The sequence below is a fragment of the Pagrus major genome, chromosome 4 (genome assembly GCF_040436345.1).
Source record: "Pagrus major chromosome 4, Pma_NU_1.0".
Lineage (NCBI taxonomy): Eukaryota > Metazoa > Chordata > Actinopteri > Spariformes > Sparidae > Pagrus > Pagrus major.
The window spans coordinates 10,497,173-10,569,261 of NC_133218.1; the positions used below are offsets into that span (position 1 = coordinate 10,497,173).

General features: G+C 42.0%; 3 protein-coding genes across 3 annotated transcripts in view; 1 reads left to right on the forward strand and 2 right to left on the reverse strand.

Annotated features, from left to right (window-relative positions):
- The window catches only part of mthfs (5,10-methenyltetrahydrofolate synthetase (5-formyltetrahydrofolate cyclo-ligase)), a 12,493-nt gene extending 9,837 nt beyond the window's left edge, over positions 1-2,656 (reverse strand). The window contains exon 1 of the mRNA XM_073464613.1: positions 2,406-2,656. Coding sequence (XP_073320714.1) covers positions 2,406-2,516 — 111 coding nt within the window. The 5' untranslated portion in view covers positions 2,517-2,656. The remainder of the gene's footprint in view (positions 1-2,405) is intronic.
- Positions 2,657-3,931: 1,275 nt separating this feature from the next.
- fah (fumarylacetoacetate hydrolase (fumarylacetoacetase)) lies at positions 3,932-28,402 on the forward strand. Its single transcript, XM_073464612.1, has 15 exons — positions 3,932-3,981; positions 6,083-6,324; positions 6,771-6,881; positions 10,222-10,343; positions 12,456-12,505; positions 13,407-13,497; positions 14,717-14,814; positions 15,569-15,621; positions 15,813-15,912; positions 22,907-23,037; positions 24,066-24,141; positions 24,567-24,613; positions 25,555-25,656; positions 26,214-26,331; positions 28,010-28,402. Exons 2-15 carry the CDS (start codon positions 6,244-6,246, stop codon positions 28,084-28,086), a joined length of 1,257 nt encoding a protein of 418 aa, XP_073320713.1. The 5' UTR covers positions 3,932-3,981; positions 6,083-6,243; the 3' UTR covers positions 28,087-28,402.
- A 19,834-nt stretch (positions 28,403-48,236) lies between these two features.
- Positions 48,237-48,419, reverse strand: LOC140994421 (cortexin domain-containing 1 protein). The gene has a single exon (XM_073464038.1). The coding sequence runs from the start codon at positions 48,417-48,419 to the stop codon at positions 48,237-48,239; it is 183 nt and encodes a 60-aa protein (XP_073320139.1).
- Between the last annotated feature and the right edge of the window lie 23,670 nt (positions 48,420-72,089).

The window sequence follows — 72,089 nt, forward strand, 5'->3', positions numbered from 1 at the left end:
GGGGTTATTATGTAATCATCATTAGTTCAACTGTAATACTATAGAGCTTGCTCGCAAATGGGTAATTAATGGGTATTAATGATAATTAGTTACACCTGTGTTTTCCCTGCTATGAGCAGACACAGACGGCTCGTTTCATGAAGTCTCTCTCTCCTGAAAAGTGGACGTGAGCAGATGGCGGCAGCAGGGGGCTCTGACAAAAGGCGGACAGTTTCCAACAGCCTTAACAGTCTGTACAGGAAGTCACAGAAACACTCACATCCCATGAGATTAGTCTCTGTAAGGTGCAGCATATCGTAGTGCCGGCTGCTGTTCAGGTACTTTGTAAGGTTCCTTTGATATGAGCTTCAAACATTTTTATCACTATATCAAACTGGGCTCCTGACATCCTCAAGTAGAACCTGACGTGACCCTACAGTATCAGCTTGTAAAACCCTTCTCTTTGTTCTTCAGAAATACACCTGATACAAACTTTGAAAAGGAATTTAAAACATAAGCAGCCAAGGGGCAGTCAGGAAGGAGACAGAGACAACTGTAGACACAACAACCTGGACACCATTCTCACTTGAAGACAACATCTATGGGTAATTATTTGATGAAGTTTTGTACAGTGTTTCTTGCCATATGGATGCCCTGATCACGTTTTATTTATTACATATTTAATTGTATTTTTGCCACCGATCTCACTACCAGTCATTTACTATTGAGAAGTGCATTACAGTTAGAAAGGCACTGTATTAACAGTTATGAAATTGAGCTTCAAATGCAGTTTCACATTGTTTCACTCACAAGTTTTTGCAGACACAGAAGCCAACTGACTTCTTATGATCATGTGCTTGATCGTGTTCTCTTCTACTGTGCCACAGAGCAAAAAAGTTATCTGCAAGCGAATCTGCTTTGGACATCTTTATGACCAGATTTATTAATGTTGTTCAGCTATTTAAGTCAAAATTATATTTAGACAATTGTATGACAATAACTTATTATCATTAATCAGGTTTATTTCAGCAGGGGGGGCTTTGACAAGAAGCTGCAGTCCACACAGACAGCCTCTGCAGTCTGTACAAGGAGTCACAGAAAAAGCATCTATCACAGAGTGGTGTGGGGATGATGTATTTTTGTAGGTTAACCCTGAAGTTAGCATGGCCCTGGTTCCCTGAAGTTAGCATGGCCCTGGTTCTCTCGTCAAAAAGCTTATGAGATTGTTGAACTGGATTTTGGAATATTTCAGAAAATATTCTCTGTGACAAACACAAGTTTATGATACTTACATGTTTTTTTCATCAGGATAATCTTCACAGATGAACACCACTTTGTGATTTTGGAAATGTAAAGTAAATCTGTAGCAGTAAAAAGCTAATGACTGTCACCACCACTAAGCATCTTACTACACACTTTCTATACAGTTTTTCTATAAACTGTTAGAGTTGTGTAGTCTCATTTAGACACTTGGTAGCAACCACCGTTTTTAGCACACGGAAGAGCTTTATAATTAAACTGGGGACATTTAATGATGTATTTTATGTCATAGAACAAAACGTGTAAATATCTTCAGCCTGTTGTAACCACACACCTTATACACATTTAACTTAAACCAATTCACTTTGAGATGAGGGAACCAGAAGTGTTCAGGACTTCAGAATACACCACAGTATTTACCAACACACTTTAGAACACATATAGGACAGCTACAGCAGCTTGTTAAATAGTGATATGGGATACTGAATTGATAAAGTGTTGAATAATGATTCTGAGGCAGAGTAAACAGTGTGTCTGTGTGTTTCTTGCAGTTGGTTTGTAAAGCAGCAGCGTCAGTGCTGATACAGATGTGCAGATTATGAGCTGAAGATCCAAATGATCTCTAACGGGCCTGACGTCCTGGCATGTTGTGAACAAGCTTTACATGCACATACAGTGATGAGACGGGACGAGTCTCGTCTACAGTCGCCATAGATGGACTCAGTTAAAAATGTGCCAACTTCAGAGTTACTTTAATTATCAGCAGTGTTGCTATCTGTCAGGTGGTGACTTTGGGAAGGATAGCTGGACACACGTATCCGTCCGTCGTGGTTTATAAACACCCAGGTCACTCGTGCCCAGTCCCGCTGTCAGCTGGCTGACGGGAGCTGTTTCCCTCCGTGAGGTCGCTGTGTAGCTGCTACTGAGGAAGAGCTGCATGTCACACAGGAGCCCGACCGACTGAGAGCTGGACCTCTGAACACACAGTAAGTACTGCAGTCACACTGTACCGCAGGTACAACACGTTTTATTGGGGTTTGCGTTGACGTTCAGTCCCGTTTAGAAAAGCGGCGGAGGGAAAAATGCTCTGGTTGTAACTTGGTGATAGGTTAGCCTACTTGGTGATTGCTAGCATAGCTAACAGCCTTCTGTGTACCATGTCTCACCTTCTGTGACACGACCAGAGACTGGCGCTGCTTCTCCTCGACACTCAGCGCCGAAACCCGCCGCTTGATTTCTTTCCTTAAAGCCTGCTTGGCTGCTCGCAGGGTTGCCATTCTGCCTCTGGTCACTCTAAATGAAGGGCAGGATGGTTTAACGCTGACTGTGCTCTGTGGACGTGTTTTGCTTCGGTTCTGGCTCTGACTGGACCGAGTTGGACATAAAGTCTGCCGTGTTCTACACTAGTTAAACATTACAAGTATGTAAACACATGACAGACGGGCGGTCTCTCATCACTTTGACTGAAGTCTACATTTACCCACGTGAGGCGGGCTCCGGTCCCGGACAGACTCCGCCCATGACTGTGATGTCACAAGCGTGCCGGAAGTTGAGCAAATAAAGGTCCAGTCCCAAAAATAAATAAATAAATTTTAAAAAATAAAATAAAAAATAAATAAATTTAAAAAATAAAGGTCCAGTCCCAAAAATAAATAAATAAATAAATAAATAAAAAAAAAAAAAATAAAGGTCCAGTCCCCAAAACCCATCAGCACCGTGGACTCACAGCATGTTGTGTTTGAGCCTCAACTGAGCAGCTGTCAATTCTACGTTAACCTGGAATCTAATATTATTTTGGCTTTTGAAATTTGAATGTAAATAAAATAAAATAACTATATCTGTGATGTAGCCATGTAGGCTGTCAACATGTTAAAGAATGTTCCCAAACCTGGATATAAATATATGCATCCCATGTAAATCCCAAATAAAAATCAGTGCTTTCCTCTCAAAGTGAGATAGCAGTTCAGCACTAGCTGAGCTGAACTTACTGACCTCACAGGTCTGCTATTAGCTGTGGTAAGAAAGGCAGGATTGATTAATTTTAGTATGTTAAATGTTCCCAAATAAGCACATTATAGAGAAAAGTTCAAAAGAAGAAGAAGAATACACGTTCTAATGTAGTAATACACGGTTCTTTTGACTGAGAACCTTCATCAACAGGAACACACGTTGTTATCTGTGCAGCAGAACCATTCTGTCTTCCCCTCAGTGGTCGGACCCCTGGATTTAAGTAGTTCAAACTAGCTTCTCTGCAACTAGCTACAACTTATGCATTAAAGGAACAGTTCACCTAAAAATGAAAATTCAGTCTTTATCTACTCACCCCCATTTTGATGGAAAGTCAGATGGAGTTTCTGGAACTCCACAGCAACACACTGCTGCAGCATTCTCCTAAAATATCTCCGTAGAGTTTGTACAGTACAATTCAAGTCTCCAGAAGCCGTACAATCCCAAATATGATTTGAAAATATGTTATTTACACCCGTTTAAAAAGTGTTAGCATGCAACCCATCTAAAGTGGATGCACAGACTCAACTGTGCGTCAAGGGTGTAAATAACGTCTTTTCAAATTATTTTGGGCTCTCAGGGCTTTCGAACATTTTGATTATGCAGGAGGAGCTACATGGAGCCATTTTATGTTCTTTTTTTATGTAGTTTTGTTTGTTTTTAAAACAGGTCCCCAGCTACTTCAGCAGCAGAGGCTCAGAGGTTGATGTGGGATGTCCATCAAAAGGATTACAGGTGAAAACTAATGTTTCCGTGGGGACATAGGGAATCGGAAGGTTGCCAGTTCAAGTCCAGCCTGGACCATGGAGTGTTGACTGGTAGCTGGAGAGGTGCCAGTTCACCTGCTGTGCGTTCAGTCCGAAGTTTCAAGGGAAAAGTCCCATAATGTTTCAAAAGTTATTAATTTAGTTATTTACTTAATTTACTTTTGTTTATTAAGTTATTTACTTTTTACTGTGTAGAGAATAAATACCAGGAGAAAATGTCATCCCGTCTTCCCAAACTTCTGAGAATGATCTCAGAGAGTTCCTAACTTAGCCTGGAAACTTCTAGCAAGGAGTCCGAGCTTAAGAGTGATTAAGGAAACTTGGGCTCTATCTTATGCTCTGCGCAAAGCGGCGCACAAGTGTCATTTCTAGTTTCAGACTGAGGCAGTTGTCATTTTCACGCCCAGCACCCATGTTGTGTAGCAAATGTAGCAAATGTACCTGCCCTTTAAACCATGCACTATGGATAATAAAAATGTAGTTTACATGAAAACGGGCAGGAAATGGACAGTGACATCAATTTTTTTATTTTTTTTTACTTTTCAGTTGCCTACAGTGGCAAAATATGTCAGTGTTGTGATCACATTGCTGCTGTGAATAACCTTTTTCTTTACAAGGAGCTACTCTTATTTTTGAGGAAAATATCTTTGAAAACTAGAAAGAATTTTCATAGAATTTCATCACTAGGAGCAACTGTTAGTACTAGGATGCTTTATGAATATGGCCCCAGATGTTATGTAGTGATGTAGAAAAGTTTCCATTTGTGAATATAAAAAAATGTAATAATGAATAATTAAAGTATCCAGATTATCGTTGCTTTTTTAAGTGTCCTACCAAGTGTGTAACCCATCCTCCTTTTCCTTCTCCTTCTTCTTCTTCTGTTTTCCTCCTCCCTCTTAATCTTTTAGTTTTAGCATGAATGCGTCTTTCTGGCAAACCTTCCAGTAAGCTCACAGACTTTTGAAGGACAACAAAACATGGATAATGGATTTAAAGATGCAGATCATTTTTTTTGTTTTAGCATTTAGTCACTTTTTGAGAGGTGAACCCGATAAGACTTGAAACAGGATTTTAAAGGATTCTCATTGAATGAATGGTATGGAACCACATCCCTAAATTTGAAACTGTAATCTCAAATAGTCTGATGTATAATGCATCTTTGCTGACCAAAAATATGTTACCTCCCCCTCTCCAGAGTGGTGTGGTCTCTTCCTAGATGTGTGTGACAGTACTGACTTGAGCACCTCAACACTTATCTCCCCACATGGTGCTGCAGACCAACCAGAGCTCCTCTGCTCTGTTGCACAGGCCTTGGTGTCTGCGGCAGCCCAGGATTAATGTTTGTGTTCACAGCATTTGACGTATAAGAAGTTAAAAGAAACACAAAATATATGAAGTGCCATATTCCTGTTAACATTTTACAAAGCCTGTGTGCGTACCCACACACACTCTGGTTATCCTGTGTGTACAGGCCACTCATCAGAAATGTTCTACATGTTTTCAGTTCGGTTGAGAACAGCTGACTGTGAGTGTTTATGCATGTCATGGAGCATGATGTGATGTTAATTGCATAATTATCATGCATTACACTTGATACTAATTAACAGTAGGTGTATCTCTATCACAACAGGTCAGTTGCTCAGGGAATAGGCCAACATTAGGACCATTCACCAAATGCCCACAGCCAATAACAAACAAGTGCTAAATCAATTCAGAACCGTACAATAAACATCAGATATTTGTAATAAGTCATCATTCAGAATTTTCACCCTAAATGATTGCAACAAAAGGTTCAGGGTTATGTCTTGATCTAAGCATGAAAAATGAAACACTTCTCTTCTTTCATATCACTCCTTCACACTATAGACTAAACTGAGTCCTGTTTCAAATTTCTGTTTCTCTTAAACTATTTCTAGTCTCCACCATCCCTTCATGTTGGTATGTTTGAATTAGGTTCTCCCTCACTAAACTGCTGTTAAATGAAGCAATTTAAGAATCTGGGCCTTTCTCTCAACTTTCCTTACAATTTTGCTAAGTCATTGACCAGGCTGGTTTGCATTAACTTTCAGGTCTGGGTTAGGGTGGATTCGACAGGCAGCATGTGATTGGCTGTGCAGAGGGAGGCGGGCCTGTCCAAAGTTAAACATCTGGAAGTGCTTTCTGCTGCTGCTGCTGCTCAGTCACTCAGTAACTCAGTAAGGTTGAGTGGAATACTACTGCCGAAGAGAAGATGTCGTTCATAAAAGTAGATCCAGCGTCTGATTTCTCCTTCCACAACCTCCCATATGGAATATTCTCCACACCTGATAATGTAAGTACACTTTTCATTTTCTACTAGGCTTGCAAACAGACAAAACAGAGCTCCTCATCGATGCATGCAGTGTTGTCACATCAGACACATTGAGGACTTATTTTTCAAAATAAAAGCTTTACATAGATTTGGTCATGGCAGATAAAGATAATGTCTGTCAGGATGTTTCTGTTCATAGTCACAATCACAGTTTGCTGATGTATACTGATGTGTGTATGGCAGCTATGAGTGCAGTGATGATCTCAGGCCAAGTGTTGTAAAGCGCTTTGAGCGGTCAGTAGACTGGAAAAGCGCTGTAGAATGCAAGTCCATTTACAATTATTCAGGCTGACTTATGGCTGGCTGGATGAAACATTTTGAATGAACATATTTGGAACCAGTAGATAAATACAGGGTAGTGGGAGTGTGCTGTAGATCATCTATCAGAGTGTGCTTTATTTCCTCAGACCAGACATCGCATTGGTGTTGCCATCGGAGACCAGATCCTGGACCTCAGTGTGATCATGTCTTTGTTTCGAGGGCCTGTGATTTCCAAACATCAGGATGTCTTTGACCAGGTAAGTTTAATGACTAGCAGTAATCAGGGAAGAGGCACCATGTCTCAGTTTAGCTTTATCAGTCTGACATCAATCAGATGTGCTGTGCAACATCATTGGAGCGTCACAGTAATATCATCATACTACAGGATGATATCACCTATATGCAGCAAACCAAACCATTTCAAGATGTAACTTGCACATTTCCAGAACCCAATGAAAAACAGGCTCAATAGGTATCAGACAGACAGAAAACCTTGAAGTCAACACAGTACAAATATCTACTGATGAAATGAAACCACTGAATGTAACATTACAGCCAGTGAAAAGTACGAAACATTAGCTAAAGCTAAAAAATCATAAGCAAAATGGGGGAGTAATATAACATCTTTGAGGTTTTGATATATGTGCAATGAATATCAACACTTTCACATTCTAAAGTTTAAAGGAAATTAAAATAATCATTCGTGGGAAAATCTACAGTGAAAATAACCCAGAAATTGTGTTTTTCAGCTCTGAAGCTAAACTTAACAAGATCTGTGGCACTCAGGTTTTATTCAGGACCAAAAAACTTCTAGATGTGACAGAACTACATTAACACTACACAGTACTATATTAATACTACACAACACTACATTAAAGGTCCCATATTATGAAAAACTCACTTTTTCTGGGATTTGTGTTATTTTGGGTCTATGGTGCTGCCACACGCATAAAAACTTTGAAAAAAGACCATCCGTGCTTTTTTGAGTAAGATACAGATTTCTGACGGTGTCTTGCCTGCAGTTTCCAGATGAGCGAGTCAAATTCGGTATCGGTCACCGACGTCATTGACCGATCATTTGAATATTCCCACCCACAGTGTCTCCACCCACCAGGTACAGCATTACCGTCTCGGAGATCCGCCATTACACTATCGAAAAGCACCATGTCGAAGCGCAACGAGAAGTGTTCTGTTGTTGGTTGTAAAAAGCAACATAAGTGCCTATATTCTGTCCCAGCTACAGAAGAACAGAAGAGACAGTGGTTGCGTTTCATTTTTAACGACAACCGGCTATGGTTCCTGTAAGTTTGTTCGTGTGTGCTAACCACTTCACATCGGACTGCTTCAGTAACGAGGGTCAGTACAAAGCTGGCTTTACCTCGACACTGACCCTCATAAAAGGATCAGTCCCAACCATACTGGACCCAGCAACTGCACCTGAGCCACAGGTAAGTGTCGCCACGTGTTGATAGTATTTACAGTTGCCTACGAGTATGGTGAAGTCAGCTTGAAATTGGCTAACTAGTTAGCTCCGCTTCGGTCCGCTATGCAACGGCGTTTGGAGCGAGTTTAATGTTAATAATATTACGAGGGAGCTTGGTAACTAAGCAACATATTCAGACACACTAACCATTCTGAAACGTCCTGCTGCAGCCGTAGAGTCAGTATTTCTTCAGGAGCCTCTCCTTCTGGGTCCGATTCGGGGTCAAACTGGTATTGTTGAACGACACAATCCTGGCGAGCCATAGCGATACATCCACCGTAAACATTAGCGCATGCTACCGCTAGCGTAAGCATAGCAGGCAAGGCAGGCGTTGACAGACGGAGCTCATTAGCATTAAAGGTGCAGGCACAGAAACAGCCTGCTCTCAGTAGAGCTCACTTGAGCGACTTTCAGACAGCTGAAATTCAGGACCAGGATGGGTTTGGGGCAATACATTTCAAATACAGTGTTGTTGGACCTCTGACAGCTGTGTGAAATTGATGAAAAACAGTATAATATAGGACCTTTAATACTACACAGAACTACATTAATACTACACAGTACTATATTAATACTACACAAAACTACATTAATACTACACAGAACTATATTAATACTACACTGAACTACATCGATACAACACAGAACTACATTAATACTACACAAACCTACATTGATACTACACAACACTACATTAATACTACACTGAACTACATCAATACAACACAGAACTACATTAATACTACACAAAACTACATTGATACTACTCAGAGCTACATTGATACTACACTGAACTACATCAATACAACACAGAACTACATTAATACTACACAAAACTACATTGATACTACTCAGGGCTACATCGATACTACACAACACTACATTAATACTACACAGAACTACATTAATACTACACTGAACTACATTAATACTACACTGAAATACATTGATACTACACAAAACTACATTGATACTACTCAGGGCTACATCGATACTACACAACACTACATTAATACTACACAGAACTACATTAATACTACACTGAACTACATTAATACTACACTGAAATACATTGATACTACACAAAACTACATTGATACTACTCAGGGCTACATTGATACTACACAACACTACAATAATACTACACAAAACTACATTGATATTACTCAGAGCCCCATGGATACTACACAACACTACATTAATACTACACAAAACTACATTAATAATACACAGAACTACATTAATACTACACTGAACTGCATTAATACTAGACATACTACATTGATATTACACAGAACTACATTAATACTACACAAAGCTACATTGATATTACTCAGAACTACATTGATACTAAACAGAACTACATTGATACTACACAGAACTACATTAATACTACTTAATACTTAATACTGAAAGAATGTTGCCAAGTTTCTTTAGGGTCGCTTTGATGTTCAGGACAAATTTCAACCCAATCCAGTAAAAAATGAGTGAATGGTGAGGTTTAGAGTACACATAGAGAGAATCACAAAAATGCTGAAATGTAGCTCTGAGGGCCAAACTTAAAACAATCATAACTTAAAAAGTATTTGGAGCACAGCCGTGGAGATGAATTTAATAGAAGTTTCAACATGAATCTTTTCAAGGAAATCCATGACATGAACTGGGAAAAGTTCTGGATTTTGGGTGAGTTGGCATGGAATGACCCATTTGCCAAATTTGGAGCTGCAGTTCTCATGACAACCTTGAGTGCAGACAGACTTGTCAAACACATCCATTAGAAAAAAAAAACGCCAACAGTAGAACAATGAACTCCAGAGCACCTTAAACTCTTCATGTGTGCACATCAGCCAGGTTGAACCAGGTTATAAACACTATTGATTATTCTTTGGTATGCACTGAGTAGCAGGGAAATATAACTATTTGAAGTACATTTTGGTATATGGGTGAGTAGCGATCACTGGAAGGAATGGGCTGCCATGTTCAGACCCCCTATTTTCTTATTACTCATGTTGTGTGTTTACAGAATCATTTTGCAGTCTAGAATATGTAAACTGATTGTAGGAAGGGCTGCTTTATGAATCATATCGTCATTTTTTTTTGCGTCTCCCTACAAGCCCACACTGAATGCTTTCATGGATCTTGGTTATGAGGCCTGGAGGGAGGCCAGGAGGACCTTGCAGGTGTTGCTGTCAGCCAATGAGAGCACACTGAGGGATGACATCAGCCTTCGGAGCAGGTCAGTCTGTACATACACAGTGTGTAGTGCACAGTCTTAATCAGGCTACTGCGTCCTGTGGTTATACTCTGGTCACAGCTCAGTCAGGGAGGTCACAGCAGGTCATAGGTAAAGGTTAATGTGAAGACAAACTGGTGAACAGGTCTGGGTTTAGTGGCTGTTAAACTATGAATGAAAAAAAGGCAGTCATCTCTTCCGTTATTAGCGGCTCATTCCGGTCATTCAAAGTACAGTGAACATGATGCATAATATGCCACACTAGTTAATGTTCTGCAGCGTAGAGTTTTATATGAAGTAATGTGTTTTTGTGTTCTCATAATAAAGTAAACCTGTCAGTAAGTATTGGTTGGCTCAAAGTTTCTGCTATCGATTAGTCAGACTGGCTATGCTAACATTAGCCATGTTAGCTAAGGCTACCTCTTTCATTAACTTTGAGTAGTTTACAAGCAGAAATGAACCATATTACTTGACTATCATATCACAAGCATCCCACATGGCCTTACTGTCTATATGCATACATCCCAACAACATAACATACAACAGAAATTCACGCATTCCTTTATTTACGCCGATGTGTTAAGTTGGTATTGTCAATAAAGACTTATTAAATGTTTACATTTACGGCAGTACTTGTGGTAAACCAGCACAGTGGCATTACATTTGCATATTCATCAGTGGGCTGTGCTCATCCGATAGTCTTTCAGTGGCCCACCAGTCTCAAGCAGCACATACCGTTATGTGTCGGTGAAATACCAGCGGCATACCAATCCAAGGATCGGTATACCACTCCAAGGATCGGTATACCACTCCAAGGATCGGTATACCAATCCAGGGATCGGTATACCACTCCAAGGATCGGTATATGCCCCTGAGCCACGAGTGACATACCATTCGCCTCTTTTCGATCCTGGCGACACTGCACTGCTAAGCAGCCAGGACAGCCAGTCCCTTCTTGTAATACCACATCTGCCACGAGAGGCGACAGTGAGTCACTGAAGCCTTACTCCTTTTTAAAGTACGGGCTGTTTAAACATTTGAAATAAGGTTTGGTTAATGTTCACAGAAACAGAACTTATAACTTACTTTGTTATACCCTGTTTGTCTTTAACACGTGTCGGCAGCTTTTTTAAAATACAGTGTACAAAAAGAAACCTGAGGGATCGCCTTGTCATTAGAAGTAGAATTTGCGATGACCTCATGCCTAGACACTTCAGTAAACATCACAATGCTAATGATTCTTTGTTGTGCAAGCACATCAAACCTCCACATTTTTCCACTGCCTTTTGTTGTATCTTAATGTATTATAAATATGGGTGTCTTTTTCCTGTATGCTGTGGGCATGTGAACCTTTATGTCATGTCATTTCTTGTTATCTCATGGTTTCATTATTTTCTATTTGTTTCACCTGATATGTCATTTATACTATCTGGGTTGTGCTGTTTGTTGTTTGAACCCCTGATGAAGCCCCCTTTTTTAATGACTGGCCCTTTCACAATTTTGGAAAGTGTAGTAAAGCTTTGAAATATTTACTTCCCCATTTCTTATATTTCTTATATTTATATAGTGCCTGGAATGCCTCTGGTGTTTGAAAGGCTGTTTCTGCTTCCAAAGTAGGAAGGTAAACTGCAGAAAGAAACAATCAAAGAACAATCAGTGCTTAGGTTTCTGTGTAGGTAAATATTGAATTTCTAAATGACTGTAAATTAATAAACATTGTGCAGATGATTTGTTCAAATAAAGATGCTAGAAGCAACAGTAAAGTCAAGGTAATCAGTTTAGTTAAATACAATGGTTATTAGAAAACCTGTGTTAAACACATGTCATGTTTAGACATAAAAACATTTATTTTACATGTAATTCCTATCACTGATGGGTAAAGGTGCTTTTGTTTGGTTTAATGCCCTCTGAAGCACACACAATAAATATTTGAGACAAAGTCATGCCAAATGTTCTTGAACGGTTCTGGAAAAATATTTGTTTTGGAGTGGAAACCCAGTCTTCAAATCTCCAAAAGGCTTGTAGCCTTATCTGTTTGCTGGCTGATTGTAGGCCCTGTCTTGAGACGGATTATTTCATCAGAGGTTTTTTGTCTCTCTGTCCTTGTCTGTGCAGAGCATTTGTCCATCAGAGTGCAGCCACCATGCACCTTCCTGCAGACATCGGTGAGCGTCTCTTCAGGGTTCAAACTCTATCACAGCTGTTTGTTTCATCAGAGGTCACCCTGTCGGCAGATACCTCCTGAGACCTCCTCCTTAGCATCAGCTCCAACATGGATGCCCCATCACACCCCCTGACTAATGCATTTGGTTGAGTTAGTGGGGCTTTCCATCGTCTCACATCTCACCTTTTGACATCCAGAGATTGTTTCATGTGGCCTTGTTAAATGTCACTTTGTGTTAATGTCAACAGCTGCCAAAGGCATCGTTTCTACTGAGATATTAACTTTTTTTAAAACCCCAGACAATGTCTTTAAAATTTAGGTGGCCTTGGATTATTATAATGTACTCACAAAAATGTCTACAAAATGAGCAAGTGCTTTGGGGACTTCCTGGGTTTTGCCTGCACACGAAACTGGGAAAATCATATATTTTTTGGACCTGGCTCTATGCACGGGGGCATTGTCACGTTAAAACATCAAAGAACCAAACACAAACCATTGACACAAAGTTGGAAGAACACTAATATTAAAAATATCATTGTTTTCTGTAGCATTGAAATGTAACTTCATTGTAACTAAGAAGCACGGATCAGAAAAAAAACAAACCAAGCAGTCAATGAAATCTTTAGTTTCCTTTTGTTACACTTCCAACACAATCAAAGGCACAATGACAGTATAGCTATTGGCTTGTTTGCCTTGTAGATGTAAATGCAGTGGAGTGAATGGGAGGCATATCAGCACTAGGGGGCACTGTTGATCAACATACTATATTTGTATTGCTTATGATTTGGCTCATTCACTCAGGTTTGTGCTGATAGAATTTACTAATTAAAGAAGTGCACAGGCAGTAGATGTGAACATGTCAGCCTGTTCCTCCTCTGAACTGTCCTCTCTGTTTTTCACAGGCGATTACACCGACTTCTACTCCTCCAGAGATCACGCCACCAACGTTGGCACCATGTTCCGGGGGAAGGAGAATGCTCTGATGCCAAACTGGTACTCTATCAATCAAAGCAGCAGTAAACACTAACAGCTGTTGATAGAATGAACAAAAGGCTCACTGAGAGGCCTTGATACATTCCCAGTGTTGGGGCAGATATTGAGAGACAGCTTGAAACAAATCATTCAAGGCTCTCTGCAAACAGTGATCTGTGGAGGGACACTACAAGGTTTCTCTAATTGATTTGGGCCTCAAAGCGTCAGTGTGCATTTAAATAGTGCAGCAGGGCTGTGGGAGCATCCACGCAGCACAGACAGCCTTCATTTATTCTCAGACCCTCGTGGGAGGAATGCTAAGGTGGCCCGGGGCGTCTCTGTCTCCCACTGAGTCTGACACGCTGCTCTCTGGTTAAGCAGCTGATTGGCAGGCTGCTTTCACCGCTGTCAGAATCCCTGCCTGTGTCAAATTTCAGGAATCATAAGTTTAGAGCAGGAGTTCTTTGAAGATGGACCACAAGTTTGTGCAGTATACATAAAAAGACCACTTTATATTGGGCTACAGTGTCCTCATTTAAGTTCTTTGATCCTTGTTTTTTTTTGGACCTGATCCAAAATAGTTTGGAAAACCAAACCGGACCCAATGTGCATAATTTATTTTCAGAGAAAGGGCTTTGAAATACTTTAATACATTAAAAAACAGTGTAAAATAGATCTGTTCCATAAAGCAGTGGACCTAAAAAGACCCAAACTTAGAGAACAGCAACACTGTCTGCAGCACTGTGTGTAAAATGTTTGTCACTATAGGATTTTTTTCAATTCTTCTCATGGCCTCACTACGTTTATGAAACTACCACTGGGAACACCAAGGTCAAACACTTTTAAACTGCACACCTTTTGAGAAAAAAGTATGATTCTCTAATTCACATTTTAAACCAGCTACAAATGAATATTTTTATAAAAACAACGTATCAAATGAAAATGTGAAGACATTGTTGCAATGTGAAATAGTTGCTTGTAGCAATGAACAGGCTGTTCTCAGTAAAAACACTGTACACTACCTGCTCAGCCCCCCACACACAGTGAGTCACTATAGAGGAGTATTTCACAGCTAAAGAGCCATATATTTCCCTCAGGAGTTGGTAGAGACAAAAAAAAATGGAGCTTAAAGAGAATTTATATTGTACTTAAATTTGACAGGTTGCCAGAAACAGAAATGAATAAAAATGTTGTTTCCCACCGTGGTCACCGTGGTGCTGATGGGTATTCTGCTCTGCAGGTTGAGGCTTCCAGTGGGATACCACGGTAGAGCATCATCAGTGGTTGTGTCTGGGACCCCCATTCGCCGGCCCTCAGGCCAGATGAGACCTGACCAGAGTAAGAGCATTTTGTTTACCAGCATCAGGATCTATTACTCACATTATTCATTTCTCGCTACACAATTTAAATCTTTGCTCATCACGTAGGCGTTAAAGTTTGTTACAAACACATTCTCGATGATCAGATGCTTCACATTCCTCACACATTGTTTTTTCTTGTCATGATGATGATGATGATGTTGGAATTTGGGTGTTTTATGCAAGTCGTGGCGAGCATAAAAGATGGCAGATGTGTTGTGATGGGTTGAGAGCGATCTCCAACCTGTTGGACCTATAAAACCCTTCTACAATCACAATGTTCCATGTTTTATCCTGATAACTCTGCTGTTTGGTATTGGGCAGGTACAGTGACTTTGTAGATTATAGCCACTGTAAAGCTGCACTATTTTATATATGTTATATTCATGATGATATGTGTAATGGGAAAGGTGTGGCTTGTGGTTAAGACCAGCAGGCAGCTGTGTTCAGTGAAACAGCTGTGATAAACCCACTGTTACACTTCCTGCCCAGCACCATGCAGCAGTCACAAAGAGCCTCAGATTTTGTGGTTGTTGAAGATGAAACCAGAGCTTAAAGGAAAGTGAATATGGATTTTTGGACACAAACTTGACTCCAAATGAATGCTGATGTTGCTCCCTGCTGCTGGATGTGTGAATAAACAACTGTTTACTATAAATATACTGAAGCCCTGCGTGAACCACCTTTTCCCCAAAATATGAGTTTAACCTTTTTTGGCTTTTCTCCGCCCTCAGCCAAACCTCCGGTGTTTGGCCCATCCAAGCAGTTGGACATTGAGCTAGAGATGGTGAGTTTAGTGTTTACTTCATCTAATCAACTGTATGTTTGTAATGTTTGAATAGATGGTGAAATAACTTCATTTCAACATCTGAGTTGGCTGAGAGAAAGCCTGAGTTGCCCTTCTCTGCTGCCCTTTGTTAGTCTGTGTGATCTTCAGTGTTACTCACTGCTGTTACATTTGTTCTTTCCTCTGATCAGGCCTTCTTCGTTGGAGGACAGACTCAGCTCGGGGAGCCCATTCCCATCAGCAAAGCCCATGAGCACATCTTTGGCATGGTACTCATGAATGACTGGAGTGGTAAGAACACCTGCACAACACATCACATCGAACCAACATCATCCTTGATGTTAATATCAGTTAAGTTTCTGATAGAACTGGTTGTTCTGTGATGAAGCTGATGCCAAATCAACAGCACTAATTAGCAGTGACGTTTCACTTAGAAGCACACATGTTCCTGAATTTGGCTCTGCATTATACATGTCGAGGCAGTCGCTTCAGATTTAGTCAGATGGAGATGGTTTTAGATTAAATGGCAGAGTCAGTCCTCATCAAAGCATAAGTGGAATATGTATTATTGATTTAGCTGGCAGTCTGTAGGGAGGATATGCATGGTGCTGTTGCTCTCTGACTGTCATTCTCTCTAATATCCCCCTTTCCTCCTGCCTCAGCCATGCTGTAGCCTGCCAAACACTTTACTCCCTCTCTGCCCACAGAATTAACTTATAACCAGCATTACAACAAAACATCAGTATTGTCAGACAAATCTCATTTTGTGTTGTTTTAGGATGAGCCTATTTCCTTGTCTCATGTCCTTTGACAAAACCAGATTATTAGCAGTTTTCAATATTTAGCCTCAATAAACATTAAATGTGTTTTATCCATGTTCTGCATGTATTTTGCTGCACATGTCAGAGGTCCTTATATGTTTCAGTGTCCTGGCCCTCAGAGTAATAGATATTTTTAGATAAAACCCTCGGGCTCACAGTGAACAACATATTGATTTAGAACTGTCAGAACTGTCTGAGGTGAGATAACACTGCAGATATGTGAGATTAAACAGTTTCTCATTTTGACATGGACTTTGTCAGAAAACCCCACACTGGATCCTCCTGTATAACTCATCAGCAAGCTGCAAGGAACAGAGGACATGTGATGTCAGACTAATTTTACACTCGAGTCATCATACCATATGTCTGAGGGCAGTAATGGCTCAAATCTAATACACTGTGAGAGAGCAGTCAAATGTGAAACATCTGGAGGATTGATGACTTAAAATGAAGTCCTTCTGAGGTTAAAATAAAATGACTGGTGTGCAAAACTTGAAACAAAATCCTTCCTTTGAAGTCTGTTAAGAGTAGACTGTATTGGCATCATATGTTTTGTTTGATTTATAATTGGATGAACAAAACACATCAATCCAAACATGTGAGACATCGTCCCATATGTTAAAAATACTTGAACTTTAAGACAATTCTGGAGATGCCAAAATGTCTGTACACTCTTAGAAGTAAAGATGCTAACTAGAACCATAAAGGGTTCTTCAGCTTGTCCCCAATAACTATTTATAACTGCTGAAAACGATGAGGTGTCCATTATCAAGGAATTAATGGTGGACGTGGAGGCCGGAACCGTCCGATGTGTGGGTCCATTCATTCCTGATTATGGACACCTCGAAGAGCATTATCCCACTGTTACCATGGTCACTTGCCAAAGAAAAAAAATATTGTTTTTATTGTTTGTTAATTAGATTTATTTCTAACATGGAGGTGTCTGCAGTCACTCATTTTAGATACAGTTATAATACGCATTAATTAAGAATGGTGACTGACTCTCATTGGGACTACTAGACGAGTTCCAGAGCTGCGTATATCAAAAGTTCATTGATACACCGCAGTCAGTTAGAATTGAGTATTCAATCAGACCATGGTATAATCACTGTTAGAGTATAGAGAATAAATGTAATCACTAACTCCATCCTCCTGATTTTCCCTGATGCTCAGTTCAATATGGTGGCCCTCTGTAATCTACTGTACTGCCTGAAGCTCTTGTGCCCTGCCACAGCCTGACTGGCTGTGATTTAGCAGGTCATTTAGAGCATACAGCGAGTGGCATTTCAACACAACAGCTACTTTTTATTTTCTTTTATTAGTCCTTTGACAGAGAGCAGATTAGCCCTGTGTGAAGAAAGCACAGCAGCTAGTGCTGCTTTATGGCCCATGACAGAGAGAAGTGTGAGATGGAATACAAAAGTGTCGTTCTCATTAAGCTCTCAGTCTGCACATCAGCTTCCATATAACTGCATGGCATTGCATATACAGTACGTGGAGCACAGCAGGTCCACTCACATATACTGCACATGAGTTTCTTGTTTTTGAAGACTGTACTTATCACATATTCTTCCTCTTACAAGTGAAAACTTCAGTTCATATGAAAATTAAACACATTACTTGAGACAGCTCTTTGAAACCTTTTTATTGGACCTAATGAAACAAATTCTGATAAAACAAATATTCATGTCAACATGTTTTCTAATGTCTGCGTTAGAGCCAGTATGAGTGTTGTCACACTGTCCAACTATGAACATCAATTGGAGATCCCCTTACAACCGTTGGGGCTTGCCTGTGGTCCCATTCTAATCACTCTCATTATGTTTCTAATGATGATGTCAATGAATCAAGTAACTGACTCAAGAGAATCTGGGGAAACGAGGACAATTCATTATGTCGTTATCTTGTGATTACACTTTGTGTCCAATGTTCAGAGTCACTTGAACCCTTTTATGTGTGTGCACATAAAAGGGCACATGCAAACTTTTTACTAGTGTTATCTCCGTTTCCCTGGAAATATACAGGGTATGACTAATAACTGGAAAGCAATCAGTCATGTCAGTTGCTTCCTTTATGTAATGAAATGTAGTTTACTACTCCAGCAAGTAGATCTACTCTTTAGTAACAACATAGCAACAGAGATGATTTGTAGTTCTTGATGAGTCAGCCTTGAACTGACATTAATGCTCTCGATGGTGCAGTGGCAGACTCAGGACGTTTGAGGGGCAGGGGTGAAAAAATCAAAAGGGCACCACCCCCTCCAGGGGGATCTGGGAGCATGCTCCCCCGTAAGAAACTGTTGTACATTTTCAAGTTGATTGCATCAATCTGGTGCACTTTGAGAGACAACTAAAGAGGTTATCTCATAAATAACATGACCATAAATGAGAAGATGAGAAAGACATCTGTTTCCTGTGTATGTACTCTCAGTACACACTTATTTCCTATCATGAAACCAAAATGTCTTAATGAAAAGGAAATAACAAGAGAAAGACTTTAACATGAACTTTGCCTTAATAATATATCCCAACACTATGTCCCCGATATATTCAGTAATGCATACACACAATATATTATACCATAATATACAGCCTACAAGTCCTGACTTGTAACTAAATGTTGACTGAGAGACCAGAAAATCCTGTTTTGTTTCAAAATTATGAGCACCCGTAAGGTGTCATCTTAACTGTATACTGTCTGGTCTATGTGGTTGAGTGTTATTTTAACTGTATGTTGATGAAGGTTCTTGGTCATCCAGGTCCCGGTAATTCTAAGTGCTGTATCGTAGGCAACTGGACTTGTTTCAGTTTCTTGAAGACGTCTCACCTCTCATCCAAGAGGCTTCTTCAGTTCTAACTAACTGGAGGGGAGTTGCTGGCTTTTAAACCCTGTGTGGGAGTGTCCTTACAGAGTCGTCAGGGCCACGTGTGGGTTGACCCAACCGGCCTTCATGTGGATCGCTAGGGCTAGCTGGGCCCAGGTGTGAATGGTTGTTAATCTGTCTGGGGAGGGAACACAGTACTTCATTGTAGGTGGGTGATAAGTAACGTCTTAGGCCACCTTTACTCCTCTTTCAAACCATCTGTTTTCTCTGGCCAAGATGTTTACATTGTTGTCCTCAAAGAAATGATTTTTCTCCTTCAGATGTAAGTGGACAGCAGAGTCCTGACCTGAGGAGTTGGCCCTCCTGTGTTGTGCCATTCGTTTATGGAGACATTGTTTTGTCTCCACAATATACAAATCTGTGCAGTCCTGGCTGCATTGAACAGCATAAACTACATTACTCTGTTTATGCCTGGGTGTTTTGTCCTTAGGATGGACACGTTTCTGCCTCAGTGTGTTGGTAGGTTTAAAGTGAACTGGGATATGATGTTCATTGAAGATCCTCCTGAGTTTCTCAGATGTTCCTGAGACATAAGGAATGGCGATGTTGTTACGTTTTCTCGTTTCCTCCTCTCTGTCTGCTCTGGATCTTTTAGAGGTCTTGACAAAGGTCCAGTTTGGGCAGCCACAGGTTTTAAGTGCTCCCTGATGTGCTTCTGTTCCTTCTCCTTCCCCTCTGTCTTTGTGGGCACAGTCTCAGCCCGATGGTTTAGGGTTCTGATGACCCCCAGCTTGTGCTCCAGTGGGTGATGAGAGTCGAACAGCAAGTATTGATCTGTGTGTGCAGGTTTTCTGTACACCTCAATGTTGAGGCTTCTGTCTTCTTCAATGTGTACTGACCAGTGCAGGAAGATCCGACTGTCTCCTCTGACACCGTCCTACGTGAACTTGATGTTATTGTCCACAGCATTTATATGTTCTGTGAAGGCTTCCACTTCCCTTGCTCCGACTTTGACCCTGGTGTCGTCCACATACCTGAACCAGTGGCTAGGAGCAGTTCCTGTGAAGGTAATCAAGGCTCTGCTCTCAACTTCTGGCCACTACTAAGCTAATTACATTTTAACTATATATTTTCTGGTCTGTGTGGTTCAGGTTGCTGCTGGAAAACACGACGGTCATTTTGTGTGTGGGCATGTGAATGCGTGTACACGCTCAATGTGGTTATCTTTCGGAGCCGCGGTTCATTAACACTGCTGCCTGCTGGCATTTATCAAACGTAATAAATAATGTGAGGTGTATTTCAATCTCACGTTTTTCAGGCACAGAGTCACAGAACTGTTTGCTCTCTGAGGCTGTAGCAGAAATACATCTGCGTGATTTGAATTTAAAAAACATGAGTTCATATTTTCTCCTCTTATTTCCATGAAATGTGTTATTTCCACCTTCATGTTTCATAATCTGTCTGTTTTGAGGTATCAGGTTACCTAAACTGTGTTTTGATTCAATACATACAGACTACAGATGTATTTGATTCCTAGATTACTACATTCATTAGACATACATCAGAAAATGACATGTAGCACAAAGATTTTGGAAACCAGAAGTTCCAAAACATTTGAATTTAATCTAAATTGTGGAGTTATTGTTTTGCCTTTTAAAATGGCGTGCACAGTCCATCATAGTTTTGCACAGATACTTCTGTAAAATAGAACCCAATAGTTTTTTGTTTTTTTCTCACCACAGCACAGTGTGAGAGATTGTTCAGTCGGTGACATTTCTGCTGAATGTGCAGCGTGAAAGCAAACTGACATTGCTTTCATTTTGTACTTGCTGAAGCCCTCAGGAGATCAGTCTGAGCAGAGTTCACTACAGGCTCTCTTTGAATATTTGCCATGCAAAATTTCTACCATACGACTGCACGCTAAGTTAAATGCCTTCCTCCTCTCCCCCTCTGTTCTCAGTGGTTTAATTGAATAGTAATTTCTTAAAGGCTCACAGTGGGTGAGGGAAGGCTTGGCCAATGAGCCGTGTCTGTGTGTGAGGACAGATGACGATGCAGACTGGCATTAAAGCTCTAACAGTAAAAGATTATCTCACTGTTGCTCCATTAGCCTCACAGCAGAGGAGATGTATAAGATGTGGCTGTAGAGAGATTCTGGCATCACTGAGCATGTTAAAGTTACATTACATTGGTGTAACTGTGTCCCGTGTTCCATACTCCATATTAACTGTATACAGTATGAACTATAACCAAATACAACCACATATTTCAGACACAAACAGGTACGGCTCTCTGTACAGATCCAAACAGCTAGTTCAGTCTGCTGCCTTACGTATAGGACCTGTAGGACTGAGTACCTCAGTGTATTTATAGGCCCAGTGTGTAGGATTTAGGAGGATCTGTTGGTAGAAATGGAATATAATATTCATAATTATCTTTTCATTATAATTTAATCACCTGAAACTATAATCATTGTGTTTTTGTTACCTTAGAATGAGACTTTTATATCTACACAGTCCACCATGTTGCGCTGCCATGTTTCTACAGCAGCCCAAAACAGACGGATCAAACCGTGGCTCCAGAGAGGGCAAGGGGTTTTCAGTTGGTTGCAATCCATACCAAACAGCTAGATGCCACCAAATCCTACAAACTGGGCCTTTAAGTGATCAGTTCTCTCTTTGCTGCCATACTGCTCACCTGACAGCTCTGTTGTTGTTTGCCGATACTGCTGCTGTTGAAATAGCAATAAAAAAGCTCCACCTTCACCCCAGTGTCTGGGGCGATGAGACGCAGGGTTGTGTGACTTTTTGGGAGTGTCAGTCCGTGGCCCGTTTGTATGACGTGATGTTGTGAACCCCCTGTGTCCGAACTGCTGCAGCTCAAACACACTAACCACATTCAAATGAACGCCTTATTTGTTTTGTATGAGACCTCCAGCTTCAACTCTACATTTATATTATCATAACTCCCGTGCTGAGCACAGTGCTTCCTAATGGAGACTGATGATCAAAGCTTGACACCAAACATCAATGCAGTACTTTCCTTTTGCGCATTGCATCATGGGAAAATAGAGTACATCAGTGATAAACTTAAAATTCACTTGACAAATACACAGAGTGCAATGCAGTGACCAATGAAAGAAAGTCATGAGAGTGACAGGAAGAGAGAGCAGTTTCTCAATGAAGTAAGGCTCTGTGACAACAAGAGCAGATTATTGAATATGAATCAACAAACATCAGCAAACATTATGTTGTATCTGTCACAAAGCATAGGCTCATGATTTGGTTGCAGATGAATTGCCTCTTGAGCAAATGTTATATGATTACAAGACAATGGAATATTTTTCTTCCATTTACAAAGTTAATGTTCTGACGAGAAATTGCACCAGTCACTTACTAATTCTAACTTACTTCCCTGTCCTTGGAGCTTCATGCAGTCCTTTGTGTCTGCAAAGTGATACAAAATTTGAGTTAAAAAGTTCCATGTGGTCATGTAATTTTTGTTTGTTTACCTTGCTTTGCAGAAGGGTTACAATGATAACTGGCCTCCTGGTAGTTTAGAATCTACATTTATCTTCTGTGATACCAAACTTTGAAGACTCCAAACCATAATCTGCAGTAACATTTGTGTTCATTCTCAGCCAGGGACATCCAGGCGTGGGAGTATGTTCCTCTGGGTCCTTTCCTGGGGAAGAACTTCGGGACTTCCATCTCACCCTGGGTCGTCCCCATGGAGGCGCTGTTACCCTTTGCAGAGCCCAATGTCACCCAGGTCAGTACGGGGTTAATCCAGTAAAGAGTGGCTCAATCCCAGGTCAACAAGTGACATTCTGTACTCTGTCCCTGGAACCTGCCCATCAAACTGCTCACAGGCCTAACAAAGGATTGACAGACTTCACATTTGAGACCTTTGCATTGGCTGTTACGTACCAGTCCAGTCTTGAGTTTTGTTCTAAATTAAAGCAAATTGTTTGAACAAACTTTTCAGGCAGTTTTGCAGACATGTCATTAATCCTCTCAGCTCACTTCGGAGCAGTGTTCACAACTGGAGCTTGCTGTGACATAAATAGTACAACAGAGCAAAAGTACTGTTTTTATAACAAAATGTTGTGAGTCAAAACCAAAAAAATTGACATACAAAAGTTACCTAAAGGAACCCCGGGGAGTTTTATGACTGGGCTCCATATACGCACATTTTGATATTTGGTAAAGAAACAAAAATGACTTAGGTGTTATTATTGTAGTCATTCATTTAGTTATCTATTATTATTATTATTATTATTATCTAATTATATCTTGGTAATCATATGCAATTACTTAGTAATGTGCTTGACTAAGTAAAAGTGAAAGTATAGCTAATGACATGGGGTTAAAGTGATAGTTGGGGTCTTTTGATGTGGGGTTGTATGACGTACTTATCTCTAGTCAGTGTGTTACCTGCAGTAGATGACTTCTGTGTTGAGAAACAGTGCATAGCACCGGCAGAGAAGCAGAGCGTTCCAGAACACAGTTCAGCCTGAGGAAAGTCTGACAATGTGGAGCTGAGCCTGACAAGCTCAGTCTAGATGTACACAGCACAGAGGCATACTGTATCTGTACAGAAACTCCTTCGGATTTTGAGATCAACATGGTTTTTTCCCCTGTTGCTACCTGTGGGACAAACATGAATACAAAATACGTTTCTTGTCTGACTAATGTTAAGGAGTTAGGAAGAGAAAAGCTGTGTTTTCTCTCTCCATTGTGAACAGTTGACCCTCATTTGAGCTCATATTTCAGTTAGTGTTTGTCTTCTCCCTGCAGGATCCTGAGCCCCTCCCCTACCTGCAGCACCATGACCCCTACACCTTCAACATTAACCTGTTGGTGTCACTAAAAGGTACTCTGTCTGTCTGTCTGTCTGTCTGTCTGTCTGTCTGTCTGTCTGTCTCTCTCTCTCTCTCTCTCTCTCTCTCTCTGTCTGTCTGTCTGTCTCTCTCTCTCTCTCTCTCTCTCTCTCTCTCTCTCTGCATACTGTTCAGTGTTATGAGCAGAGATGGAGGAGCAGAAACCTTTCAAGTAAAAGTAACAGAAAATGTAGATACTTAAGTAAACTACAAGTTCCTCAAGATTGTACTTAACTACAGTGCTTGAGTAAATGTATCTAGTTACTTTACAGCATGGCTGAATGAGTCTGTGCACATCATAGTGGATGAACCTTGATTCAACTTTTGCCATAACACACTGTTATATCTCAGCAGTTCTGAAATGAAGTGAACGTGTCTTTCAGTGAGTAAAGTATCTTTGTGCTGTTTGCTCTTCAAGGACAGGGCATGGCAGAGGCAGCAACCATCTGCAAGTCAAACTTTAAGGTGAGAACCTTGTGTGCTGCCTGGCAGGACCCACTCTAACACTCTGTACAGCATAAACAGGTTTGTTGGTAAATAATAGGGATGCAACGGTAGAGTTTTCCTACGGTTCAGTATGCATCACAGTTTTTGTGCCACGGTAACGGTACGGTTTCGATATCTTAATATAAAACTACTCACACTAGCAAAGGCAATATTGCATGTAAAAATAATTAAAAGCAGATATAGTCAAACCACAAACCTTATTATAAAAATGTAACACTTATCTTAATTGCCTTCCATAAAAAACATATGCAGTATCCAATCAAGTTAAACAGCAAACATTCTTGTAGTATTGTATTGTACTGTATTGTATTGTATTGTTTGCCTTTGTGTATTGAACCTAATAGGGCGTATTGAACGGTTCGATAAAAATATTGAATATTGTTGCATCCCTAGTAAATAATAATAATAATAATGATAATAATAATAATAATAATCTGTTGATTAGACTTTCAATTAAAGTGTTAGTTTAGTAACTAGTTACTAAAGTTATCAAATACTCAAGTACCTCAGAATAGTACTTAAGTACAGTACTTGAGTAAATTATAGTTAGTAACTTTCCATCACTGGTTATTCTAAATGTTTATACCAAGACTTTCATTTTATCAGCAAATATCAGTTCTGAATAACAGTCGTAGTTCTCGTAGTACTAATAATCGCTTTCCAATCGCGTATTGGTGGATACACTCTGCCTATTTTGTCACTTGTACAGTTAAAATAACTCCTGGTTTATGCACATCCTGCAGTGATCGGTCTGAAAAACATAGCTTGTTGATAGCGCAGCCAACAGCACACTGCAGAGGCAGGTCGAGCCCTCTGCCTCCTTTATGAAAATGGTGAACCAGTGTGACGTCTTACAGTCTGTCTCTCTTCACTCATGTTCTGTCTCTCTCTGTCTCCAGTACATGTACTGGACCATGAAGCAGCAGCTCAGCCATCACACAGTCAACGGCTGCAACGTCAGATCAGGAGACCTGCTGGCTTCTGGAACCATCAGTGGACCTGTGAGTGCCTGCATGTATAGCAGCTATGCTGATTAAAATTGTGTATCTGTGTATAGTGACTTATGACTGTTTAAGTCAGGCTTGACATTTCATGCTTACAATGGAATTGAATATGTTGTATGTAGTGTGAGGTAGATCTAGAAACAATTAAAGCCTCATTGTGTAACATTTTCAAACTGTGGACTTATATAATCCCTAGTTTACCCAATTTTTTTCTGTCTTTCCCACTCTATTTTTTCTTTGTTGTATAAATGTATACGCGGGTGATTACAAGACCTTGCTTTTATATTTTGTCATGTTTCTTTTAACCCCTCTTTTCTTTTTCTCTCCAATGTAAAGCACTTTGTCACTTCTGATTTATGTTTGACACACCATGGATCTGACCTGGTGACACAATACAATAATACAATAATCTATCCCATCTGACTCATTCAATAGCTACTAATCAAATAAAATGTATGCACCAGGACTTTAAACTCTTTAAACTTTTGTTGCGTTACATGTGCAGTGCATTTGTAGCGTACAATGCTTATACAGTATGTACTGTATCCCATCAGGCTCCAGAGAGCTTTGGCTCCATGCTGGAGCTGTCATGGAGGGGATCTAAGAACATCGATCTGGGAGGAGGAGAAACCAGAACGTTTCTGAAGGACGGAGATGAAGTCACCATCACAGGTTAGACCAGGGCTCTCAAACTCATATTAGCTTGGGGCCACTGCTGGTATTGTCATCTCTTAGGAGCGCCTCTACAGCACTCTGTACTACAAGAAAGCACAAAATTTCTGAAAATTCAGGTTTTATCTCCATTATTAGCATATTAATACAAAAGGCAAACAGCAGTTAGTATATATTTTTATATGATTAGCTTTTAACAGTTAGTGCTGATCTTTTTTTTCCCTTCTCTTAAACAACTTATCAAAACTGTGCACTGAACTAACAAATGAAATACATTTGTACTTTATTTCTTGCCAGACACCTGGCAGCACTCCTGCTGATATCTTCTTCATATTTAACACAAAAAATGGCAACAGAAGTAAACATCTTTATGCACATTAGTTTTAAAATTGCAGTTTTTTCCTGTGTATGTATTGTATTTAAACCTTGCACCAGGCTTGCCAAGGTAGTCAGTGTTCCCGGTTACACGGTGGTTGGGCTTACACTGGTTACATTACTTGCCCACCGCCCCACTGTCATTTTACTTTAAAAAAAAAATCAATAGTCCGACGACAGACAACAAACTGCTGGTGGCGTCTACTCCAGCAGCAGATGCAGCAGCGGGGCCGGCAGCAGAGTCACAGCTCAGAGTAACAGAAGTCACATTTAACTTTTAGCTGGGAGAGAGTTAGGAGAGCTGACTGCAAAAGGCAATGGTGGAGGATTTGATGTCAAAGCGAAAAGCAAAAGCTCCTGTTTGGCAATATGTCAGGTTTAAACTCAGTCATAATGAAGAACCTGATAACGTTAATGAGGGAAAAGGAGTTGTTACCTCACTGAGAAGCTGGAGGTGTGCAGCCTGTCGCCTGCAGCTCTTCATCAAACAGCTTCTTCTTGTTCATTTCTCCCACAGACTGAATGAAAGTTTGAGACCCCTGGGTTAGACTGAACCTTCAGCACAGCTGCCACATTATGGGATACTTCACTATTGCATTCTTTTCTTTTTTCTTTTTTTTGCACTGGCTTTCAAACTGTCACTTGGGAAAACAAATCAAGAAGCAAGTTTACATTTGGTAGTTATTGATATTTTTGGCATAAAATCTATACTGCAGATATGAAATGTGCAATAAAAAGCAGGAAAGAATACTGATTATTTATTTTTTTTTACTTAATAAATTAATTCAGATTAAAGTGTAATTACGTAAGTAAAAGTTAGCATTAGTAAAAATGTACATCACTGTGGTACATTTTAAATTTGAAAGCATCTTTAACCTACAATTAGATTTCTTTTCTGTCACTTTGCAGCCTCTACATGCAACTGGTTATGAATTATAAGTACACAACTGTCTCCTCAGTGTAGCCTTATTAAAATTAACCACAACAAAGTCAAAGCTCAAACAATTACAAACAAGTAACAAAGTAACCGAGGCAGACAACATTCAGACGATACAGACTCCATAATGGCTGCAGCCCAAAGACACACAGATGTTCCTGAGTGAACATGTGAGTCACAACCGGAGGAACCTTAATGAGCATTTTAGCATTTAGCCATACTCAACATGCACCCACAACGTATCACCAGCAAATGAGATATGACCTCTCTGATTTCAGGTGCGCTAACTCAAAACTATCATACTGACAATGATGTCCATAATAACCTGTTAATAATTATTAATGTCCCATCTCCTCCTCTGTCTAGGCTACTGTAAAGGAGATGGATACAAGGTGGGCTTCGGAACCTGTGTGGGAACCATCGCCCCTGCCCTGCAACACTGAAACACACTTACTGTTACACAGTGTTTATGTGGAGCATAAATAAGTGGAAGACACAAACTTAAACACCTACATGATCTCAGCCTGCTTTGATCGTCTCTATCCATGACAGAAGACAACTGTTGAGCCTTCCTCAGATTCTCAGAGCTCTGTAGAGTTGTACAGTTTTGTGGCCTTGTTATTATAACCTCTGTACTATTCATCCAGCAGATGGATTCTCCCACATCGCCACACAATGTTACTGCTGTACCAGGATCAGTATTATTGATGTTTTGTATGTGTTGGCTCCTGATTTACAATGAAATCATCCATTTTTTTATCTCATTGTGTTTATGTCCTTGTTTTCTGACTGTACAGTCTGGTGCAGACCCACAACAACAAAGATTTGATCTCATAACAAGTATTAAACTAAACTAAGTCAAGTCATGAAGTCATAAATATAAAATGTGTAAAAATACATACAGCATAGTCTTAAGTGAAATGAGCTGTTCAGTGCTTAAAATGAAGAAAATGGAATGTGCGGAATATTAACTAAAGATTGTACAGTACGAAGAATACGTGCATTTAAGAGTGTAAGCCCCTTCAGACACATTTGTGATTTATAATATTTGGCTGTATGAATAAAATTGACTTGCCTTGATTGGCTACAATTGTCAACATCTAACAAGAGGTTGTTAGATTGTAGCAATTGTAGCCAATCACCTTCTCAGTGGAGTGAATGATACGCTGAAGTCAAGGTTCAAAACACAGGGTTGTACAGTACAATGCAAGCTGTAGTACTTTCACACAGAAAACAATATTAGAATTGTATTAATCAGAATTAAAATATTAAGAAAAATATTCATGTGTTGAAGATAACTTCAGGAGTCTTACAGTTTTTAGGAGTGAAGCTGCTCTGTAGTCTGGTGGTACAGCAGCAGATACTTCTGTACCTGTTGTCAGATGGCAGCAGGGTGAACAGACTGTGGCTGGGTGGGTGTTGTCTTTTAGTATCTTTGGCCTCTGTGCAGACATCTCACTTCACTGATGTCACTGATGCTCTGTAGATGGTATCAGTGATGTTCTGGCCGTTTTTAATCAGCTGCTGTAGAGCCTTCCTGTCCTGGGCCGTGATGAACCATGCCAATTTGTGATGTTTCCATGGTTTCCACCCACATTAAAAATGAACTGAACTGACAAGAAGAACTTGGCACAGGAATTTTCCAGAGTCACTAGTTAACATATTTCTTGATTACCATGCATGCACACTCTGTATAAAGGGCAGAAGCTGTTATCAGGCAGAAATCCAAGTGAACAAGGCAGCGTTTATTCATAAAAATGAACCAGAGAAGACCAACAGAAACAATTTAGCTGACTGCGGCCTCACAGCATGCTGCCACCTCCTGTCCCTCTGTCTGCCATTTAACTTCTCCCCTCAGTGGAATGCATCACCTGCTCAGATAAGCAAAGGGACAAAGGGGGAGCGAGACACATACAAACATTGAAAAAAAACACAATAAGAACAAAGTGTGAAGCATTCTCTGGATGCCCTTTAATACAGAACAATTTTACCCTCCCTTCACAGCTCAGGTCCTCGTAAGCCCTCTTTGACATTTTCACTTGAATTGCAATGAAACCATCTTTTGTGTATGTGTGTGCTTTAAAACATCAGGGTTCAGCAGGAACCAGTTGGTTTGAGTTCCATAGATGAGGTAGGAAAGCTACAAAGTATTGACTTCACCAGTGACTGTTTATCAGACATATTCAACTTCAGAAGCAGCTATATTAGCGAGAGTGGTGTCAAAACACACTGCTTTATCACAACAAGTTTGCACATCCACTGTCCTGGGTTTTCTGGTTTACCTTTGAATGATGTATATAGACTACTGCCACCTGGGGGTGTGGAGAGGTATTTCTTCACACACAGTTGGTGTTGGTTGTAGTCTTTGCTGTGTGTTCAAGTGCAGCTTTTTAACACAGGCACATGAGACAACGAAACAGTCGGCTTTCATTGCTGCTAGATCTTTGAGTGCTTAAATAAGGGACAAGGTATTAAAAACCACCTCCAAGTGTTAGAGATTACTCAGGCTGCAGTAATGATGCAGATGCAAAGCAACAGGCTGACTCATGTTTAAATAGATAAGAGATAATGAATAAATATTCACAATAATCACTGCCTGTGAAGCTGGATGGAACTGTTCTTACTGAGGAGGCTGAGGCTGAGTTTTTCTGGCTCTACATTATGGATACAGATGTGCTGTGATGCACTGTGAACTTACTAAAAGTCATCAGTGCTCCAAATGCAAATTTTATTACTGCATCAGCCCAGTGAGTAGATAGTAGAGATGTATTTGCATGCATGTCTGAGTGCATCAGGACCTTATTTGTATGTTTTCACTGCTTCCTGTCGGTATGGTACCGACATAAAAAGAGAATCTTTCAACTCAAAAAATTCTGATCACCACTGTGTTATCTCACCACTACATCTGGAGAGTTGATGTTATAAATGGGACAGGCTTCTAATTACATTTAGAGATAAACTACTACACTACGCTAAAATATACCAACCCTGTCTCTGCAGCTGCAGTGTGGTGATGGCCATACAAAGTTCCTAATTTTTGGAAACACAGAGTGTCACAAGTCCAGCCATAACACATTCATTTTGGTTATAGTTGTATTCTCTCTGCCAAATGAACCCCCATGATGTCCCAGATGCAGCCATCCCTCCTGCCCTACAGGAACCCTTTTCCCACTGTTTCTACCACATGACCTTCCCCACCCGCTCATCAACAGCTTTTCATTTCCCTTAATCAGCCCAGTAGTACATGTACAGTTTAATTGCATTAGCACTCCATCAGATTGTGTAGTTTGCATCTGCCCTAGCTTTCTTGGCCTTTCTATGATTCTGCCTACCTTCCTGAACTCCTGTTTCCTGGTTAGGTGTTAGGTGGTTAGGTATGTATGTATGTATGTATGGATGGATGGATGGATGTGTGTATGTGTGTATGTATATATGTTTATATGTATATGTCTGTGCGTGTGTATATATATATATACGTCACAAACTGGCATGGTTCATCACGGCCCAGGGCAGGATTGCTTTACAGCGGATGATTAAAACCACTAGAACATCACTGGTATCATCTGCTGCCACCTGAGAACAGATACAGAAGTATCTGCTGCCGTACCACCAGACTACAGAGCAGCTTCACTCCCCACGCTGAGACTCCTGAACTCATCCTCAACACTCCAAATAGATATTGCAGGACTCAAGGACTAAACCTTCATTTAATTTTTTAAACACCATTTGAAAATCTACCTTGGACTTTGTTTCATTCATTCACACGGTCACACACTTCAGCACAGCCACCAGGAACAATTTGGGGTTCAGGGCTGTGGATCAAACCACGACCTTCTGAGCCACGGCCGCCCAGATGGAAGAGAACAACAGTCCCTCATGTTGAAGTGTGATGTTTGCTGACTCCTCAGTCCAGTTACTGTGGCTGCTACAGAGCTTTGTCACTTGCTGCAACAACTGATGCTGTTTCTTTTCTTTAAAATAGTTCATAAAAAACTGCTCAAAATAATGTTGATACATCATCCTAAGTAACAAAAACTACTTCTTTTACAATTCATCTCTGTTATAAACTCTTGCAGACAGATAGACAAACATTTTTCCTACTGTTCCTGAATGAGTCTCTTCCTCACATTTCCCTCTTTAGCAGTCCTGTTTCACAGCACAGCAGGCCGCTTTGATGTCAACATGCTGCCTGATGTTGTGGATGTTAACAGTGTATTTAATAATGTGTGTGCATAAAAAAAAGTGAACTTTAAACTTCACCGGTGAATACTGGACCTGGTGCTGAATAGCCTTAGCAGGCTTCCACACCAGACGTGCAGTGTGTGTGTGTGTGTGTGTGTGTGTGTGTGTGTGTGTGTGTGAACGACAGCAGGTGGAATTCCCACTGTGAAGTGAAGCTGCCTCCCTGCAGGCTGTGAAGGTCGACAGGGGCAGAGGAGTGTGGGACGGAGGTAGAGATAAAAGCAGGAGTAAAACTCACTGAATTGGTAAAATGAGTCCTCTAAGATCAGCCTGCTGACTCTGGGTTGCTCTGTCAGCTGGTATTTGGATTATCTCATCCAACTGGTGAGGGAGAAGAACATCCATGTCTTATTGATGCAGCAGATAAGACACAAATCCATAGCTGATTTTGTGAGTGAGTGCCTTTGCAGTTTCTTGTAAAAATTCTTTCTTTCTTTTTTCCAGGTTTTTGAAGGCATGTTCCAGACTTTTAGTTTTGGCCCATAACACTGCTTTGGATCAGTCTCATCACTCTCATAAACCTATTTTCCATTCACAGCTTTTAGTCAAAAAGCTGTCATAAGCCCCTGTACAACAGACAAAGTTAGCAACTAGCTGGTGAACGTATGTGGAGCATTTAGCAGCTACAGAGCCTGATGTCGAGCTAAAAGGAGAGCGTATCCAAGACATATTTTACTGATACATGAATGCTAATGTTGCTCTGACCCCATTTGCAACTTGCCACTTTGCCCATTAGCAAACAAAAAAACACATATTAATGCAACCAAGAAGGTTTGACACCCCCTCACCTCCTTGTGAGGCAGAGATGTTGAAAAGATGTAAATGCATTCGTCTCTCAAAGACACTTCTTTACTCCTTCCTATGCGCAAGTGTGTCAGTGAGAGGTCTATGAATGTAGCCTCCCCAGAGTCTGTGCTCTGTAGTGATGGCAGCTAAAGGGATACTGAAGTTACCCATTGTTCTAAAATCCAGGACACAATCGATGGCAAAGAAACACAGATTAGATTATTTTGTCATACTTACTGATTTCCACAGTCAAGAATGAACTTCCATGCTTGAATGTATTTCACCTGGTAGTGACAGTCTGTCCTGAAAACAGTGGAACAGAAAGGTGAAGTGAGGAGAAGGTGAGAGCTCTACGCATGGTTACTGTACTGTGGCGGCAGCATCCTGCAGGTAATCGATGCTGTCCACTTGTTTGTGGACACAGAGAGGAGAGATTCAGTGAGAGGGCTCTCTGAGGGCAGATCTGCTGATGCAGGAGCAACCTCAAAATATCTGATTAGAGAGTATTGATTTCCATTAATAACAGCAGAGAGGCCGGGGGTGGGCAGTGACCCAGGAGCGTTCTGAGGCTTAGCCCATAAATGTTTGAATGAGTCTGGGGTCATGTGTCCATCAATAAATAATGTAATCCGAATAAAGTGCTATATGAAGACATTATTATTATTATTATTACTTCAAACACAGCATTAACTGTCAGAAACAGCTCTTGCCTCCTTTAAAATATATTAAACTAAAGTTTAAAGAACTATGTATCAAAAGGTCATACTAGCCTGCAATCTGACTAAATTCTAATTGTATTTCACTTCAATGATTTCAGCTAGCATACCTTTACTGACCAATATATTCAACAGGTAAAGCCAACAAAATTAAAAAAGTCACGAGACTCACATAGGATAGGTGAATTTAGTGAAGACTACAAAAGTTTAACACAGCAAAATGTTCCATTCATTTAAACACATATCTCACTTATACTGTTTTTCAGTTACATCGGTCAGCCTGACTCGGCACGGATTTGCATCTCCACCACAACTGGGCTACCTGCTTGAATGTGTGTTTTAAACCAATGATGCACTTGTTCTGATATCGAAGAATCACCACTGACAAAGTGGCTCCGCTGATTCAGTTACAAACACGTTTCATTTACGATAACTTCTTCACAATAAAAGCCCCCTGTTATTTAGTCATTTAAAAGCTTTTATTATGAAGCAGCATTACAGGAAACATTATGTTTTCAGCAGCAGACTAAACATGACTCCTAAAACAGCTGAAAGTGAACACAATGAAACAGTCAAACACAGCAGATGTTTGAAAGAACAAACAGGAAGAGAGAAACTGAAGAGTTTCAGTTAGAAGCTACACACGAGCGCTGAACACACTGACTTTTAGAAACATCTTTCTCTCAGGTTTCCTGCACAGACATGAGTTGAGTTTCAATTTGAGGGGGAGATGGGTGCTTGTTACAGGTTGGCTGCAGTCACTCAACTCAAACTTTCACTGTACTAGAAGTAGGTGGTCGTCAGATCAGGTCGTCAGGTCAAGTAAGGCACAAATGTGGTCTGGGGTGAAGTTGGACAGAGTGCTGTCCTGTAGCAGGCATTTATTCACCATCAATTAATCAATTCAATATTTTTTTTATTGATATAGCCCAAAATCACAATCACATTGCCCCAGTGAGCTTTACAATCTGTGTAGTGAATGAATGACATCCTCTGTCCTTAGATCCTTGATTCTAGTGAGGGAAAACGTGCCCTGGAAGAGGGCAGGCCACACTAGATAAGGCATCAAATTTTTCAGAAGTACAGATATAAGGAGATAGTAAAACAGAGGAGTGCAAAGAACCACAGAGCCCAGGGTATGACGATCCAGATCCGTCAATATGTGAGGCTGCAGGAGCCAGGAGAGGTAGATGTTCCCAGGGGCCCGTCGTCCATCAGAAGGGAGCCTAAATGAAAAGAGAGGAGGAGGAGGAAGAGGAGGAGTAGGAGGAGAAGGAGCCAGAATAGGAGGGGCCAGATAGGGAGGAGGCTCTTTTTACATGCATTCCTACTCAAGAAGCGGTAAAGATGGTGAAGAAACGCCTGCTACAGGACAGCACTCTGTCCAGCAGAACCAACTTCACTCCAGTCCACATTTGTGCCTTACTTGACCTCTGTCTGATGACCACCTGCTTCCAGTACAGTGAAGGTTTCTACAGATAGAAGCATGGCCGTGCCATGGGCTCACCAGTGTCCCCAATAGTGGCCAACCTTTACATGGAAGAAGTTGAGAGCAGAGCCTTGATTACCTTCACAGGAACTGCTCCTAGCCACTGGTTCAGGTATGTGGACGACACCAGGGTCAAAATCAGAGCAAGGGAAGTGGAAGCCTTCAAAGAACATATAAATGCTGTGGACAATAACATCAAGTTCACACAGGAAGATGTCAGAGGAGACAGTCTGCCCTTCTTGGACTGTGCACTGTACACATTGAAGAAGACAGAAGCCTCAACATTGAGGTGTACAGAAAACCTGCACACACAGATCAATACTTGCTGTTCGACTCTCATCACCCACTGGAGCACAAGCTGGGGGTCATCAGAACCCTAAACCATCGGGCTGAGACTGTGCCCACAAAGACAGAGGGGAAGGAGAAGGAACAGAAGCACATCAGGGAGCACTTAAAACCTGTGGCTGCCCAAACTTGACCTTTGTCAAGACCTCGGTTCACTTCAAACCTACCAACACACTGAGGCAGAAACTTGTCCATCCTAAGGACAAAACACCCAGGCTTAAGCAGAGTAATGTAGTTTATGCTGTTCAATGCAGCCAGGACTGCACAGATTTGTGCATTGGGGAACAAAACAAAAACTTCTCCATAAATGAATGGCACAACACAGGAGGGCCAACTCCTCAGGTCAAGACTCTGCTGTCCACTTACATCTGAAGGAGACAAATCATTCCTTTGAGGACAACAATGTAAACATCTTGTCCATAGAAGACAGATGGTTTGAAAGAGGAGTAAAAGAATCCATCTATGTCAAACTGGAACGACCGTCTTTGAACAGAGGAGGTGGCCTAAGACATTATATAACACCCATCTCCAATGAAGTACTGTGTTCCCTCCCCAGACATATTAACAACCATTCACACCTGGGCTCACCTAGCCTTAGCAACCCACATGAAGACTGGTTGGGTCAGTGACCCACAAGCCCTAACAACCCTGAAACTCAGAGCTCTGTCCTCGGCAAGGACACTCCCACACTATGTAAGGACACTCCCACACTATGTAAGGACGCTCCCACACCGTGTAAGGACACTCCCACACTCTGTAAGGACACTCCTGCACTATGTAAGGACACTCCCACACATAGTTTAAAAGCCAGCAACTCCCCTCCAGTTAGTTAGAACTGAAGAAGCCTCTTGGATGAGAGGTGAGACGTCTTCAAGAAACTGAAACAAGTCCAGTTGCCAACGATACAGCACCTAGATTTACCATGACCTGGATGGCTGAGAACCTTCATCACCATAGTCTAGTTTGTGTTATGTTGCTGTCATGTCTTTGTCTTTAGATTAGCAAATAAATGTTTCACTATAGAGTTGTTTGTGGTTTCTGTACATTTTACAGTTCGGTTACTGAATTTGGTCACGCGATTTTGCTAATGCTTTACTTAAATTACAAATAATTATTCCCTCTGAATTTATATGCGTGTTAATAGGCCCACTCTTACCTGATCAGCAAGAGGTTTCACTGTATTATTGTACTGACTATGAGTCATACCGCTGGTCGAGAGACTAACCTTGGACCTGAAGTATTTCAGTAACGCACAGAGAGGAAATTGATATTGATCTAAAAGGCAACTGACGTATTTTCCCGAAATGTCACAGAGTTTGTAGAAGTCGATGTTTAGCCCCTCAGCCTTTGCTCTAGTTAAGCTGTTTCAGAGCTTTGGAGAAGCCTTGCCAGTATAATCATCAGGCACTTTCTCCTCTCCGAGACCCACAGGGATTTTAGACTTCACCCTTCCCTTCCTCCTGTTCTCCAGCACTCTCAGTGATTTGCTGTGGCAAATTTGAGAGGACAATTTCACACCTGAGAGGGAACCATGTGACAGATATCTTTGAGATAACAGCGGCAAGGCTCCTGAGTCACTGTGGCCTTGTCAGTCACATTGAAGGGAGAGGTTTTCTAAGCCTTGATGGTGCAGGGTTAGTCTACCAGACATCTGACATTCAAATCCATCATGGCATTCCAGAGGTGACTGTGGAAGTGAGTGTGTCTAACACAATCACAAATTGTGAATGCAGACATTTAGCATCCATTTTACTTGGCCTACTTCCTGTGTTTAGCATGAAGCTTGTTAGATCCCAGTGTCCATCTTACAGTGAATGTAGTTAATTGGAACGAGTAGGTGCAAGTCCAACAACACAAAAACCAAAAACAAAAGCTTAACAAAGTACAACCAAAAGCAACATTAAAACCAGTAAAAACACGAGGGACAAAAAACCAGGAACATACCACAAGGAGACTGGAAACACTGGAACAGGCTTAGCTGAAACACAAGAGAATAAATGGGGGGACAAAGCGGGACCTTTATCTGGTCTTTGTTCAGATATAAATATGGTTTATTGGGCGCTCACACAGCAGCAAAGCTAACACTATTGATCCACACAGTGGAGAAGCTCAAATCAGCTTGTGATGAGCACAGAGAAAGGCAAGCGGCTATCAATACTTTGCAGTGTTTAGACACAGCACATAAATGGGACTCTGCAATAAGTGCAGCTTTAAGCTTGTAATACACGCTATTAATAACTACAGTAATATCTGTGTGTCCATGGATGAATGCCAATGGCCGCTGTAGCATACTATCAGTGTGATGACGGATGCTGTTCTCTGCATCGCAGTGGAGGAAACAGCAGAGTAGTAGAAAGTGGGGCTCGGCGGCGGTCTGTTTCTTCCTGTGGAAAATTCCTCATTTCTAAAGGGATGAGAGGGTGGGCTACGCAGCATCTTCTCCGGATCAAAAAAGTATTTACTGAGACATGACAGTCTGTGACTTGTCCAGCAAGGTTGAAGACTCTGGCCTAGGTTAAGTTTAAACCCAAATCTTTGTATGCTGCTATTTAGCAACAACTGCACTGTAGAAAGCAGGTGCTCCCTGCTGCAACATGTTACAATGGGAAGAGCAACAAAAAGCAAAATGGAGCGGCACGTAAACTCTGACATAATGGCTCTTCCACCAGAACTGAGGTGCTTTCAGGTGCGGCTCGTTAGGACAATGTAGTGAAGCCTCAACGTGGTTGCATAACAAAATGAGAGTTTGTCATTCTTTAGAGCTAGTTATCATAGGCTGTCAGGGACCGAGCTGGCAGGCAAGTGAGACACAGGTATTAAGTTAAAAAAAATGTTCAAGTAGCCAAAAAATTAATAACAAAAGTACTGAAGAATAATTCAGGGCCCATAAAAGAGGTCAACCTAACAGAACTAAACTTAAGCACTAACTGACCTTACCAAACTGAGACATGGGGAAACATATATAGCGGCTGATCAGGCCATTTAGAGACATAAGGGGGTAAACAAGGACATAAACATCTAAACAGGTACTAACATAAACACAACACATGTCAGTGTGTGTTACATCAACTAAGGGAAAATAATGAAAGAACATTATAAAAATAGTAATTCAGGTAAACAATGGCAAAATCAAAACTAGAACACTGCTTCCAACCCCTGGACGCAGGAGGAACAGGCCTGAAGCAGCTGGAACTCCTTTTGCCTGCCAGCCAGACACTTCAGCAATGATCTCCCAGAGAACTGGCAACTCAAAGTAAACTGAATTAATTTCATGAAAACTAAAGAACTGAAGTCAAGGAAAATATAGCAAAATTGACAAAAAAAATTAACTGTGTGCACTACAAATAGATAACTGTTAAAAAATGCTAATAAAGCTGAATGTTACATGAAACAAAACCCAGGAGTCCAATTGTTTATCTAAATGTGTATGAGTCTGAGTATTAATGCCAAAAAATAAGTAACCCAAATTAGTTAAATGCAAAAAAAGGAAAGTTACCACCATTTTGTTTTCTTCAATGTGGAGCTGCTGATGTGGCCACCACATAGGCTATAAATACATATGCATAACGCATACATAATTCTGTTGTGCATTTTTTTTTTTACATTTTTGACGGGGTGAGTGTGAACAGCGGTAACAAGATGGTGATGATAATGCAGCTGGCATCATCACATTAAAAGTTCAACATTCACCTCACCTGGCCCCACTATAGTCCTGCACACTGTCGGCTCAGAACACAGTCTGCCTGTTGAGTGCAACGGTTTGATCTGGGATCTCTGTAAAGATGTGGCCACAACAGTCTGCGAGTCCCATTTTGTCCATTTCCTTGTCCTGTGACCAGACATGAGCCAGGAGCAGCCTTAAACTAAGCTGTATCAGCAAAGCTCTTATTCCAACTCTTTTCCTCCTTGGGGCGGTCCAGCAGGTCAGGTAGGCTGGTCGAAAGATGCTGTGGGCAGTGATGGTCTCAAAGTCCACTGCTCAATCCAAAACACTTGCTTTCTTCTCCAATGCTGATGAATGCCATAGGCAGTACGTGTTTGAGTTTGTTTTCTATATGTAGGACTCCGCCAGGGCTGAGCCTTCTCTCCGATCCTGGTTGTGAAATTCATGGACGGGATCTCAAGGGGTAGTCATGGTAAGGAGAGTGTTTGGTTTGGGAATTTCATAATTGCATCTCTGCCTTTTGCAGATGACTTGGGTTTGCTGGCTTCTTCGGTCCACGACCTCTAGCAGGCCCTGGGGCAGTTCACAGCCATGTGTGAAGTGGTCTGAAAGAGGGTCAGCAGCTCTAACCCCTTGATTCCACTGGGCACGTTTAGGCCACGGAGTTAGATCATTTCATTATTTGTCTGCTTTATGTGTGTTTATGTTTGTTGTGCTGTAGAGCCCAACTTGGCACACTGTTTTTATTTAGAAAATTGGCCGGATACACTATGCCTGTCCCATGTCTGACTTCCTGTCTGGCTTGATCTGCTCTGTGCTAATTGACTCGGTTGCGGTCCACTTACTTCGAAAATAGACTTGGCACATATTCTCCCAGAGCAGAGCTGGGAGCCGCTTCTGGGACGCTGCTGAGACGTGCCATGGTGCAGTCAACAGAAACACAAACATTGTCTAGAACAGCCGTGATCAGCTCCGACAACCATATCGCAGCTGTTACGTGACCATGACAGTCCTGGTGTAATCTGGGGGTAAGTCTGAGGCCATGGTTCTCTGCCGGAAAATGGTGGACTGCCCAGTCCAGTTGGGGGGTGAGCTCCTGCCCCAGGCGAAGGAGTTTAAATATCTTAGGGTCTTGTTCAGGAGTGATGGGAAAGTGGAGCATGAGATGGACAAGCTGTTGGGTGCGACGTCAGTGGTACTGCAGGCATTGCACTGGACCGTCGTGGTGAAGAGGGAGCTGAGCCAGAAGGCAAAACCTTTGATTTACCAGTCCATCTACGTTTCAATCCTCACCTATGGTCATGACTGTGTGAATGTGCCTAATGGTGATGAACCTTTTCTTTGTTAAGGTGTTTGTCCCAGGTTTGATAACTGTGCTGGTTCTTTTCTGGATGAGGACAGCTGTAGCGCTGTACAGAATAATGGTTAAGTGTCTGAAAAAAATTACACAATCGTGTTGACACACTTTGGCAAGGTCTCTCTCTCTCTCTCTCTCTCTCTCTCTCTCTTTCTCTCTCTCTCAACCCAACCAGTCAACCTGCCCACCATCTTGCCACTGTTGCCAAGTACTTGCTCTTGGGGGAAATGATGGGTCTCTATAAATAAATAAATTAAAGGGTATGGTCCAGACCGGCTCAATCTTGAGTGTCGTGAGATGACTTTTGTTGTGAACTGGTGCTATACAAATAAAGATTGATTGATTGAACTCCCGTGATACCAACACTACGTACATTTTTTGTTTTGTCTTGATTGAGAGACCCCTAGAGGAAGAAATCACGTGCTGAAATTGAAAAGTCATTATATTCAGGGAGTGTCATCATCTTGTGTCATACAGTATTATACTGGACTACAAACAGCTGCATCATGCCAAATTCATCAAAGTTGATTTAACAAGAGAAGTCTCCACCACACACACACAGACACACACAGACTCTGACAGTTTCAGTAGGACAGCAATTCAGCCAATCATCACTTTCCTCAGGCTTTTCAGTCAGTGGTCTCAGCTATTGTTAAAGCACACTTTAACTAGACTTAGACTGTAAACTGTGCCACTGGTCAGATGATGCACAGCTACCTGTGTGGCTCTGCATCCCTGTTGAAGCACAGACCCAACCAACAGCCACAAATATCCGATACTGTGAGCTCACATTTTTCGGAGTACCTTTCAAGAAAAAAAGCACAAACATAAATAACATGACAACAGAGATGGCTACTTTTATACAGTATTCTAGCAAGCTAGTTTGCAACCATATTTATTTGAAAATCATTCACTGAATCATGTTGCATCAGTTTCCTCCCTACCAATAAAAATGATAAAAATACATAACGGGACTGTGTGGCTGTTAATCCGAGGCCGGGAGGAAAGCAGTGGTTGTAACACAGTCAATAATTGACCAACTCTTCAGATGAAAATGAGAATTGATTTTGATGTTCTGCAGTTTAAATGATTTAATACAAGCATTACTTTAATGGCTGGCAGGCACATCTTTGATTTTCCTTTTAAACAACGTGACAGAAAAATGTGAAACAATAAATCATTTACAGATAAACAACAAGATGAATCAGAGTCCATTTATATTCGTCTCACAGACACAAAACGGCTAACTGTGATTTGCATATTAAAACAGCAAAGGAATAATGTAATGTATGACCTTATATAAACACAATGATATTCACAGCCTCTTTACTGAGCACATCTCAGAATAAATGAACACTAATCACACTCAGCTTATGGATTTTTTTCCTAACACTTTCTGAAATGTGTCAAAAGGTTTAAAGGTACCACGTAGCACTATAGGTCATATGACACCTGCTTGGTTAGTATCTCATGCACACCTGAGCATGCGGGTAACATGATACATGGTCTGGTCTTTGGTTTCAAGATTGTAAAACTGATTTACACTTGGTGGTAGAAACGTGGAAAGAATTGCAGCAATGCACCAACAAAGGCAGTGAAGGAGAAGTAAATGTTTTATAAAAAGTGAAATCCTGACTGGAAACATCACAAAGTGGCATGGTTCGTCACGGCCCAGGACAGGAAGGCTCAGACCAGAACATCACTGGCACCATCTACAGAGCGTCAGTGACATCAGTGAAGTGAGATGTCTGCACAGAGCCCAAAGATACTAAAAGACAACACCCACCCAGCCACAGTCTGTTCACCCTGCTGCCATCTGACAACAGCTACAGAAGTATCTGCTGCTGTACCACCAGACTACAGAGCAGCTTCACTCCCCACGCTGTGAGACTTGTACAACCCTGTTTAGGAGAATGATGAATGAACTGAACCTTGAAATCAGTCAACATGTTTATTAGGTCTTAAAGGCACACATACTGCATTTTGGTGAGAGAAAATGAATGTAAAATGTGTGTATGATGTGAATGTGAATGTAAAACCCATGCAGGAGAAGAACTGGACATCTGGAGTCCCAGTAGTTTTCCTCAAGGACTACTTTAAAAAAACTAAATGGCACGCAGTAGAGCGCATAACTTCACCAAGGCTCAACAGTCCCCTTTAATTTAATATGGTCTAATCCAACATCAAACTCTAAAGCCCTGGAGCACTTGAGACTTTAAACCCCCCATAACTGCTTATCCATGTGGTCAGATGTTTTCGTGGACACAAGTGATGGAACTGTAATGCCATTGGCACACTGGCATATTGAGATTTGATGTACTTGGTCTGGAGGCTTATTATTGACCTTGGAAATAGCAGTATGACAAAAACTGATTTATTGAACAGAAGGTCCACTTACTGGAAGATTTGTGGAGCTGTCAGCCACATCTTGTGGGTTCATATGGTGATGGAGTTTGAGTAGTTGTCATTGAGATGGTTCAGCTGTTACCACATGACCAGCCCAGACGTCAGAATAACATTTTGGCAATTTCCGTTTCTGCAAACCACAGTTACAATTTAACTGTGGCTTTCTCCACAGAAGCAGAAGCTCTCTCTCTCTCTCTCTCTCTCTCTCTCTCTCTATATATATATATATATATCTATATATATATATATATATATATATATATATATATATATATATATATATATATACACATATATATATACATATACATATATATATACATATATATTCTCTCTATGGCTCTCTTCATGGAGATCAGGACTTGCTGTGAAATATTCACTCGGAGAGTGAGCAGCAAGATGTAAATGCCAGAGAGGTGTTAGTAGGCAGCACTCAAACACCCAGATGCATACTGAATGCTGTAAACGGTGCCCTGCGCCCCCTGGAGCATGCTCAACATGAGAGGAGGGCCGACCTTTTAATAGACAGCAGGCTGCCAGCACACAGCCAAGGTGAAGAAAGGAGAGAAACGGGACACACTTTAACTGTCGGGGCAAATTAAATCACTGTTTTACATTCCCACAATGTAGAACTCATTATCATAATATACTTTATGTACCTTGAACTTGACCTTCAAAGCCCTGTGGATGGGTGAATGTGGAGAATATGCCCTTGACTCTAAGCACAACTAGAGATTTTCATCTCTGTATCAACTGGCCTATTATGTGAGACAGAAGTTGATTTGAAAAGGCCTTGGGGCTGGCACACTGTTCCCTATGGATCATCGCTGAATAAAATTTCATCAGGCTTTTGGTGTGACCCAATTACATTTCCAAAATAATGTGAGATTAGCTTCCAGTTTCATTCATGTTCTGTTAAAAAGCACACAGAAGACAGGTACTGTTTTGTAATTCACAACCATCTTTATTGTCCTGTAGTCCAGTCTGTTTTAGATGTGAAGCACCTCAAGGATCCCAAAAAGTCCTTACTCATCCACTCGTTTATTCATGTTACACAAGAAACACAGGCTGCAGATGAGACACTGAACACATGCTGCTGAATGCTTTACGTTGCCACTGAGTCCAGCTGGGTCGCGGTTATAATATGGCTACAAAGCAGCTCAGTCCTCTAAAATCCTATCAGTGTGAGGGTCTGTTCTTCAGCAGATACACTTCTAGGAGTATAAATATATGTTTAAAGCTCATTTAGATGTGGGAACAGATGTTTTGTAACCACAGTTTATTCAGTTAAAGGGTAACTCCACCAATTTTACACATTGAAGTGTGCTTACAGGTGTTGTAGAGAACTACTGCATATGTGAATAAAGTAGTATAAAGTCTTTTGTGGCTCCAGAGGAAGCTGCATGTAATCTGATAAACTGTCTCCAGTGATGTCACTCAGTAGCTAAATTGCATTGTGGGTAATGTAGGCACCAGGTTATTAAAAGCAGTCCATTGGTTGGCTCGTCATGGACAGCTTAAAGCAGAGCACAGATATCCCCTTTTAAATCCACACATTCTTCTTTCTTTCCAAAACCTGGTGCCTACATTACCCACAATACAACTTAGCCCCTGAGTGACATCACTGGAGGCAATATATCAGATTACATTCAGCTTCCTCTGGAGCCACAAAAGGCTTTATACTAATATTTTCACATGTGCAGCAGTACTCCCCAACACCTGTAAACACTACCTTGTGAGGCAGCCAGATTCGAGAGATCATGTGATCTTGCATATCCATCCCGCCAGGCTTCAAGCTCTGTGCTTGTGGCTGAATACACTGGCAGTGAGCCAATCAGCGTCCTGTGGGGAGGAGCTGGGTTTACATATGACGACCAGTGAGAGAAGTGACTGTTTGTTCGAAAACAACAATGGTGGGTCCCCAAGAGGTTAGCACAGATGCTGCTACCATCTTTTATCAGAACTGGAGAGTCTATTCACTTAAAAGAGCAAAAAACAGCACTGAAGGCTTTTCTCGGTGGAGCGATGTTTTTTCTTTTCTCGTCACTGACTTCTGTAAGAGTTTGATTTACCATCTGGCTCTGCTGGTGGGAGCACTCAGCCACTGTTGATCTGACTGGTTGAAGTTAGCCCATGACAGAGATAGATATAGATAGATGATTTATCCAATCACCTGCCAAGTATTTTTTGAAAATATCTGCGCTTTTCCAAACAGCTTCTAGTGGCGCCTTCATTGTGAAACAAACCATCTGGCACATCAGGTTCCTGTAAACACACTTTATGTGAAAATTTGATGAAGTTTTCCTTTAAAAACTCGATCAAAGACTACTGTGAGCAGATCCAGTTTCTAACACATCATTTTCTCTCTGCTGCTAATAGCTGGAAACAAATAGCATTTGAAATGGTGATGTTACTAATAGTTTTTTACCTGTTCCATAATGGCAACTAAATTGTGAATTCAGCTGTATGTGATGTACTCCTTCCAAGATGTTGACTGTATAATGCAATTTTATCTTTTGCCAAAACCTAAAGAGGATGAAGAGAAAGATGTATTAACAGTAACAGCAACAGAGCAGTAGTAGTAGTACTCTGTTAAGACAATGTCATTTACAAATTAAACAAATCAAAAAGGGATTTATGTTCACAGTGGATTTGAGGCTTAAAAAACACAAGCTGCTCCAGCTAGAACAGAGACAGAGCATCAGAATAGTGTAGAGGAGAACAGAGCTGTGTAGGTAGCCAGACGGTGATGCAGCCGTGTCCAGCGGACATTACTTTTCACCCTTCTACAATCTGTGGTCCTGCTGAACTATACAGGGTGCTTCACCTCATTGTTATACAGCATATTAATCAGATTATTTCACAGCCGCCACTCATTTTTTAAATCAAACGTATCAGTAATCTGCTGACTTCCACACTGACCCCCAGTCATCAACTTCCCTGTTGTTCCTTGATATCTGAGATCATTGGAAAGGACTAAGCTGTTTAACCCTGCTGCCTTCAGAGAAGCATAATGTGCCTTTTCCCATCCAAAATATTCATTTGTCCAAGGAAGATAAGGGAAAGGGACCTGGGGGCTGATGTGGAACTCAGCATTGTGCTAAATGGCTCCGTGATTTACTGTAAGCATAGGCACTTCATAACATGCAACTGACAGTCATTTCATAACTGATAAATGCTGTCTATGCAGATACATAAGTCAGAGACAGGTTCGATAACAGCAACAAGAACACCTCAGTTTGTTCCAGACTAATGACCGAGACAGGCAAAGCAAACAAGGCCCATTTATGGATAGAAGCAGTGGTGTCTGGGTGTAATAGTTCATACTGCCACGAGTTGAGACATATTGGATGTTTTGTGTGTGTGTGTGTGTGTGTGTGTGTGTGTGTGTGTGTGTGTGTGTGAGAGAGAGAGAGAGAGAGAGAGAGCATTTTTTTAACAACAGGAGACGACATGCTGTGTCAGTGGCTCATAATCAAGCATGAGTGCTACTGTAAAGGCTAGGAGGCTACAGATTGTCTGAGCGATAATGCTCAATAGGTATACTTAGACACTGAATCTCAAGCAAATACAAGTCAATCAGGTCCTATAAGAAAGTCATAATTCTTTATAAAACATACAAAATCTGCCTTTGTGGCTTACAATGAAATCAAGTGACAGGCCTCCCTACATTTTAATGATATCACATGTGAATTAAAGGGACACTCCAGTGATTTGGTATCGCAGTGCCATGAACAGTAGCAGAGGCTCATATCCTGACTTTTAAACCCTAATATGAATCATGCTCCAAAATCCTCCCATAATGCAACTCAAAAGGGTCTATGGTGGGCCTATTTTCTCTGGTAAACCTTTCCAGGCCGTCCTCATCAGAAAAACAACTATTAGGTTGACTAGCTAGTGGATAGCTGCTAGCTTCAGTGTGCCATTGAACTTTGGCTCTCTGTACAACTATTTTCAAAGTCTGTCTTCTACTCCTAACTGATTTTGACATGTAGAATCAGTGAAGTGCCCCTTTAAACTTGTCATGTCTTATGGCAATCATCAAGTTTTGCTTTTTGCAATAGTTAAGTGATGACAACACTGACCTGTTCGAGTCTGATTGATGCCTCTGTTTCTTGTTGAGGCTTCATGCTAACATGTTAGCATACACTGTGTGGCGTCTCCAGTTGTACAATAACACTAAGCTAGTCAACCACAGCACAGTGGTGCTCATGTATTTGTCTACACATACCAGCTAACTTGATCAAACAGGCCAAAGCTTGTGTAAATTCCATTAGAGGATAATTCTGGTTTCTCACAACTTGGCTGTATTGTATTAGTGTAAGTCACCATTACTCTTCATATTAGTGCACCAATAAAAAAAAATGGTGATGGTTGTTTTAGAAATGTCACGACAAGGTCTAACATGACAAGAAACACAAAGAATTAGGCGATCAGTCAGGTTTTAACAAGCTTCACCAAATTATCAAAACCTGTAAGGTCTCTACAGAACTGGAAGTCATTTTATCATTATTTTGTGTGATTCAGCATCTTTCCAGATCTCTGCAGTTAACTTGGTGTGTATGCTAATACTACTGAGCAGAGTAATAACCAAAACTAGGTTGTAATAAACCAGAATTAGGTTTGAAGTCAGGCTAACAAGTCACACCAACAATTTCAGACTACACATGATAACTCTTTTTTTTTTTAACTAATTTTCTCATGACAGGTTGTCGCCATATGGTCTGCTTGTAATTCTTTTTTTTTCATTTTTATGTTCATCTTCGTCCAATTTGTCAGTCTGTTGTGTACGGATGTAAAGGGAAAGTGCGATCAGTAAAGGATGGCGCCAACTTGGTATTTCTGATTGTGTCAATTTGTCCGAAGGGAATGTAAGGCGGCCATGGGGCTCCTGAAGACATCTCTAGGTAGATACAAAAAGCTTCTGTGCTTTACTCTGTAGTTGTAATAGTGTCACTCCATCAATGGCTTTGTTGGCAGACTGAATTCCAGCAGCTCCACACTTTCTTTCTCCTCCTCATCACACCATGTGTGGATAAAGCAATCCTTATGTGTCCATAGGTGTTGTATGTCCTCCTAATGTACATCTTACAAAATGTGTAGGTTTCATGTTCATGCCTGGTTTGTTTGTATGTATGTCTCTCATCTGAACAAAAATGTTCTGCATAGTACCAGAGAGGGGTTTTCTACCTTCACCACAGCAGAGTGGTCTTTGGTACTATAAAGAACCCTTTCGCAATATATTCACTGAAATGCTGTTTAAGAAAATATCAGGAGATGATTCTTCAAGCTGTACCATAGAAAACCACTTTACAATGTGTATTAAAACAATATACATTTTGTGCCAGGAAAAGACATGTAGTCCTAAGTGCTTCTTCATCATTTTAGAATAACTGAAGTGCTCTAAAGTGGTACTATTAAAAGACTATATTTATTTATTTGTTTTTTGGAAATTGAAATTGTGGGCTCATTAATTTTTCAAACCCTTGAAGAATCCTCGTTTTCTGTGTAGAGACTGCACTGATATGTCATGTATGGTTGCCTGGGGCGACACATGTATACATGTTAGGCATGTATGTTAGAGTGTGTCAGTCATCCAGGTGTTGTTCCTCCCATGTGGAGGTGGGGATGGCGCTGTAGGGGTCCATGATGACCTTGGCGCAGCGGATGATCATTGCCACCAGCAGCAGGCAGAGGAAGGCGATGCAGGCCAGAGTCAGGCCCTGGTCCACGTCGACGAAGGCTGGCTCTGTAGTGCTCTCCACCTCCATGACTGCTGCTGTCTGCTGCTGCTGTCCTCAGACACGCCCACACACCCTGTTACCATCCTGAAGATCCGACTGGAGACACACAGAGGAAGAGGATAGATAAGTTCAGTCATACATAAAAACACAAAAATCTCTAAAAGGACGGTTCTTACGACTAACAAGAGACTGCTCAGAAATGGATGAATTCAAACACAAGGCAGATGAGATGAAAACAAGATTCTATGAAAGAAATGACCAGCCATCTGCAATAGATAAAGCCTACAACTATACATTCACATCATCAAGAGCTGAGAAACTGAAACCTTAAGCCGTATCTGAAATAACCTTTACAATTGAATACAGTCACTCTCACCAGAAACTCCAGGACATAATCAACAAACACTGGCAGTGCAGAACCATCACTGCGTGAGATCACCAAATGTCCCCATCCTACACTTTGACGAGCATCATCAGAAACAACCTTGAACAGTGTTTACAACCTCCAAAACCTAATTACACTATCTACAAAGAAAAAAGCCAGATGTGGAAAACACAGTCACTGCAACAATAGTGACACAAATGTATTTACCCATCCACACAATGGTAAGAATGCTCTTATAAAACAATTCATGAATTGCAACACATTGGTCATCTACAAGCTTACATGTCCCTGTGGACAAACAAAGAGAGCGTTGAAACAACCAACCTCAGACCACAAAACAGCCATTCAGACAGGAAACATGCAATATGCCAAACAAACTGGAGTTACTGTACAACATGTACAGTAACTCCTCCACCCAGAGGGGCCAGCCTACCAAAACCACTGTCTCAGAGAGAAATGTTTCACACGATGACACCTGCGGGACAAATAATGATTCCAGTTTTAAATGCTTTCGATGAACAAGTTCTTAGTTCATGTCATGGATTTTCTTAAAAAAGAATTTTCTTCTCTACTCTGTCCTGAAGTGTGTGTGTGTGTGTGTTTGTGTGTGTTACCTTCATCCCTCTGAACATTCAGCAGTTGCAACATATGATTTTGGTTTTGTACCGCTATATGAAACACAGTGGGAAGGCCCATCCTCTCAAAGACTAACTATTGTAACTTTTCTCCTCACGGTTCACGTAGACTCTGGGCCAATACAACAACAAACATCACAGCAGTGTTTGTCACTCATCATCCACAGTGGTCGAAAATGACTAAGTAAATGTATTCAAGCACTGCACCTGCATACCTTCCACTCTGAGGCCAGCATTTTCTTTGATACTGGAAGGTTTTTTTAAATTCACAAATAAATTCATGTAAAAACTGAACTGGAGCATGACAATGACTGAGCTAGCTCGGTGGAGATACCTTCCAATTAACAATCTCAAGAGAAGTTAGACCAAAAGCAAGTTAGAAAAACACATCATTATTCTAAGAAATCCTTCAATGGCAAACATTATGAAGAGTTTACAATGATTTTAATACTTGGCTAAATCTTCACTATATATGTGCTGGGTTGCTAAAACCTACGAACAGAGCGGAACGGAACAACTTCTACTTCAAGCAAGGAAATATCAAGAGACCTGGATGTTCAGCTCAAGTGGTTAGAATTAAAGGGATTCTTTATTAACTGCGTAATCCAGAGGAGCCTCAAGTTGAAGCTCACAATACACCCTAACAAACTAAGCTAATGCAAAATTCTCCTTCAGACACACACAAAAAAAAACACCCAACGTGACGTGAATGCAGTATGATATACACCCCCTCCACCTCCCCCCTGCTGGGAAACATGAGCCTCTCAGAGTGTCCCTGTGGACACGAAGACAACAGCACATGCTCTCTGTGAGAAGCTCATCTGAAGACATAAAGGACCATCAATATTCAGAGTGCATGCGAGTGTGGGAAAGCTGAAGGAATTATTTTGTTTCATGGTGATTTCTCTTAACCAGAGAACTCTATAAATCCTTCCTCTGCTGCACAGAGATAAGCTCCACCACCCAGGCTACAGAACTACAGGACGTTGGGGAGGGGACAGGACAGAGGTGCTTTCACCTTCACTGCTGTTCTCTGCTCAGTTTGTCCTCCTGCTCTGTCGTGGCTTACAAAGAATAAACACAATTCAATACCTAAAGCAATGACTTGAGCACGGCAAGAATGAACCTGACCAGGCTCTCTGGAGAGAATAGCTGACAATGCTGAAAATAAGGGTTACTCTGTTATTTGTACAGGTTGTACAGCAAGTAGTGCTCTTGTTTGAAGCATACTGAGGTCTTTAGCAGATCTGTTTGAGAGCCTGATTTGCTGTCCTTTAGCCCAGACCACACTGCCTACCTCGACTTGTGCAGGCGGACACCTCACTCTGTGGCTGGCCTGTGTGTGGTGCTGGTTGATGGTGAGGCGCGCCTCAGCCAAGCGGTTGAATAAAGGCCGGATGCACTCCATATGAGAGGACCATGTATCTGAACAAACCACCACGTCATCTAGATAGACGGTACATCCCTCCAAATCCCCCACATCTTTGGTCATAAGCCTCTGAAATGTTGCAGGGGCATTTCACGACCCAAATGCATAACTTTATAGGAGTACAACCCATTTGGCATTATGAGAGCTGCGATTTCACGCGGCCGCGTGGACAACAGGACATGCCAATACCCTTTAAGTAAGTCAAACTTGCTAACATACTTGGCATGGCCTATCTGGTCTACACAATCTTCCATACGCAGAAGCAGAAAGGAGTCTGGCTTAGTCACTGCGTTCACCTTGCGAAAATCTGTACAAAACCTGGGGGGGTTGTCCAATTTAGGAACCATAGCAAAGTGACGCCCAACTTGATTACGAGAACTCAGCAACACCATGGTCTAACATGTACTACACTTCAGCATCCAAATATTTGCGTTTCTCAGGATTAACTGGCTGAGTGTCTCCAAATCGTGCTCAATAAGGTGCGTCTGAGTATCACCAAACAAGCAAGGAAAAGTTTCAATTAATTCAGCTAAACCTGCCTGCTTTGACTCAGATAAATGACCCAGCAAAACCTGTAACTTGCACAGTGACTCAGAGTTCTTCAGTCGACCCTGCAACACAGCAGAATCAAGACAAGGCAACCCATCTTCCATCCCAGCTGCTATGGTCTGAGGAGCAGCAACCACCGACACCCTCTCAACTGAACAAGCTGGGTACACGCGCTCCAGAGAAGACTGGGCTTTGATATTAGATGGACCAGAGGCACAATAGTAATAAGGTTTTAACAAATTCACATGGCACAGTTGAGTAGCCTTTCTGCACTCAGGAGTGGCTATGATGTAATTATGGTCAGACACTTGGTTTAGAACCTTGTGCAGACCAGTAAACTTCCCTTGAAAGGGCGAGCTGATAATAGGCAACAGTGCTAATACCTGGTCTCCAACAGTATTTACCTTGTACAGACGACCAGCTCTCCAGCTGAATACAGGCAATACAGTGAGACTTTTGGGAGGTTCTGCTTCTCTCCACCAATCATAAAGCAGAGTCAATGGGCCCCACACTGTATGCCCAAACACCAAATTATTTGGACTGAACCCAGTGCTCTCCTGTGTCACTTCCCTAGCTGCCAACATCAACCAGGGCAAACCCTCCTCCCAGTCTCCCTCCATTTGAGTACAATAAGCCTGCAACAGTTACTTCAATGTCTGATGGAGGCGTTCCAATGCCCCCTGACTTTGCGCATGATAAGCAGATGCCCTGTTGTGCTTTCCATGAAGTTGTTTCAACACTTGAGAAAACAGATGGGAGGAAAAGTTCAAACCCTGGTCAGTTTGAATAATTTTTGGAATACCAAAAATTGAAATGAACTGGGTAAGAGCACGCTCCACAGACCAAGCTGTTATTGTCCGCAATGGATATGCAGCTGGATAACGAGTACTTTGACACTTCACCATGAGGAGATAAACTGCACCAGACCTAGAAGGAGGCAGCAGACCCACACAATCAATTATTAAATGGTCAAAAGGCTGGCTGACAGCTGGAATAGGGAACAAATGGGCAGGTGGTATACTCTAGTTAAGCTTTCTCATGAGTTGGCACGCATGACATGTTTTAATATACACAGCAACATCTTTTTTTAAACACGGCCAAAAGAAATGGATCCGATCATATGTCTTCATAACACCCCAGTGCCCAGATTCATCATGAGCCAATTTCAAAACAAACTTGGAACTTAGCTGGCAACACAATTTGGATGATGGGGTCCCGATGAAACTATCACCATGAGGCACACATTTTCTTACCAGCAGGGCATTGTGCATAAGATAACGCAGAGAGCTATTTTTTACCTCCTCCGTGGGAAGCACCTGCTCAAACAAACCCCTCAGAGAAGCATCAGCTTGCTGTTCAGCCTGTAAAATGTTCATGCCCATACCTAAAACAGGAACAGAGCACCCTGTGTCACTCTCCTCTGAAAACAACAACACCAAAGCCTGGTTGAAGGAGTCAAATGCATCAGGGTCACGCAGTATCTTAACTGGCACTTTCACCTCACTTCCCACAAGAGAAACCAAGTCATCTGACACGAAAGGCAAGAGAGAATCCAGTTCACCAGGCAAAGTTTTTTCTTACATCACATCACTTGCTCCAACCACTGAAGACAAACTGTGCATAGACACAGCTAGGCAAGGCCCTTTTGCCTGTACTGCAGCCTTGTTAGGTCTGGACTTATCCTTAAGTGCATAACAATCAACTTTCCAATGCCATTTTTTATGTCAAAAGTTAGAGACCTTATCTGAAACCTGCATGCTATGATCCCTCACCTCAGATTTAGCTGAATGGGCACAAAAATACACACCACCTTCAGCCTCCCCAAATCCAGTACAGTGAGTGTGTAAATCTCCAATACTTTCAGATCTGGTTGAATACAATAACTGTCAATTCCTCCAGAGTCAGCTCACAGTCCAGAGCAGCCTTCTCTCTCTGGCTAAGTTGCGGAAGCCCCTTCAGGACCTCCTTACGGCCCTCCATGCTGCATTGGTCTGCCCCAAAGAGATTAGCATTAAAATCTGTTGCATGGCTCCTCATCTTGCCTGGACAGGTGGTCACTCAAGGCAGGTCATCTGCTTCCTCTGTGACACCGACCTCTCCAGGTTGAAAAAGTAAGAGGTCAGGGCATCCATGTCCTTTAGCTGAAGGAAGCGAGACCTTACAAGAGCTCCCTTCACTCTCTCCTGCAGGAAGGAGCTCAATGCCAACCTCTTCTTCTGCAGCAGATGACCTGTAGTTGGATCTGAGTCTTCATGTAACCCCTCTTCAATGCTCTTTATGCTAGCTTAAAGTTCCTGAACTGTTGCCTTGATTTTAATAGCACTCCCATCAAAATCAGTTTTGGGGCCTGCTGGGCCAGACCATGGCACCGCCAGCTGCAGACTCAGCAGCTGTTTTTTGTTGACGTGCATAGTGTTTATGTTCCACATCTCCATACTAAAAGCATTTCATCTGTCTTGAGCTGGCATACACCATGTAAGAGCAATCACCGTGTTTCACTCTGAAAGACACGTCCAGTGTTTATGTCTGTGAGTCCAGGAACATGAACACCTCAGAGATTGCACATGCTTCGGGATCCTAAGACCCCAAACTCACTGTTTTAAACCTGCTAGCAAATTTACCGAACCTCCGCAGTTCATTCTCTAACATCTTGTTTGGGATAAACGGCGGTACACCAGATACAGTGATCTGCATGGAGGGAGTTGACAGCCAGGAGACAGCAGGGAGAATGACGACAACCGAATTGACACCAACAACACAAAGAGAGTTTCAGATATGTATATCTAACTCCCCGTCCTCCCCCACAGAGCACAGAACCTCCCCAACAGCCCATATATGTTTGAAAGCCTGCAAAGTGTCCGTCATTTTATAGTAGGCATGTTCCACCCGCAGTCTGGCCTTCAGCAGTCCTCGCAGAATCAGCACCGGTTCCACACTGCCCACAGTTTGAGCTAGATTTTTGCGAGTCAGCCAGATGGCCAACTTTGCAGAACCAGCTATGAAGTTCAACAGTGTGTGGACACACTTCTTCTTGACACTGTATTTTGGGCCAAAAATAAACAAATCAAAAGAAAAAACCTCCCCAAGACCCCAAAACCGGGTTTTTAACAACTCAAACAAATTGTCCAGGCGGGGACACTGAACAAATAAATGTGCCAAAGTCTCAGCCTGTGAACAAAAAATACATCCCTCCCCCAGCTCAGGATCAAGGTGCACTCTGTATCTGTTTGTAGCTATTGCACCGTGCACAATCCTCCACTGGAGGTCTTCTGTCCGTTTTTCAACGGGCAGCTTGTACAGGGACCACCAGCTGCCTTTCGGGGAAACGTCTGGGCCAAAAAGTCAGTCCACCCCGACTCCTTCATCCCTGCCAGAGACTGCACATTTAGGGTCTTGACGCTGATGCGATGAAGTGCTTTTTTCCCCACCGCCTGAAACTTAACCAGGTGAGGAGTTTCGAACGACAGCAGCTGACCTTCTCCCTCCTGCCACCCCCCACAGCTGGGGTGATGAACAGAGAGGGGAAGCTGTATTCGCACTCTTCACTCCACTGATCACACGGCGTGCAATCTTCTGCCATCTCTCTCAGGTGTTGAGGCAGGGCAGCTCAGACTTCCTCCACCACTTTATTGATCAGCCTGATAGAGGTGATGTTGCTGTTATTTTTCAGAATGTCCACAGATGTCACTGTCATCTTCGTTAGATGGCCCAGTTTGGTGCAGCCAGCTCCTCTCAGATTGGCTCGCAGGCTGCAGAGTTTGAGTGCTGATAAAGCTGTTGAAGAACAGAGGTTCCTCAAATAGCCACAGCCCCGGAGTCTCAGACATGATGTGTCACACTTGATCTTAAACACCTGCCAAGCCTGCAGAACCGAGGTGTAGAAATGGGCCAATTCACTTAGGTCCATGTCCTCAGGTTGTAGGAGAAACAGGTGTTTGTCGTAGTCCAGCCGTCCAGCTCTTCTCAGCAGCCAACGAGCTGTGTCGCACCAGCTTGGGGCACAGTCATGAAGAAGTTTTTGCGCTGTTCTGAGTCTGAAAGAAGCGATCTTAGACTGGACGCTGATCAGTCCCTGTCCCCCTTCAGCCACAGGTAGATAGAGGGCAGATGCATGGATCCAGTGTTTTCCAGACCAAAAAAAGTCCAGGATGGCTCTTTGGATGTCCTCTATCAGGCCTCTCGGTGGTGTCAGTGCTATTAATTTGTGCCAGAGGGTCGAGGCAACCAATTATTGGCAACCAGTACTCTTCCCCTATATGACAACTGGGGTAGCAACCATTTCCATTTAGACAACCAAGCACACACTTTCTCCTTCACTCCCTCCCAATTGTTTTTTTTGAAACCCTCTGTGCCCCAAAAAACTCCCAACACCTTCAATCCATCTTTTCCCCATTCGAGTCCTCCAGGCAGACCTGGCATTGCCTGATGATTACCATGTCCAACCCACAAAGCTTTGCTTTTTGCCCAATTCACCCTTGCAGATGATGGGACAGGGTGTCATTCAAAACCTGAACATCACCCTGGTTGGAGACAAAAATATTAACATCATCCGCATAGGCAGAAAGGGTAGGAAAACCACGCTCAGGCTTGAAAGTACCGGTCAGTGAGAGACCACCGAGTCAATCTCTCAGCCTGAACAGTAAAGGCTCAATAGCTAGGCTGTACAGCTGACCCAAGATAGGACAACCCTGCCTTATCCCACGCTTTACAGGGATTGGCCGACTCAGCCCTGCCCCCACCTTCACCATACACTGTGTATCCCTGTACAACAAACTCACCCAAGCCAAAAAACCATCACCAATGCCAAACGCTTTAAGTGCAGAAAACAAATAAGAGTGATCCACCCTGTCAAATGCTTTTTCCCGGTCCAATGAAACAATACCAATGCTGACATTATCACCTTTGCACGCGTCTATTACGTCACGAATGAGAAAGATGTTGTCCATGATTGTCCTATCAGGAATACAGTAAGTCTGATCATGGTGTACAATTATTTCCAGGATGTCCTTAAGCCTTTGATAAGGCTCTGGAAAGCACCTTGTAGTCTGTACAAAGGAGGGCCACTGGCCTCCAGTTCTTAAGTAAGGCCAGGTCTCCTTTCTTTGGCAGCAGGGAAAGCACCGCACGCTGACAGGAAACAGGAAGAGATCCTGTTCTGAAACACTCTAAAAGAACACTGTGCAGATCAGGTCCAAGAATATTCCAAAAGTGTTTTAAAACAGTGATCTCACTGTTGTGTGTGTCTGCAAAACTTGTGGATGCTTCTTCTTCAACATGTTCTACCTGGGCTTCAGCAGCTGTGCACTGAGAGCTGCTCAGGTTTGCTGCCTCTCAGGCTGGCTCTCTTCCTCCCTGTCTATTTCATTATTTTTAGACTGTTCACCAGTAGGGCCGGCCGCGCACACAACACCATCGTCGGCATTGGCTTCGGGTCCGCTGGGCCGGACCGCGGCGCCCCCGGCCGTAATACTGTGTGCAGCACCGCCACCGGCCATGGGCCCGGCGTGAGACAGAGTCAGGAAGGGTTTAGGAGAGAGAGAGAGAGAGAGAGAGAGAGAGAGAGAAACAAAGACTCAGAGAAAAGCAAAAGAAAAGAGGAGAGGATTTGTCTCTGCTAGGAACTTACTGACTCTGACTGCATTCACAAGAAGTTGAAAAGCCTCAAAGCTGAGGTCTGTGGAGAAATGAAGATAATCAGGTTTAATAATATCACATCCATCACAAAGATCTTTTATTGAACTTCACAGTTGAGGTTCCTGGCTTGATGTAAGAATTTCATCATAGTTGGTAATAGCACAGAAAATTGGACTAAAGTTTTACTTTTCTAAGTTGAGACATCATCGTCATGAACATAAATGAAACCCTAACCACATGATAATTTCCCATCTGTACCAACTTAACGCACTGTATAACTCATAATAATAAACTCATAAATTATGAGCTCATGTACAGTTGATGTACAGTTGTGATTGAGCAGGAATAACAGTGAAGTGTGTTCAGACTAAAACTGCATAACTCTGAAATTATTATAGTTCATATAAACTGATATACTATAAATATATAACTACAAATATATATTAGATATATAAATATATAAATTTCACCAGTAGCATATTTAGTTTTGCAATGTCAAAATGCACATTTTATAGAAAAATATGCCTGTATCGATATTCAGTATAACAGTACATGTGGCATAAATGGATTTGGGTTACAGATGAATGATGATAAGACGTATGGAAGAAAAGAAGAGTGTGATGCAAAAGCAAACCAACAGTTACACAGAGGTGTGCATAATGTTTAACTGCTGAGCCCCCAAAACCTGTTAGTCATAGAACTTTAGTTACAACTCATGATACAAGCTCCTCTTTACATAGCCTGATTTATTGCTTTTGATTGGACAATCAGAATACTTCCTAGCAACAAATCAGTCTGTCATTTTTGAGGGTGCAATCTGATTGAGTTTATTATTAGTGTGAAACTATCTACTTACTGATGGATTTTTGGATATCCTGCACCACCAAACAACTAACCACTGGCTCAATCTATCAGCCTATGTGAACAGCCTTTGTTTTGATCCCCAGTTGAAATGGCAGCATGTACAACCACAGCTTTGAGAGGTCCATCTGGGTATGCAAACTAAGACGGGCTGAGCTGTGGACAAACAAGCCAGCACTATTCAGATTTTTAACTGATCTGTAGAAGCTCACATCCTCAACCATCTGTATGTTTGTTTTTTCACAACTAAGCCCAAAACCAAGCTCCGTCATTTAGTCTAACTATGTATTCAGAAGCCACAGAAGCTTTGATCACAAAGTAAAGTTTGTGGTTTATCCAGCCAAATTTGATATTAACTCATTTTTGAACACCATGTATAACGTGACACAGCTATGGATAGATTAAAAAAATCAGCAGTAACTGTCTTGATTGGTATAATTATCACATAACCTATGTCTTATAGGCCTGCTGCTCTCTGTGGTACTTGTGATTATATTCTGTACCTCATCCCCTGTTGAATTTTACGGATTTTCCCCCTGCACCAACCTTAATTGCCCATGTGGATCATTTGTGTCACACCATCTTATTGAAAGAAGCAAGCAAAAAGATTTTAAAGTTTCCTGTGATTGGCTGTTCGGCATAAGCCGAGCCTCTTCCCACTGCATGTGGTCATCACTGGAAGCGGAAGAGCTAGTTGGCTGTCAGCTCTCTGGAAGCAGTAATACACCCCTGGATAGACTGTCATCACCATCATCACCAGTGAATACTGCACAATTCATATTACTCTAACTGAGTTTTTATTCAGTAGACTATCAGGCTGTTTACTGTCAAAGCGGACAGTCCAAACAGAGACCTCAATCAGACACATCCCATCTGATATTAATGCTGTATTATTACTGAGGAAACTCTGAAGCATTGTCTGCATCACAGGCACAGACACAGGCAGTAATGTATGCAAGAGAAAAAGAAAACTCAGACGAGAAACAGAGCCACACGTGTCATGTGGTGATCAATGGTAATGGCACTTCTATGGACTTCTAATTAAAGTGATGAATGGGCTTTATAATGCAGTGATTCTGCTCAGATCTCTGGCCTGGGACACACGGGAGACTTCCAGTGACTTATAGGTTTGGCACAGAAAGCTTTTGGCTGGTAAGAAAATGATTTTTCTCCTTCTTGGGTGTTTTTTGTTGCGCTCAGGGCGTGTAGTCCCACAACACCGTCTGACAGTCAAAGAGCAGCTGATCTTACTCTGAGACTTAAACCGCCTAAACCTCTGTGAATCACTGTTCAAGCCATAAAAACATCATCACTACCAGAGACCCCACAGCACACATAAGTTATCTGACCCAGTGTTACAATTAAAATATGTATTGATTAGAGCAGCTTTTAATAAAGGGTGTGAATATGTCTTCTACCACTGGGACCAGTACCTTTGCTCTCTCTCTCTCCTTCTTGAATCAGTTTTTACTCTTTATGCTCTAATGGTAGATCATTTCAACATTCATTCAGCCAGTTATGTGGAACAGATTATTATGTGAATGTAGAATATTTGTCTCTGAAGATTTTGCAGTTTTGCAGTGATTTTCCCTTCTGTTGTTTCCTCAGGAGGAGAACTCTGTTTTAGTGTTTGATGCTGTGCAGAATGGTGTGTAACTTCACCCCCTTTGCGGGGGCAAATCTAGCGAGGGCGTAGTCCATTAATTTGTGGTGTTCGGACTGCTGATGATAAATGAAACACTCTGTTATTGCAGAACATATATCTGAATTTGAATAGACAGTGGGAAAAGATGACTTAATGCTTTTGTAAGTACTGTACTCAGACATCCTCTGAAACTGATGTATCAGTAATCTCATCTGACTTTCTCACTCAATACCAGAGTCCACCCTACTAAATGCAGTGAGGCATGCTGAACTGCTCCATAGTGATATCTTTAATATTCTTCAGATGATGTTGGCCTGATGTTGGTTGTTTTTTGTTGTTGTTGTTTTTGGTCTTCTGGTTCATTTCCAGCCTGTTCTCTCTGTCACCGTGTCAAATACAGCAGCCTGCTCACTGTCCCCATGCTTCTAAGTTTGACGCTGTAGTTACCCCTCTAGTGTCACTTCTTGAAGCGCCCCTCTAGTGCAGTAGAATAAAGAGTGAGATGGGTGGTGAGTCATACATTGGACTTTCCCTCTGGAGACCAGATTAATGCCCCATTTGTGACCAAGAGTCAAGACTGATTTGTTTTTAAGTTATGTTACATAAGTCAGTTCACGTACGTATATGATGTATGTGACGTATGTCATTCCTTAACCTACAGTAACTTACCTATGTTACTGTTGAAGGTTGAGGCTGAGTGCTGTTGCCTGAGATAAATGCAGTCTGTCTGTGTTATCACTTAAGCTGTAATATATGGTGACATCCAGCCAACAGTCCTCCTATAATTGACTGGGGTGATTAACAGGCAGCAATCATGGTAAGTACTTGAACTCAAACACACACACACACACACACACACACACACAGTGATAAAGTCCCTTCTCTGGAAGTGGAGGATAGAGATTGTGTGAGCAGGCGACAGAGAGTCAGAGCTGTAAATAAAGGGTGACTTTGGGGACATAGTTGATGCAGCAGTGAAACTGTTCTTCAGACCACATTCAGTTGAGAGTATTGAGTTATTCCACTAAAGTAGAAGACAGAATTCAACAAAGAAGTCAAAAAGTATGAATAAATAAATTAATGAATTCATGAATTCCTACTTCTGGTCCTCATTTTGACCTCAACTACACACCTGTAAAGTTTCATGACTGTATCTTTCACAGCTGTGATGTCATCACGCTGACAAAATCTGTCCACAGACAGACAGACAGACAGGCAGGCAGACAGACAGACAGACAGACAGACAGACAGACAGACCACATCTGTGTTGGTTGCTGCTTCAGTAGGTGTCTTCAGGACCGCACTGTGACCTGATGACACAAACTCAGGACGCTGTCTCAGCTTGTAATAAAAGTAATTATCAGTTGGTTCCTCTCAGAATGTTATGTATGTAATATTATTGTATTAATAGTTATCGATACATTCACATGTAAGCAGGATGTAATGTTGTAGCTGATCAAGGTGGAGCTAATTTCAACTGTTTTTTATACTGTTGGGTTGTTTGATCCATGACAACTTACCATATCACGTTTTATGAAGTGATCACATGTTTAAATTATAGATGACTTTCAATGTAGCAAGTGACCAAAGCTGTTAGTTAGATGTAGTGGTGAAAAGGGTAACATATCCCTCCTAATATAGTGGAGTTGAAGTGTGAGGTTGCATAAAATGGAAATTGTCAAATGAAGTACAAGTACCCCAAAATTGTACTCAAGTGCGCTACTTGAGTACTTTATGTGAGTAAATATAATTAGGTACATTCCACCCCTGCAAGCCTACAGTATAGTACAGGAAGTAATCAAATAAAACCCATCTGTTTGTAGCAGCTCTGTGAGGTAGAGGTAACCATCACAAATCTAATGCTGAATCAAATAGTTTCCTTTAGTTCAGCCGAGCCGAGATTCATTCACTGAGTATGCGGTTCATTTCTTTTCAATCTTAGCTCTTCATTAGCAGCAACACCGAGCGATCACATCAGCATTCATGTCACTGAGGCGTCACATCTGTTGTCTTCAGTTCAATAATACAGTACCTACTGTAAGTCCTGTATGTTGCTGGAGACGTTTCAGTCAGTTTTACAGAAAACCAACAACAGCAACACAGAATGCTTTTGTGGCTTTCAGCCGCCTCATATGACTACTGCTGTCTGTGCTTTGTATGTACAGTATGCCAAGTAGGGTGTGAGGTCCCCAGAGTGAGACTGGTCCCAGACTTACTGACATCCTCCAGATTCTATTGGAGCAGCGCCCTGCTCTCCAATGCAATTTGAGATTTAATTCAGGGACACATTACATATTTCAGTCTGTGATTTAACCCTCCTATTATGTTTCGAGTCAGTTTGACCCATTTTCACTTTTGAGTGGAAGTTTTCTCCTCTTTTCCTCCGTGACATTCTTTGACTTTACTCATTGAGGGGTAGAACATGGACACGCTGATGTGTTGTGGAAGTATGTACCTAATTCATATGCTGGCAGGTCAGTTTGACCTGGATGCTTTCATGTAAACAGATGCAAGGACAAAAACTAAAAGATCATCCTGTTGTTGTGACTCGTTCTGATGGCCTGTCAGGGTAAAACGAGATGTAAGAGAATTTGCCAAAGACAGACGCTGAAAAAGCCCCGACGGACTGGAGGATCAAACATGTTTCTGAACGTAGACAAACATTAAAGAAGGGACATGCAGAGATGTTAGCTGCTCCTTTTATATTTGTGGTAGTCGCAACAGAGAGGTTATGAGAACTGCGCAGGAGGCAGTAGCAATTTCAAAAAGAGAACTGCTTTCTTTGCTTGGGCATCTTAATTTTGCAATGCGTGTTATTCCCCAGGGACGCTCCTTTATATTCAGGTTTCTTGAGTGAGAAACCAGAATCTTCATTAGCTATTAAGTTGTATACAGACGCAGCCCCTTCCATTGGTTTTGGGGGCTTTTCAATAATCAGTGGCTCGCTGATGTATGGCCGAAAGAACTGTCATTCTTGCCAGCTATTGTTTCTTCTACTGCTATAATGCAAATGTACCCAATTGTTATAGCTTGTCTTCTGTAGGGTTAACATTGGTCAAGGAAACAACAAGGAAACAACAACAATCCTGTTTTTTTTGTGACAATGAGGCAACTGTCAATATCATTAACAAAGGGCGCTCCACGGTTCAATCCATTAGTAGATTTGTAAGGCGCCGTACGTGGTCATCTGTGATGGTGGTAAGTTCATTATTCGAGCAGCTCATATTCCAGGCTTAGATAATAAAATTGCTGATTCTTTGTCTCGGTTTTAATTTCAGAAATTTCGCCAACTGTGCAGAGGCAGCACCATCCAGCATGACCTGCCCTCCATTCATTAAAACTGTGCTAGATTGAACACGACCCTGCAAACCTATATGCTCTAATAAAAATTAATGTTTCTATTAAAGGACTTGTCGCAGGTATACAATTCAATCTGCGCTGTTTGGATCCATCCACCAACAGCCTGCTCGAAAATCCATCTATTCATTCAACCTCAAGCCAGCCAACAAAAGCCTCTCTTTGCCACAGAGGAGGGAAAACCGATGTCCTGAGCTTGGTTTGTTTTTCTCGCCTTCGCCTCCTCTGTCAGTCCTGCTCAGTCTCTCCGCATAGGAGTAGCAACAACTGCAGCATCTGTAGCTCCCATGTCAACGCTCATGGCTATGGGCCGATGGTCATCACCTGCCAATGAGCGTTACCTTCGGCTCGAGGCTCAAGCTATCTCTGATGCTAAAAAAGCTATGAGTGCCCTGTGATTCCCTGCCCTATACAAGTCATGGCATATCCGCTGGGTTCTCTGTATTAACTCACTCACTATGTTACTTCAACAAGTGTCATGACTGCATGTCATTTTAGATTTATAGGCGTTCCTACTCAGGTAGCTCCTCCTGCTGGCACTGCTGGGGAGGTTTGCTTGGTATGGTCATTTTGGGGGTCTTTGCTGCTGCTCTCCCTGCTTTAGGCTTTCCACGTATGCACACAGAAGGGCAGGGAGGTCCTACAACAGAGCCATACCACCGAATATATGTTACTGCAATGGACATAAAGTTTCTTTGACTAAAAGTTGTCTTAACTGAAATCAAGCATAGCATTGGTTCAGGCAAGCCACAACGTCAAGCTCAGCTCACAAGCCAGCCCACATCACCTGATGGATCAGCTGGTTCATCAGCTGATTCCCTTCTATGCATCAAATTGCCTAATCTCACACAGGGCGCCTTATTTAAACTGCTTTAGCCTGCCTACCTTTACCTTTGCAGCTCCTCCTTAATCAATGCAATTTATGTTGTCATTGATGCCTGCTCTGCTCTTTCCTATTGGGGGTCTTAGCTGCTTCTCTCTCTGCCTAAGGCGTTCAACGTATGCACATGGAAGGGCAGGGAGGTCCCAGAACAGAGCCATACTGCCAAATACATGTGAATGGAAATGGAAATAAAGTTTATTTGACTTAAAGTGGTGACTGAACTGTCAAAATGGCAGTTTGTAAAAAAGGATTTTGTTGCAGAACACTGTGTTGTACAATGATTAATAAAATGTGAATAATGTCTGTGTGATTATTTACCTCTTTGTGAGTGTATTTAAACCTGCAGGAACACAACGGATATCATCTTAATGCAGGAGGGTGAATGTGAACATCATGTCTCTGTGCCCCTCCATCTGCTTGTGCTAGACAGATGTTAACTGTGCAGACTTCTGTTGTGTGTTGTGACTGAGTCACATGATGAACGACCCAGGGACTAGTTTTGTTTAGTGAAAACACACACACACACATATACGTACATAACTTGTTGTCTGGTGACACTCGGAGCAGGGTGCTGTTGTGAATGTTGTTTGGTTTGGACCTGTGAAGTCAGAGGTTTTTACATTCCTAAATCATATGTAGTGTTTTATTCATATGAATTTTGAATTCATATGATCTTATTTATCTACATATATAATATGTGTCTGTTTGGTGCACTTCTCCACATCCACACGGCTGTTTGCCTTGCAAAAAAAATAATTAAGAGTTCAAACTGTTTTGTTTGACAGAATATATTGATCAGGTCTGTCAATGCATTTGTAAATGTAATGTTTGTAATTTGGTCTGAGAACCAAGAAAATGCACAGTTCTGCAAAACTGTAAAAGGTTCAGATTGGTACGTGCCTTCATTTGGAGAAATGTCAAATGGATAGTAACTGATATCAAATGTGGTTCAAAGTCCACCCCAGCCTGTCTCCTGTGGGTACTGCAGTAATCTGCTCCCTCCCCCTCTGCTTCTGTGAGTCACAGGGTCGGAAAATGTGTGTCCTGCACCCCCATTCATCACAACCCATCTGCCAGCCCGGGGAGAGGAAAAGAAATAAATAGGGAGGCCCCAAATAAGTGAAAAGCTGAGAGGGGAATATGGAAATATGCCCACTCTACCTCAGAATACCGGGGAGGAAAGAGAACAGGTCTGGGAGTAGACTGGAGGAGGGTAAGACTGACAGTACTGTGTTTGTACAGCAGCAAACTCTTTATGAGACTCAGCAAATAACCTCAATATGAACACAAAATGTGTTATGATAGAGTTCAGGATGATTGGAGGGTAGCAAGGATTTGTTATGGATTTCCACTGATGGGTAAATTCAGAGTCTGGCAGGTGATCAATCATCAAGTGTCTGAAAACACCAAAATTCTCTGTACAAAAAAGTATCCACTCAAAAATATAATTCTGGTGATATTCTATATTTTTCCTTGACGTCAGCAAATCCTACATGTAGACCTAAAGCACTGAATGTATCTGGGTAACATACAAATATTGTGAGCGTATCAAAGCCTGATATATGTTACTCCTCTGTTCTGCATTGCTGTTCAAAGAGTCTTGCTATTATCTTCAGTAGGAACCAGTGGGCTGAGAGCTGCACACGGGCCACACACTGTTGGTGAATGAATGAATGAATGAATGAATGAATGAATGAATGAATGAAGTTTTAAATATTTATGTGCATACAACTATGCCCATGCCTAACAGGTTTATTGTACATCCTCAAACATAATACAAAAATAAATAAAAACTAGTTATCACAATCAGTACATTATAGTTCATTCACATGTATGGAAAACATACTTGCCAACATCAACAGCCACAGGAGAAACACCAGCTCTCAACTGTGAAAAGAGCTTTGGATCTTTGGGTATGGTCATGGGCATGGGATTGATATCGTAGCCCTGAAGGTCAAAACACAATAACATTTGAAATGTGGGAGTCTGAAAAGCATGCTTGAAAGAGTTCTGTCCAATCACAAACAAGAAGTGTCACCTTTCTGTAATCTGAAATGTCGTGTTTTCTTGAAATGTCCCCAGGGCCACCGTAGATTCATAGTAAGAAAAATATAGAATACATTAAAGGTCCAATTTGTAAGAAATGTATTTGTTGAGTCTTATTCACAACTCATCACCAACTGAAAGCGTCAGTATTTGAGGAATTGGAAATGAGACTCAAAAATCATCTTTCTTACAAGTTAGACCTTCGATTTAGAAAGCACTAATTTAGCAGAAGCTTTTGTGCAAAGCAGCTCGCAAGAAGTGCATTCAAACTCAAAACAGAAATCACAGGATGTCATCAAAATTGGGTGAAACTGTGTTTGTCTTGCTGTTGTTGTTGTTTTCAGAAGACAGGCATGAGATGGAGTGTGGGGGTGTAGAGGTGCACTGTATGGAAAGGTGGATTCTCAGTCAACAAGTGGACTGAGTTTAGTTTCACACCTACAAACATCCTCGCTTACAGTAAGACAATAAGAAGGAATTTCTAAACATGTCTAAATGATAAACAGAAGTGTGGTGGGACATGTGTGAATGAGAATAAGAAGTCTAAGGCTTCTGGTCAGACACAGCCCACATCTGCTGTATTTAGCACATTCACTGACTCCTCATTGTGTTAGGCCGAGCCAGATGGGAAGAGAGCAAAGTATGAGCAGAGCTGGTTTCATTCCCCCCTGCCCTCCCCTCCTGCCCACTCTGTGTTTGCTCTACACTCCAGGGACCATCGCAGTGGGCCTTTCACTCAGCCTCTCTCTTTTCTTCTTCAGGCTGAACACAGTTGAAGTGGAAGCTGGTGAAGCAAATGACAAAGGCGGCCCTGTAATTCCCACAAACGAGGCTTCAGTGGAAAGGCCACAGTAATTCAGTCCAGCAGGAGCACAGAGAAGATTATATAGCTACAGGGAGGTCTGCAGCTCTGCAGCCTCCTCATGCCTCAGTGCTGCCTCTCAAGTTGCAGGTTATCTCACTGAAATGACGACCGGGCTGTGGCACTCCTCTTTACCACATTCTCATCATTACAACTTATTTGCTCATCATTGAAGGAACAGTTCTGTTTATTTAAACTTTTTCTCATAGTTCTGGCCATTGAATCATAACAATTGTACAAATGATACACATTGTACACTGAGGTCTGAGAACATGGTGACATCACTAAAACATAGTCTTCAAATGTTGTTCGGTGATCTGACAAGCACTTTATTTAAACCATTCTGAAGGCTTAAAACAAATAAGCTTATTCTTAACCATTGTGGAATTAACAACATCATGACAAACAGGCCAGGAGTTCAGGATCCAGAAATCCAGCAGCTCCCTCTGGGCAGGTAAAAAATAAACTGCTGCCACCTTCTGCTCCAGGAAATGGCCCAGTTTAAACAAAGATCTACGTGGTGCAGCAGACCTGAGGAGCTCTGCGGAGCTACTGAGAGAGAGACAGACCGACAGAGAGAGAGACAGACACACAGCCCTCCCCCACATTATGAGCCACGCTAGACCGAAATACATTTGTTGCCAGGGCCCCATGTAACACCCTCCACTGCAGATCCCCTGACCTCTTAGGCAGAGGGAGCTTATACAGCACCTTCCACCTAAACCCTGCCATTGTCTGTCCGTCAAGGTAGCGCTCCCACTGATGCTCCCTGACCTCTTTCATTACTGCAAAGTTCCTAACCTTCGCTAACGCTGCATACAAAACTTTCCCTTTTACACCCTCAAACACCACAGGTGGATTTAGAACCACCAGCTTGTGCCACAGTAAAGAAGCCACCAAATTGGTGATTATCAGTGTCTGACTCCCGAAGGAGAACTAAGAGAAGATCCATCTCCACTTTGCCAGCCTGGTGGTTTTGCTTGGCGTTTTGACAAAGTCCCCTCCCAGTTGCTACTGACCCAGCCCTCCGAGCCCAAGTACGCCCCTAACACCTTCAGCCGCTCCCTGTTCCACTCCATACCCCCTGGTAGCTATGGGACCTCTGACTGCCTCCACCCAACACACAACATAGGCTGCATAGGCTGAGACTACAATAGGGGTCTTCAACTCTAACTCTAATCCCTCCACCCTGAACCTTCCTACGTTGCAAGGCTAGCAAAGACTCAATGGCCACTGTATATAGTTGCCCTGACAATGGACAGCCCTGCCGAATCCTCCTGCCTAAAGGCCCCAGCTACCTTCACTAGACATGAGGCCCCAGCATAGAGCATCTTTGCCCCAGCAACAAAATGTTCCCCCACTCCAAAAGCATGTAAAGTCTTAAACAGGTACCCATGGTCCAACCTGTCAAAGGCCTTCTCCTGATGTTACTTAGATCCTCCTTCTTAGGTAGCAGAGTAAGGACTGCCCTGCAACAGCTGAGTGGTAGCTCCCCTACACTCCATCACCACCTTATACCAGTCTGGGCCCAGAACTGACCAGAAGCTTTTATAGAAATCAGCCGGCAGACCATCCACAATTGGGGAACGCCCATACGCCATCTGTGCCACTACCTCACTCAACTCCTGGAAGGTGACAGGGGAGTCCACTCCACTCCTTTGGGTTGAGGAGAGTTGCGGTAAACCCTCCAGTAACCCTCTGCTGCATACAGTGCCTTATTAAAGTCCACACCCTCCTCCCTCATTTCAGACAGTTCACATGTAACCCACCCATAAGGCAGACGCAAGCAGTGCATGTGCTCCCCCTGTCGTTTTTCAAGTCCAAAAAAGAAGGTAGGTGCATCCATTTCATTCAACATTGAGAATATAGCCTTTAAAAGAGCCCCCTTATTTTCAGTAGACACAACAATAGACTGGTTAGGACACAGTTGTCCCCTGCAGTATTTTCAGACCACCGTATGGTCCAGTGTCACTTGAATATTTACCTACCTTCCCCCACTAAAGGCCCCTGACTCTCCCGAGCTCCATCAGAGGACTGACCTGCAGCTTTACTGTCCTCGGTCAGTGTAGCGTATTTGTCCCTCCTGGGGCAGGCCATCCTCTTATGATCGATTGCCTCACACTCAAAACACAGCAAGCTCTTGGACATCGCGTACACAGTATAAGCACTTTCACCATGTTTAACATAGAAGCTGACATTAAGTGTCTGCTGGGGAGATTTAAGATACATCAAAGATAACACAGATCTGGGCTTCTACACTTCTACACAGAGAGATCAGCTTAAAACCACTTGCAAACTTACCAAAGTGAGACTCATCCTAAACGGAGGAACATTGGACACAATTACCCGTTTGGCAGTTGCTGCAAGTGGAGAGACAGCCAGCAGTTTCTCCTTCACTACCATGCCGCTGACTAAAAGCCAATTCACCAAACTTCAGGAATACAACCACCTCCTTATTCATCTGTGAAGTATAAAACAAAGCAGCAGCTTCCATCGCGTGACAGACAGAGAGAGAGAGAGAGAAAGAGACACACACACACACACACACACACAGAGACACACACACAGAGAGACACACACAGACAGAGAGAGAGACAGAGAGAAAGAGAGACACACACAGAGAGAGAGAGAGAGAGAGAGAGATAAAGAGACAGACAGAAAGATAGACAGACAGAGAGACAGAAAGAGAGAATTTGAATTTTAAATTACCTTATTTATATTTCATTCTATTAACACAAGTTTTACTATTATCAAAACATTACATCAAAACTAATTCATACAAAACCCCAAAACAAACGGAAAAGAAAAGCCAAGGGAAATAGATCAGAAATTCAGAACCAAAACGTTCTCTCTGACTGAACACAGCACATCTTTCACACCCCGAATGTTCACAAACACTTCTGTCTTTTTTGTTTTAGTCTGTAAAACTCAAACCCTGAGCTGAGCTGCAAGCAGCCCAGTCAGCATCAGAACCACATCCTCTGACCCATCACCCCTCACACAGTTTTTCCCTGTTTCCCAAATAGTTAATTTGGCCAGCCTTGAAATGACATTTATTAGTGTGTACATTCTTTTTCTTTGCAGAGTAATGAGGACCATAGAGAAAAAGCCAAAAAGAAAAATGTATTCCTAAGCCCTGAAACCATGACTGCAGTTGGCTTAATAGTCTAACCAGTCTGGAGCACTGAATAAACAGATGGTGTATCATTTCTGTCTGCGAGCAGAAAGGACAGCCGTCCTCTGTGCCAGGATCAAGGTGCACCAAATACCTGTATGTAGCTATGATGGGGCGGTTTGTACAGGGACCGCCAGCAGCCCCTCGGGGATGATCCATTGCCAAAAAACTCGTTCCACCTCGACACATTTACCTCCACCAGGGAACGTAAGTTTGAAACCCTCATGCTGATAAGCTGCTCTCTTCCCCAGAGACTCAAAGTCCCCCAACACTGGGGTCTTTAGAGACAGCAGGATGTCCCTTCGCTTATTGCCACTGTCCCACAGCAGAGAGACAGTCAGGGAAGGAAAGACATACGCATATTCATCATCCCATTGGTCAGCTAGAGTACAGTCTTCAGCAAATGCTCTGAGGACTTCTGGCAGGGAGGCATAGAACTCCTCCACCATCTCAGCAATCTGTTGGACCTGATGTGGAGCAGTTCAGCTAGATGAGGGATGAAGGTTTTCATGAGATGACCCAGCTTAACATAGCCAGCATCTCTCAGTCTAGATCTCAGACTGACAGAAGATGGAACCTGAGAGAGAGTTTCCAAACAGAGGCTCCTCAAAGAGCCACATCCCTGGTGTCTACATTAATATTCAAAGAGCCGACGCTCACTTTATGCATAAAAAAATGAGAGAGAGAGGGATGATGCAAACAGGTAGAGGAAAAAGAAAGAGGAAGATCACCCAGTGCAACACATTCATCATGACCTTACTTATGAAGTCTTAACCTTTGTGAACCTTTCTTCTAGTCTTAAGCATCTTTCTGAGACTGTTTTTCTTTTCATCTAACAAATCAACACCAACTACTTTCTGTAAAATTAACATGCTTTTCAAAAAGTTTTCTGCATCTGAAAAAAACTCATACTTTCACAGATTTTCCAAAAGTTTCATGCAGCGTGTACAGATCTGTCTGCAACAGAGACACAGTCAGAGTCAGTGTCGTACTCCATCTCTTCCTCCTTATCATTAGCAGCATCACACTCCGTAACAGAAGGTTGTCCCCCTCTCAGCTTTGCACCAGCAGCCTGACTTTGGTCAGATTCATCGGTCGGCTCTTTTTCTGCTGCTTTCTCCACTAACTTTCTGTGCTCCTGCTGCCTATGCTTCCTCTGCTCCTTTCCTTTCTTCTCTGCCTGAAACAGCTCGCTGTTCCCTGGCCTGCCTGTCTGTCTGCCCGCTGTGTCCCTCTTCTCCTCTTCTTGGGAATGAACCGGAGAAACACCTGAAACGGTGATCCGGGTGGAGGGCATGGCGAGCGGGGAAACCTACAGACCACCGCCGTTCAGAGAGACGCCACTCACTATTAACTCAGCTACAAAACGCTCCTCCTTCAGGAAAACAACCACACCTTTGTTCATTCTGGAGGCATAAGACAGGTTGGCGTGTCCCACATGGTCTTCAACAGCCAGGAGAACCACCTCTATCAGAACAGATGGGTCAGGTTGAACCCGAACTCCAGGTCGGATAGACGTCCCAGAGGACGCCATCCCTGCCATGAAAAGACGGCTCCCTGTCCGCCAAAACACCCATGAAACACACACCAACTATGACCATAAATCACTACAAAACAATCATACAATAAACACAGCAGGAGAAAAATCACAAACACTCACCGGAGTTCACCATCCTTTCCACCACCAAACTCCCAGCATGCACACAGGAAGAGATAGAGAGAGAGAGAGAGAGAGACACAGAGAGAAAGAGACAGACAGACAGAGAGAAAGAGACAGAGAGAGCGAGAGACAGACAGAGAGGAGAGAGAGACCACAGCCTGGCCATTGAGTAGTCCAGTATGACACCAGAAGGTGTAATAGACCCTCTGATCCATTAGTGGATACCGTGTCAGTGTCACACTGTGACTTGCCATGAAAAGTACATGTAGCGTAATAAGGTGCAGTCCCAGCACAGAGTCATAACTATGGGAGCAAAGGACAAACGTTATGAGAGAAGGATAGTGTGTGCAGGGAGGCTGGACAGGTAGGTCACACACAGGACTTTCACCTGGAGACCAGGGTTTGTTTCCTGTGTGAAACCAGCAGTCAAAACTGACTGTTTTGAGGAGCTGATACTAACACACGCTGGTGTTCAATCACTGTGCCACACTCAGACCAGTATCAGTCAGGCTGACTGTTGTTGCAGGCTGAAATTGAAACGTCAGAGTTTGTGGTATGTTTTCAAACTGCCAACTA

Bases quoted from the DNA above. Each gene is read 5' to 3' on its own strand.
- fah (XM_073464612.1), top strand. From the start codon at position 6,244: ATGTCGTTCATAAAAGTAGATCCAGCGTCTGATTTCTCCTTCCACAAC. The intron at 6,882-10,221 runs GTAAGTTTAATG...TCTCCCTACAAG, and splicing joins ATCAGGATGTCTTTGACCAG to CCCACACTGAATGCTTTCAT. The intron at 24,142-24,566 runs GTACTCTGTCTG...TTGCTCTTCAAG, and splicing joins CCTGTTGGTGTCACTAAAAG to GACAGGGCATGGCAGAGGCA.
- LOC140994421 (XM_073464038.1), bottom strand. From the start codon at position 48,419: ATGGAGGTGGAGAGCACTACAGAGCCAGCCTTCGTCGACGTGGACCAG.